The 71608-nt window shown below is 44.1% G+C and overlaps 5 protein-coding genes across 6 annotated transcripts; 4 read left to right on the top strand and 1 right to left on the bottom strand.

The window, feature by feature from the left end:
• Window positions 1-13491: 13491 nt before the first annotated feature.
• LOC147972686 (uncharacterized) lies at window positions 13492-13836 on the top strand. The gene has a single exon (XM_087524429.1). It carries the CDS (start codon window positions 13492-13494, stop codon window positions 13834-13836), a length of 345 nt encoding a protein of 114 aa, XP_087380555.1.
• A 12244-nt stretch (window positions 13837-26080) lies between these two features.
• LOC147972685 (uncharacterized) lies at window positions 26081-27407 on the top strand. Its single transcript, XM_087523490.1, has 2 exons — window positions 26081-26972; window positions 27349-27407. Exons 1-2 carry the CDS (start codon window positions 26081-26083, stop codon window positions 27405-27407), a joined length of 951 nt encoding a protein of 316 aa, XP_087379616.1.
• A 10449-nt stretch (window positions 27408-37856) lies between these two features.
• LOC125507316 (uncharacterized) lies at window positions 37857-38437 on the top strand. Its single transcript, XM_048671934.2, has one exon. It carries the CDS (start codon window positions 37857-37859, stop codon window positions 38334-38336), a length of 480 nt encoding a protein of 159 aa, XP_048527891.1. The 3' UTR covers window positions 38337-38437.
• Window positions 38438-43617: 5180 nt separating this feature from the next.
• Window positions 43618-53493, top strand: LOC147972684 (uncharacterized). Its single transcript, XM_087523487.1, has 3 exons — window positions 43618-43728; window positions 43816-44259; window positions 53233-53493. The coding sequence occupies exons 1-3, from the start codon at window positions 43618-43620 to the stop codon at window positions 53491-53493; spliced, it is 816 nt and encodes a 271-aa protein (XP_087379613.1).
• Window positions 53494-56904: 3411 nt separating this feature from the next.
• Window positions 56905-64257, bottom strand: LOC125510411 (Transducin/WD40 repeat-like superfamily protein). Of its 2 annotated transcripts, XM_048675581.2 has the most exons (17): window positions 63994-64257; window positions 63805-63918; window positions 63564-63718; window positions 62959-63076; window positions 62374-62475; window positions 61467-61626; window positions 61179-61287; window positions 60972-61074; window positions 60698-60848; window positions 59999-60131; window positions 59819-59922; window positions 59671-59741; window positions 59528-59588; window positions 58966-59193; window positions 58718-58802; window positions 57947-58125; window positions 56905-57264 (listed from the first exon to the last, which is right to left on the bottom strand). In XM_048675581.2, exons 1-17 carry the CDS (start codon window positions 64117-64119, stop codon window positions 57179-57181), a joined length of 2085 nt encoding a protein of 694 aa, XP_048531538.1. In that variant the 5' UTR covers window positions 64120-64257; the 3' UTR covers window positions 56905-57178. The 2 variants fall into 2 exon arrangements, with proteins under 2 accessions (XP_048531538.1, XP_048531537.1); XM_048675580.2 differs by having other exon boundaries at window positions 63805-64257.
• Window positions 64258-71608: the final 7351 nt, after the last annotated feature.

The raw sequence follows: 71608 nt of genomic DNA, 5'->3' as shown, positions 1-71608 counted from the left end.
TTAACCTGAGTATTCTGCGTGTGCAAAACTGGCTTGCACCCGTTGTAGATGGACGTAGAGCCCATCACACCCGATCATCACGTGGTGTCTGGGCACGACGAACTTTGGCAACGGTGCATACTCAGGGAGAACACTTCTTGATAATTTAGTGAGAGATCATCTTATAATGCTACCGTCAATCAAAGCAAGATAAGATGCATAAAAAGATAAACATCACATGCAATCAATATAAGTGATATGATATGGCCATCATCATCTTGTGCTTGTGATCTCCATCTCCGAAGCACCGTCATGATCACCATCGTCACCGGCGCGACACCTTGATCTCCATCGTAGCATCGTTGTCGTCTCGCCAATCTTATGCTTCCACGACTATCACTACCGTTTAGTAATAAAGTAAAGCATTACATCGCGATTGCATTGCATACAATAAAGCGACAACCATATGGCTCCTGCCAGTTGCTGATAACTCGGTTACAAAACATGATCATCTCATACAATAAAATTCAGCATCATGCCTTGACCATATCACATCACAACATGCCCTGCAAAAACAAGTTAGACGTCCTCTACTTTGTTGTTGCATGTTTTACGTGGCTGCTACGGGCTTAAGTAAGAACCAATCTCACCTACGCATCAAAACCACAACGATAGTTTGTCAAATAGACTCCATTTTAACCTTCGCAAGGACCGGGCGTAGCCATACTTGGTTCAACTAAAGTTGGAGAGACAGTCGCCCGCAAGCCATCTATGTGCAAAGCACGTCGAGGGAACCGGTCTCGCATAAGCGTACGCGTAAGTTTGGTCCGGGTCGTCTCGTCCAACAATACCGCCGAACCAAAGTATGACATGCTGGTAGGCAGTATGACTTGTATCGTCCACAACTCACTTGTGTTCTACTCGTGCATATAACATCAACATAAATAACCTGACTCGGATGCCACTGTTGGGTTTCGTAGTAATTTCAAAAAATTTCCTACGCACATGCAAGATCATGTGATGCATAGCAACGAGGGGGAGAGTGTTGTCTACGTACCCAACGCAGACCGACTGCGGAAGCGATGACACGACATAGAGGAAGTAGTCGTACGTCTTCTTCCCGATCCGACCGATCCAAGCACCGTTACTCCGGCACCTCCGAGTTCTTAGCACACGTTCAGCTCGATGACGATCCTCGGGCTCCGATCCAGCAAAGCGTAGGAAGAGTTCTGTCAGCACGACGGCGTGGTGACGATCTTGATGTACTACCGACGCAGGGCTTCGCCTAAGCACTGTAACGGTATGATCGAGGTGGAAGTTGGTGGCAGGGGGCACCGCACACGGCTAAGGAACGATCTCAAGGATCAACTTGTGTGTCTTGGGGTGTCCCCTGCCCCCGTATATAAAGGATGAAGGGGGGAGGCTGGCCGGCCAAGGAGGGAGGCGCAGGAGGAGTCCTACTCCTACCGGGAGTAGGACTCCCCCCTCAATCCTATTCCTAATAGGATTCCTTAAAGGGGAGAGGGAGAGAGAGGTGGCCGGCCCCTCTCCTAGTCCTAATAGGACTAGGGAGAGGGGGGGAGGCGCAGCCCTATGTGGGCTGCCTTCTCACCTTTCCACTAAGGCCCATGTTAGCCCATTTGGCTCCCGGGGGGTTCCGGTAATCCAGTAAAATCCCGATTTCACCCGGAACACTTCCGATGTCCAAACATAGGCTTCCAATATATCAATCTTTACGTCTCGACCATTTCGAGACTCCTCGTCATGTCCGTGATCACATCCGGGACTCCGAACAACCTTCGGTACATCAAAATGCATAAACTCATAATAACTGTCATCGTAACGTTAAGCGTGCGGACCCTACGGTTCGAGAACAATGTAGACATGACCGAGACACATCTCCGGTCAATAACCAATAGCGGGACCTGGATGCCCATATTGGCTCCCACATATTCTACGAAGATCTTTATCGGTCAGACCGCATAACAACATACGTTGTTCCCTTTGTCATCGGTATGTTACTTGCCCGAGATTCGATCGTCGGTATCCAATACCTAGTTCAATCTCGTTACCAGCAAGTCTCTTTACTCGTTTCGTAATACATCATCCTGCAACTAACTCATTAGTTGCAATGCTTGCAAGGCTTTAAGTGATGTGCATTACCGAGAGGGCCCAGAGATACCTCTCCGACAATCGGAGTGACAAATCCTAATCTCGAAATACGCCAACCCAACATCTACCTTTGGAGCCACCTGTAGTACTCCTTTATAATCACCCAGTTACGTTGTGACGTTTGGTAGTACCCAAAGTGTTCCTCCGGCAAACGGGAGTTGCATAATCTCATAGTCATAGGAACATGTATAATTCATGGATAAAGCAATAGCAACATACTAAACGATCGGGTGCTAAGCTAATATAATGGGTCATGTCAATCAGATCATTCAACTAATGATGTGACCTCGTTAATCAAATAACAACTCTTTGTTCATGGTTAGGAAACATAACCATCTTTGATTAACGAGCTAGTTTAGTAGAGGCATACTAGTGACACTCTGTTTGTCTATGTATTCACACATGTATTATGTTTCCGGTTAATACAATTCTAGCATGAATAATAAACACTTATCATGATTTAAGGAAATAAATAATAACTTTATTATTGCCTCTAGGGCATATTTCCTTCAAGAACCCCTTCTTCGATTGATCTATTTTGAACTCCTTCAAAAACATGTCAAGGTGTGCGTTCTTTGAAAGTATCATCAGACGTCTTGATCTATTTCTATATATCTTGATGCCCAATATGTAAGCAGCTTTATCCAGATCTTCCTTTGAAAATCACTCTTCAAACAACCGTTTATGCTTTCCGGAAATTCTACATCATTCCGGATCAACAATATGTCATCCACATATACTTATCAGAAATGTTGTAGTGCTCCCACTCACTTTCTTGTAAATACAAGTTTCTAGCAAACATTGTATAAACCTAAAAGCTTTGATCACTCCATCAAAACATATATTCCGATTCCGAGATGCTTGCTCTAGTCCATAGAAGGATTGCTGGAGCCAGCATACCTTTTAGCATCCTTAGGATCGACAAAACCTTTTATTGTATCACATACAACTTTTCTTACGAAAACTGGTAAGAGAACTTGTTTTGACATCCATCTGTAATATTTCATAATCGAAAAATACAGCTAATGCTATCATGATTCCGACAGACTTAAGCATCGCTACGGGTGAGAAATTCTCATCGTAGTCAACTCCTTGAACTTGTGAAAAGACTCTTTCCCACAAGTCGAGCTTCATAGACGGCAACATTACCGCCCACGTCCGTCTTCTTCTTAAAGATCCATTTATCTCAATGGCTTGCCGATCATCGGGCAAGTCCACCAAAGTCCATACTTTGTTCTGATATATGGATCCTATCTCGGATTTCATGGCTTCTAACCATTTGTCGGAATACGGGCCCACCATCGCTTCTCCATAGCTCGTAGGTTCATTGTTGTCTAACAACATGATATCTAAGACAGGATTACCGTACCACTCAGGAGTAGTACATATCCTTGTCGACCTACGGGGTTCGATAGCAACTTGATCCGAAGCTTCATGATCACTATCATTAACTTCCTATTCAACAGATGTAGGCTCCACAGAAAACATCTTTCTGTGTTGCATCACTCTCTGGTTGAAATAAAGGTTCGACAACCTCATCAAGTTCTATCTTCCTCCCACTCAATTCTTTCAAGAGAAACTCCTTCTCGAGAAAGGACCCGTTCTTAGCGACAAACAATTTGCCCTCGGATCTGAGATAGAAGGTATACCCAACTGTCACCTTTGGGTATCCTATGAAGATGTGTTTGTCCGCTTTGGGTTCGAGCTTCTCCGGCTGAAGCCTTAAGCATCGCAGCCCCAAACATTACGAAACGACAACTTTGGTTTCTTGCCAAAGCAATGTTCACATGACGTCGTCTCAACGGACTTAGATGGTGTCCTATCTAAAGTGAATGCAGCTGTCTCTAACGCATAACCTCAAAATAATAGCGGTAGATCGGTAAGAGACATCATAGATCGCACCATATCTCATAAGGTTCGATTACGACGTCTGGACACACCATTACCCTGTGGTGTTCCAGGTGGCTTCAACTGTGAAACAATTCCACAATGTCTTAAGTGTTTACCAAACTCATAACTCAGAAATTCTCATTGATCAGATCATAGGAATTTGATCTTCTTGTTATGATGATTTTTAACTTCACTCTGAAATCGCTTGAACTTTTCAAACGTTTCAGACTTGTGCTTCATTAAGTAAATATACCTATATCTACTCAAATCATCAGTGAATATGAGAAAATAGTGATATCCACCACACGCTTCAATTCTCATTGGATCACACGCATCAGCATGTATGATTTCCAACAAGTCACTTGCCCGTTTCATTGTACCTGAAAACGGGGTCTTAGTCATCCTGCCCATGAGGCATGGCTCGCATGTGTCAAGTGATTCAAAATCAAGTGACTCCAAACATCCATCGATATGGAGTTTCTTCATGCATCTTACGCCAATATGACCTAAGCGGCAGTGCCACGAGAAAGTGGTACTATCATTATTAACTCTACATCTTTTGGCGTGAACATGTGTATTACCACGACCGAGATTCAATGAACCATTCACATAGGGTGCATGACCATGAAAGGTATCATTAATGTAAACAGAATAACCATTATTCTCTAACTTAAATGAATGATTGTATTGCAATGAACATGATCTAATCATATTCATGCTCAACGTAGACACCTGATAACATTTATCTAGGTTCAATACTAATCCCGAAGGCAGATGGAGCGTGCGATGGTGATCTCATCAACTTTGGAAACACTTCCAACACACATCATCACCTCGCCCTTAGCCAGTCTCCGTTTAGTCCGTAGCTTTTGCTTCAAGTCACCAATAATAGCAACTGAACCAGTATCCAATACCCAGGTGCTACCAGGAGTACTAGCGAGGTACACATTAATAACACGTATATACTTTGTTGAAGTTACCAGCCTTCTTATCTACCATGCATTTGGGGTAATTCCGCTACCAGTGACCGTTCCCCTTACAATAGAAGCACTAAGTCTCGGGTTTGGGTTCAACCTTGGGTTCCTTCACTGGAGCGGCAACTGGTTTGCCATCCATGAAGTTTCCCTTCTAGCCCTTGCCCTTCTTGAAACCAGTGGTCTTGTCAAACCATCAACACTTGATGCTCCTTGTTGATTTCTACCTTTTACGGTCTTAAGCACCGCGAACAGCTCCGGGATCAACTCCATCCCTTGCATGTCATAGTTCATCACGAAGATCTAGTAGCTAAGTGATAGTGCCTAGAGAACTCAATCACTATCTTATCTGGAAGTTTAACTCCCACTTGATTTAAGTGATTGTAGCACCCAGACATTCTGAGCACATGCTCACCAGTTGAGCTATTCTCCTCCATCTTGTTGGCTAAAGAACTTGTCAGAGGTCTCACACCTCTCAACACGGGCATGAGCCTGAAATCCCAATTTCAGCTCTTGGAACATCTCATATGTTCTTATGGCGTTCAAAACGTCATTGGAATCCCGATTCTAAGCCTTAAAGTATGGTGCACTAAACTATCAAGTAGTCATCAGGATGTGTTTGTCAGGTGTGTTCACAACATCCACAGACGACGTTGTAGGGGCTTTCACATCGAGTGGTGCATCAAAGACGTAAGCCTTCTGTGTAGCAGTGAGGACACTCCTCAGACTACGGACCTAGTCCGCATCAGTGCTTACAATATCTTTCAACTTGGTCTTTCTCCAGGAACGTATTGAAACATGGAGCTACAACGTGAGCTATTTATCTACAACATATTTGCAAAGACAATTTAGACTATGTTCATGATAATTGAGTTCATTTAATGAACTCCCACTCAGATAGACATCCCTCTAGTCATCTAAGTGAAACATGATCCGAGTCAACTAGGCCGTGTCCGATCATCACGTGAGACGGACTAGTCAACATCGGTGAACATCTTCATGTTGATCGTATCTTCTATACGACTCATGCTCGACCTTTCGGTCTTCCGTGTTCCGAGGCCATGTCTGTACATGCTAGGCTCGTCAAGTCAACCTAAGTGTTTTTGCTGTGTAAATCTGGCTTACACCCATTGTATTCGAACGTTAGAATCTATCACACCCGATCATCACGTGGTGCTTCGAAACAACGAACCTTCGCAACGGTGCACAGTTAGGGGGAACACCTTTCTTGAAATTTTAGTGAGGGATCATCTTATTTAAGCTACCATCGTTCTAAGCAAATAAGATGTAAAACATGATAAACATCACATGCAATCAAATAGTGACATGATATGGCCAATATCATTTTGCTCCTCTCGATCTCCATCTTCGGGGCTCCATGATCATCGTTGTCACCGGCATGACACCATGATCTCCATCATCATGATCTCCATCATCGTGTCTTCTTGAAGTTGTCTCGTCATCTATTACTTCTACTACTATGGCTAACGCTTTAGCAATAAAGTAAAGTAATTACATGACATTTATGTTGACACACAGGTCATAAATAAATAAAGACAACTCTTATGGCTCCTGCCGGTTGTCATACTCATCGACATGCAAGTCGTGATTCCTATTACAAGAACATGATCAATCTCATACATCACATATATCATTCATCACATCCTTTTGACCATATCACATCACAAGGCATATGCTGCAAAAACAAGTTAGACGTCCTCTAATTGTTGTTGCAAGTTTTTACGTGGCTGCTATAGGTTTCTAGCAAGAACGTTTCTTACCTACGCCAAAACCACAACGTGATATGCCAATTTCTATTTACCCTTCATAAGGACCCTTTTCATCGAATCCAATCCGACTAAAGTGGGAGAGACAAACACCCGCTAGCCACCTTATGCAATTAGTGCATGTCAGTCGGTGGAACTAGTCTCACGTAAGAGTACGTGTAAGGTCGGTCTGGGCCGCTTCATCCCACGATGGCGCCGAATCAAGATAAGACTAGTAACGGCAAGTAAATTGACAATATCGACGCCCACAACTGCTTTGTGTTCTACTCGTGCATAGAAACTACGCATAGACCTAGCTCATGATGCCACTGTTGGGGAACGTAGCAGAAATTCAAAATTTTCTATGCATCACCAAGATCAATCTATGGAGTAATCTAGCAACGAGGGGAAGGATAGTGCATCTACATACCCTTGTAGATCGCTAAGCGAAAGCGTTCAAGTGAACGGGGTTGATGGAGTCGTACTCGTCGTGATCCAAATCACCGATGATCCTAGTGCCGAACGGACGGCACCTCCGCGTTCAACACACGTGCAGCCCGGTGACGTCTCCCACGCCTTGATCCAGCAAGGGGAGAAGGAGAGGTTGGGGAAGACTCCTTCCAGCAGCAGCACGACGGCGTGGTGGTGGTGGAGGAGCGTGGGACTCCAGCAGGGCTTCACCAAGCACTACGAGAGACGATGAGGGAGAGGGGTAGGGCTGCGCCAACAGGGATAGCAAATCACCCGTGTTGGGCAGCCTCATACCTCAAGTATATATAGGGGGAGGGGAGAGGCTGCGCCCCCACCTAGGTTTCCACCCCTAGGGGTGGTGGCCAGCCCTAGATCCCATCTAGGGGGCGGCCAAGGGGGGAGAGGGGGGGCGCACCACTAGGTGGGCCTTAGGCCCATCTGAGCCTAGGGTTTCCCCCTTTTCCCTTCTCTCTTCGCCTTGGGCCCTGGTGGGGGGCGCACCAGCCCACCTGGGGCTGGTCCCCTCTCACACTTGGCCCACGCAGCCCTCTGGGGCAGGTAGCCCCACCTGGTGGACCCCCGGAACCCTCCCGGTGGTCCCGGTACGTTACCGATAGCACCCGAAACTTTTCCGGTGACCAAAACAGGACTTCCCATATATAAATCTTTACCTCCGGACCATTCCGTAACTCCTTGTGATGTCCGGGATCTCATCCGAGACTCCGAACAACATTCGGTAACCGCGTACATACTTTCCCTATAACCCTAGCGTCATCGAACCTTAAGTGTGTAGACCCTATGGGTTCGGGAACCATGCAGACATGACCGAGACACCTCTCCGGCCAATAACCAACAGCGGGATCTGGATACCCATGTTGGCTCCCACATGTTCCACGATGATCTCATCGGATGAACCACGATGTCGAGGATTCAATCAATCCCGTATTCAATTCCCTTTGTCTAGCGGTACGATACTTGCCCGAGATTCGATCGTCGGTATCCCGATACCTTGTTCAATCTCGTTACCGGCAAGCCTCTTTACTCGTTCCGTAACACATCATCCCTTCATCAACTCCTTGATCACACTGTGCACATTATGATGATGTCCTACCGAGTGGGCCCAGAGATACCTCTCCGTTTACACAGAGTGACAAATCCCAGTCTCGATTCGTGCCAACCCAACAGACACTTTTGGAGATACCTGTAGTGAACCTTTATAGCCACCCAGTTACATTGTGACGTTTGGCACACCCAAAGCACTCCTACGGTATCCGGGAGTTGCACAATCTCATGGTCTAAGGAAATGATACTTGACATTAGAAAAGCTTTAGCATACGAACTACACGATCTTTGTGCTAGGCTTAGGATTGGGTCTTGTCCATCACATCATTCTCCTAATGATGTGATCCCGTTATCAACGACATCCAATGTCCATGGTCAGGAAACCGTAACCATCAATTGATCAACGAGCTAGTCAACTAGAGGCTTACTAGGGACATGGTGTTGTCTATGTATCCACACATGTATCTGAGTTTCCTATCAATACAATTCTAGCATGGATAATAAACGATTATCATGAACAATGAAATATAATATAATAATAACTAATTTATTATTGCCTCTAGGGCATATTTCCAACAGTCTTGACTTGTGCGTAGATATCCCGGACAATGGCGCCACAAATGGCTAGTTGCTGGGAGATCAAATCTTGACTTGACTTGGTGCAACCTCCCCGGCAACAGCGCCAGAAATCCTTCTTGCTACCTCTTGAGCATGCGTTGTTTTTTCCTTGAAGAGGAAAGGGTGATGCTGCAAAGTAGCGTACGTATTTCCCTTAGTTTTTGAGAACCAAGGTATCAATCCAGTTTTTGAGCTCTTTCAGTATGCCATTGTGAATAATTTACCGTAATATTATCAAAAAAATTAGTAGCTTCACCCAAAGTAATCTCCATAAAATTACCACCCACGGTGGAATCTAAAAAATTTCTTAAAACAAAATTTAACCCGTATAAATTTTTTGTATGATCATCCATAAATTTAAACCATGAGTAAGGCAATTTCATATCATCAATTTCATCCTTCCCCAAGATTGGGCAACACGTTCATGCTCAAGTTGCTTGAAATTCATAATTTGATTTTTAAGGGAAATAATTTTCGCGGGAGGAAAATACTTAGTAATAAAAGCATCTTTGCACTTGTCCCAAGAATCAATACTATTTCGCGGCAAAGATGAAAACCAAAATTTTGCACGATCCCGCAAAGAGAATGGGAACAATTTTAATTTCACAATATCATTTTCCACATCCTTTTTCTTTTGCATATCACACAATTTCATGAAAGTGTTTAGATGGGATGCGACATCCTCATTAGGAATACCGGAAAATTGTTATTTCATAATAAAATTCAACAAAATGGCGTTAATATCATAAGACTCCGCACTAGCGGCGGCCGGAGCAATCAGAGTACTAATAAAATCATTATTATTAGTATGAGAAAAATCACACAAATTTTATTTTCTTGAGACATTGTGACAACACAAACAAGATAACAAGCAAGAAAAGAAGCAAACAAGGAAAAGACAAACGGAAAATATTTTTGTATTATTTTGTAAAAAAAATAGATGTGGGGGAGATGAAAACGAGAGGCAAATGGCAAATAAAGTAAATGCAAGAGGATGAAAGTTTATGTATAGGTACTTCATAGATGTTGACGATGTCTCCCCGGCAACAGCGCCAGAAATTCTTCCTGCTACTTGTGAGCTGCGTTGGGATTTCCCCAAAGAGGAGAGGATGATGCAGTACAGTAGAGATATGTATTTCCCTCAGTTATGAAAGCAAGGTTATAAATCCAGTAAAAGAACCAAGCAACACTATGTAAATAACACCTGCACACAAACAACAAATACTTCCAACCCAACACGTAGAGGGGTTGTCAATCCCTCAACAGTTACGAGCAAGATTAAAAGATATAATTTTTGATAGATAGACCTGACAAAAATACAAAATAAAATAAAATTACAGCAAGGTATTTCTTTAACATATGATAGAAAATAGACCCGGGGGTCATAGTTTTCACTAGAGGTTTCTCTCATAAAAATAGCAGGCGGTGGGTAGACAAAATTACTGTTGGGCAATTAACGGAAAACCAAATAATTATGATGATATCCAAGGCAATAATCATGTATATAGGCATCACATCTGAGACAAGTAGACCGAAACAATTCTGCATCTACTACTATTACTCCACACTTCGACCGCTATCTAGTATGCATCTAGTGTATTAAGTTCATAAAAGAATGGAGTAACACCTTAAGCAAGATGACATGACATAGACAAGACAAACTCACAGATGAAATAATCCCATCTTGTGACCCTTAATAGCAATGATACATGCATGTCATGTCTCTTTCTGTCATTGAGATTGAGCACCACAAGATCGACCCATCACAAAGCACCTCTTCCCATGGCAAGATAAATCAATCTAGTTGGCCAAACCAAACCAATAAATCGAAGAAGAAATACGAGGCTATAACAATCACGCATAAAAGAGTTCAGAGAAAACTCAAATAATATTCATGGATAGATATGATCATAAATTCATAATTCATCAAATCCCAACAAATACACTGCAAAAAAGTCATTACATCAAATAGATCTCCAAGAACACCGAGGACAACATTGTATTGAAGATCAAAAAGAGAGAAGAAGTCATCTAGCTACTAACTACGAACCCATAGGTCCGTGGTAAACTACCCATACATCATCGGAGGGGCAGCAAGGGTGACGGACAACCCCTCCGTGATCGTTTCTCCCTCCGGCAGAGTGCCGGAAATCCCCTCCAGATGGGATCTCGTGGTTCTGGAACTTGTGGCGGCGAAAAAAGTATTTCATGGACTCCCTCATATGTTTTGTGATTTTAGAGTATTTATAGAGGCGGATTTAGGTCAAACGGAGGCTTATGGGCCCTAGTACCCACCAGGGCGCGCCCTGGTGCCTAGTGGACCACTCCTTCGTCTTCTCGTTTCCTCCAGAAACTTCCAGGGTCTCTTGTTGCCAAAAAAATCTCTAAAAAAATTCATGGCATTTGGACTTCGTTTAGTACTGATTCTGCAAAGTCAAAAACAAGCAAAAATCAGCAATTGGCATTGGCACTAAGTTAATAAGTTAGTCTCAAAAAATTATATAGAGTTGCTTGTAAATATATATATATATATATATATATAACATCCAAAATTAATAATATAATAGCATTAAAATTATAGATACGTTAGAGACGTATCACTAGCCAACCTTCTTTCTTGCCTGCGCAAGAGATGTCGCAACTTGCTACCATTGTAGAGCCGTCAACGTCTCCGCCGAGGTCCTGGATTGGCCTTGACGGGTCGATGCTCCTCGCTGCTGCTCGTCATATCATCCCGTTTCAAACTCGGCAGAAGCGACCGACACATGTAAAAATTCCAGGCACCTGTTGTTTAGCGATAGAGAAAAATAAATCCACCGTAAGCACATGTTGTATGCCTATGCTGAATTGTTCGCTAGTGACAAAATATTTTTTTTCACTAAGAAATCTAAGAGAAGGCCCCCACTACTTCTAATAATCTCAACATGCATGCTTCCTAATACGTCTCAAACGTATCTATATATTTTCATTGTTGAATGCTATTGTATTATCGCTTTTGTATACTTTATATGGCATTTTATATTATTTTTCTAGACTAATATATTAATTTAATGCCCAGTGTCAGTTCTTATTTTTTTTGCATGTTTGGTTTTACAGTACCTATAAAAATTCAAACACGACGAAATTTTTTGACAATTTATTCTGAACAATGAAAGACCCTATAAGTTTCGAGGCAGAACCAAAAGACCCGCAAGACAGGGGGCGCACCCTGACCCATAGGATATGGGCACGGGTATGGATTTATGCCCAATATAATGGACAGGGTATGAGTATAATTGTATGTCCATGACAGACATGGTATGGGTATGAGATTATTGTAATCCTACCCATTGCCACCCTTAGGATGCATGCGTGTCTGGGTTGCTTCCAAGTTGTGCACTATGAACCGACTGGTGTGACTCGCCTGCATGCTTGCTGTCCATCCACGTCGATCTGCCCTCCGTGTCTGAAAAGAGAAGGCGCATAAATTTTGGTATTAAGCAGGCAAACATTTTTGGTCTTTCTTTCGAGCCGGAGGGAGTACTTCATTTATACTTCCGGTATGGAGCGTGCATGCATTTTCTCTTCCCACTCGTCGCCCACTCAACGCTCGGCTAGAGAGAGGGTTGGTGGTTGGCTGGCCCTCTGTGCAGCACTAGCCAGCTAGCTACTCCCTAGGTTCTCATCATGTTGCAAGCTAGCTTTATTTTTCTTCTAGAATTAGTATGCGTATCTAGTGGTTGATCTCACATGCATGCATGCATGTTTTAGGGTTTGCGTGGAAAATCTGCTCGAGCCGTGGTGGCATCACCGTGCCTTCGCAAACAATTCATGACATGTCGGCCGTTGACACTACTCCCTTCGTTTTTAAATACAAGTCTTTCTAGAGATTTCAATACAGACTACATACAAAGCAAAATGAATGAGTCTACACTCTAAACTATATCTTTATATACATTCGTATGTAGTTTCTATTGGAATTTCTAAAAAGAATTATACTCCCTCCTTTTCTGAATATTTGTCTTTTTAAAAATTCTAACAAGTGACTACATACGAAACAAAATTAACGAATTACATTCTAAAATATGTCTATATACATCGGTATGTGATAGTTCGTTTAAAATCTTTAAAAAGATAAATATTTAGAAACAAAGAGAGTATTTAGGAACGAAGGGACTATTACTCTCTCTGTCTTAAAATAAGTGACTCAACATTGGAGTACTAACTCTACTCCATCCCAAAATAAATGACTCAACACTGTACTAACTTTGGACGAAGGGAGTATATAGTTGCATGCATGAGCATGATACTGTATCGCAATAATGCTAAACATATAAAGAGTTACACGCAATTACGCGTTGACTAGAATTTTTTTCATCTACTAACCAATCATAAACTTGCCTCCCCCCTGATTTTCAGGGGGTTGGCCGCCTCGCCGCCTAATGACCAATCAAATTAATCCTTTTTATAAAGCCTGTAACTCGTTTGTACGTACGTGTAACATTACTCTAGTGTATCGTCCATCCTTTGTCCAGACACTTGCTCGGGCCCGATCCATCGCATCCATCTAGCACCCAGCCATGGACAGCAAGGCGCTGTGTCTGGAGATCAGCAGCCTCGGCCTCGGCCTCCGACCCGGGATGTCGCTGCCGGAGGCGGCCTTCTGGTGCGGCTACTGCGACCGCAGGTTCTTCAGCGCAAGGGCGCTCGGCGGCCACCAGAACGCGCACAGGATCGAGCGCAGCCGTGAGCGTCCCTCCTCCTCCTCTTGCCCCGCGCAGCCGGTCGTCCGCTGGCTCTGGTCGGATTCCACGGCAGCGCCCGGACTGTCGGACTGGGCTAACTGGGCCTGCCAGGATCGTGACGACGGAGAGCCGGGCACGGCGCCGGTGGTGGACTTGTCGCTCAACCTCTGCTCCACATGAACATTAGTTGCATGCATATATGGTGGATTTGTCTAAGTATACGTCAGTTTGAGCTACTCTACTTAATTTGCAAATTTGTTTATGCATAAATGCATTCATAGCAAAAAAAGAAAATACATTCACCGTATGAGTATATATACGGTATATATGCCGTTGCAACTATTTATTCATCTGATACGAGATGAAATGTAATATTTGTTCTATTTTTTTTTTCATGGATGTGGATTCTTAACTGCTACTCTCCATGGCTTGTAAGGATCGGAATTGCTATTTCTCAATTGATTGTGTCTCAATTAACTCCTAAATCATGCAATAGTTGATTCTTGCAGTTTTTTAGTTCTTTTTTAGCTTTTCCCTCGTCACAAACGTTTTATGCCTTTTTAATCTAAAAAATGTTTTATATCTTTTTATGGGCACTTATTTTAGTTTTTGACGCATAACTATAGTTGCATCCTTGTAACCCAGTCTACCCAAAGGCAACATAGCCAATGACGGCATGACATACGAGCGCGTATGCTCGTATGACGCTTGGGCAGAAGCGACCGAAGATCCAGAGCGCAAGACGATGTTTCATACGAACATGAGCGCTTGTATGCGCACTCGTATGGGTGGGTGCCGACACTATGTACTATGACAGAGCGAAAGACGGTGGACCATACAACCATGAGTGGTCGTAAATGCCCTAGTACCAGGTCAAGAAAATACCCAAAAAAAAATCTTCGAGCCAAGGTAAGTGGGTTATATTTTAACCATCCGTTTGCATTTTAATGTTTATTATTCACCTCCACACCCTCCGAACCAATAAATCTTTGTAGGTCTTCATGTTTCTTTTATTTGTTTTTCCTTCTTTTTATCTTGTGTGTTATTTTTACAAAGGTTTGGACCTAGTGTGGTGAGATGTACGGTATGGTGCCAACGGTATGCAAACCCTCACAAGCCACTTGGCTGCCTCGATTCAAAAATATATTCAACTACAAGTATCAAAGAACGTTCTATGAAGTGTAGTACATGTCCTTTATGGGAGAGGTTATTAGCGCCACAATGGTAAAAGTTTTATTACCCTTTCTTACATCTAAGCTTAGGGAGGTAAGAACTTTCCATACTCTCCTTTAATAAACTGCACTTTCTCTTTTTATTTCATAATTTTCTTAGGATTGGTTCTTGCAAATTTCTTAGCTTTGGGAAGTTATTTTTGCATGTGTAGAGTTTTCTGTGATGATCTTCATCTGATAGATACTATGCAATCATGTGTCCCGCTATTTGACATGCTTGCTTAAGTTTGATTATTTTGTATTTATGCAAGGGAATTACTTGCTCAAGTTAGGCCCCACATTGCCAAGTTAATGTTTTTATGCACTTTGTTCAATCTTTTGCTTAGCTTGGGAACAATCTTGTGATCCTCTGAAAGATATTGCCATTATCTCTACTTTTACAAAAGGAAAAATATATATAATGGTTGAATAAAAAGTTTGACACTTGTTAGAATTGTTATAAAAGAAAATGTTATGGAATAGCTCAACCCATGGTGTTTGAAACAATAGTCTTGGTGGTCCTTGCTTTGTGTGTTGTTTATACGGAATAGGTATCCCATAGTATTTAAGATTATGCCAAAATCTGTTTTGCAATACATCACACTTTAGCTTCTTGCTGGTTCCATGGCCTTGTCACTATATGTGTGTACGCACGTAAATGTGTTTTGTCACCTCTCTTGATGTTATGTCAATAACTCCATTGCCAATGAACGATCCACCTGAGTTTCGGCTTGGATTTCGGCTATGAGTCTGTTAACGTTCTACAGTGTATATTATTTGGCTTTCTCTTGAACAGTGTGTGTATGTGGTAATAAATGAGTATTAATCGCAAGAGCTCGAAAAAGACAACATATTGGTCCACGGTACTCAATATTAAGCCGCAACGAAACCTCACATATATCACCTTTTGGCATAATCTTGAGAACTAAGAGATGCCTATTCTGGATGCACCACAACTAAAGTAAGTGTCTCGAGCCTTGACTTGAGAACATTAGTGGGCATGAATGAAAATCTCTATATCTTGAATTTTCAACAACTCTCTTTACTCAAGTTTGTTTAAAAAGAAAAACAACAAAAAGAAATGAATAAGCTATTAAGTAAGAGGATCCAAGTATTGGATTCATGCTAGATTAAACTTTGACAATGAGCATATAAAGTTTTGTTGAAGCTCTAGTGGTTTGGTTATCAAAATATAGATTACCTAGTTGAGAATGGTCTACCTTGTATAAATATGATCCATCTTGCTTGTATGTTGTATAGAAGACAAGGATGCGCCTATTGGTAATATTCTTATTGATCATCTAGATGAATAAATTTGGTTTATCAACCTTTTTGCTTGAGGATGAGAAAGGTTTAAGCTTGGAGAAGTTGATGATTGGATTTTATGCATACTTTTTAGAGTATATTTTAGTGCCAAAATCCCTCATATCATATCCATCTAGCACTTATACATGTCCCCAATGCATAGTTTTCGGTGTTTACTCGCTTTATCAGTTCATTGCACAACTTTTATTTCTATTTAGTTTTTATTAGTTTACCTTTGTTTTGTGGTCTTTGTAGGTGTATTAGGATGTTCGTGGACTTGGCACATCTAAAGAACCAAGTTGGGAGTCAAACCGGAGAAGTTCCAGGCACCAGATGAAGGCCCTATGGAATTTTGATGTTTTGACATTTATTAAAGTGTCTGACTTGAAGATCCAAGACCAATGACGCATCGGGCTTTTTGCTAGCAATCCAACGAGTCCAAGAACGTCAAAATCGGAGTTCATATGAAGAAATGGCAACTAACATACGAGAGTGCTCCTGAAATCGAGAACGTATGATGGCCTTTGATGCGAGCATAGCCGCTCGTATGGGGGCTCGTATGATCTTCAGACAACTTTGTAAATTGGCAGAACTTTCCTGATCTTGCTACAATTTTGTCCCGGGTTGTTCCTATGGTATCCTTGGCAGATAAGTCATCCTTTTGGGCATGGATTTGACTCCCCGAGCCCTTGGATGAAAGGGAGGATGCTACATCAACGAAGGAGACCCGAGGAGGCATCCTATATGAAGAGCTCCAACCCTAGCCGCCATGATCATCATCCTCATCCACCACAACTCCAACCAGCTACCGAGAGGATCTTCCTCCATCACCATCACCACGAAGGCCACACAAGAGGGGGATAAGGAGGCACCGCTACCATCACCAGGCATCGGCCTTAGGCTGGGCGCGCCATTTCCCATCCCCATCTCCATCTCCATCCTCGCACTTGTATTTTGTAAGATTGAACATGTTGATGCGAGCAATGAATCATTCCTCTTTGTGTGTAATCATCTATGTTTGAGTAATTGATCCGGTTCTAGGTTGAGGTATGATCCAGTATGCACAACTAGTCTTCATGGCTTCGTTTAGTATTTACTCTCTTTCTCGTTGCATGTATGTTACTTGCACGTACACAGAGTAGATAGATGAACTTCATGATTCTTTGGTTCTGTTGTGTATTATTAGCAGTCGTGTGTGACCATGACGCGATGTTATGTCTAGTAAACCAAGGAGTGACAGACAAGGGATGCAAACCATAGGAGAACAGTTAGTAGTCTATAATACTTGCATGCCACTGAGACGCTCCTCTAGCACTAGTGAGACCAAAAGCCTAGATACCGCCTTTTGCTATATTCAATCCTACAAGTACACCCCCTTTTACTTTGTGTTCTAGTTTAGTATATTTTCTGTCCTAGTTTGTAGTCTAGTTAAACCCCGTTTATTATTGTTCCCGTAGCAACCGATAGAATAGACTATTTTCAAGCTGTGGTTTGGGTGTGAACGTAGTTGCGGGGTTGATAGTGTCTTCCTATTAACTTCATATGGGTTCGACACTCTACTTATCAAGAAAGTGCTACAACAGCTCTATGCCCTTACAGGTCATCATTGTTCATGCCTATGTTTTACCGAACATACAGGGTTTCACGCATAAGGGAATCACGATTTGTTGATTGTTAATGGAGTGAGAGTTATGAAAAAATATTCTCGGAATAGTTTCGGTAACATAAGAAATAGTTTGAGAGAGTTCCAAAAGAGTTTCAGATGTTTCCAGAAATGTTCTAGGAGGTCATGTGAAGGTCCTAGGAACTTTTGGTGATGTCGAGAAGGTTATGGAACCTTCCGGATAAATCCAAAGGGTTCTTGGTGCGAGGACACCTTGGTTGGGCCAATGGGTAAGGCCCACGAGGCCTTTAGTCGGTGCAAAGGGGGGTTTTGCGGAGGGTAGGGGCTAGACGCTAGGGTCCCTAATGTTTTCCCCCTTGGGCCAAACGCCGCGGTCTATGTAGTTTCCGAAAACGCCTAGAACCTTGGCATTTCGTGTTGGAGATCGAGGAGGACTCTTCCTCACGGTCCAAACCGATTTTGGGGATGCCCCCTCCCCAAGTTGCAACACCAGGGATCAACATATAAATAGATGGGCAGGGGTAGCCCCTAGAACACAATTTTTGGAGCCTCCTCTAGTTCTTTAGTTCTAGTTATAATTTAGAGTTGATCTAATTGGAGCTAGACTTAGTTCTCTCTAATCCTCATAATAGAGAAGCTCCGTGTGGTTAGCTCCTCCTCCCTCTAATTCTCCGACGACAACTAGCTCTAGACGGAGAAGCGTTGCCGGATCATGAAGCATGTATGCCTGCAATCCGTAGAGAGGTTGTGCTTTTGGTATTTAGTTCAAGGGATCATCCATGAACGGTTCAAGGGACTTCATCAGTGATCTAAACCAACTCTTCTTCCGCCACAACTCAAAGTTGGTAATGATCCGATCTAAACCTCTAATGCATCTTTATAGTGTTCCCGGAATCATGACCATGGGGCGAGTTTTTTTTTGTTTTCTACTACTTTTCCAACAACCATGGGTCGCCAAAATAGACTAGACAATGGTTGTAGGATAAGATAGAGATCACGAGAGGGGCGGTCCGGGTGCGGTGGTCGGAGCGCTGTCTAGTGGCCTTGTAGGGGCTTATCATCGATCTGTATCATGTGATTGGTACATGGGGAGGTGCCACTGTGATCATGCTCTGGGAACTAGCAACGATGATGAATCTCGTTAACAAAACATCGCATGTCCTGTCTACTTTTCTGCAATGACATATTCGCATATTTTCTAACAACGCATACATGCATCGACCAAAAAGTGATTAACCAACAAGATTGACTGAACTCCTTGTTTGCAGCTCAAAGTGAACGACGCCCACTTTAGTGTAACTAGACAATACCCGGCGCGTTGCTGTGAGAATCGATTGCAGTATATGTTAGCGACTTGAGTGTATGAAACCTGCATAGTTGAATTAATAATATATGAACTAAAACCAAGAATGAGTATTATATATTATATTTGATTATTGTGTAGTCGAAATATATTGTGAATATAAGTGGCCTAATTTAGTGGAAAGCATTTTTCCATGCATATTGAGTGGACCTTTGATGAGGTGACATGTGTCGTGAGCTAGGATGTGTGCATCAGATCAACTAATAGTGGTAAACTTTTCTCATGCATCTTCTGGTGGGTCTATGATGAATAATAAAGGTAATGGGGATGACCTATTTAGGTTTGTAGAATTAGTTGTCCTAACCATATACTTCCTCCGTCCGAAAATACTTGTCATCAAAATGGATAAAAAGAGATGTATCTAGAACTTCTAGATACATCTCTTTTTATCCATTACATCTCTTTTTATTCATTTTGATGACAAGTATTTCCGGACGAAGGGAGTACATACTTAGACAGCAGAGTGAATGTATGGAGAGAGAAATGAGTATATTCATATCCACCGTTGTCATTAGGGTTTTGGCTTTGGGCATGTCTTCTCCGTTTACTTTGACGTGAGGTCCGGTTTTTTTCCAGCTATTTCTTGGAAGTTGCTTGCTTGCTCACTCAGCTGCAAGACATCGCCTTGGAGGCTCGGAGAAGGCCCAGTAAGCTAGTAAGCTATACTACACAAGAGTCACAGTCTCACAGATACCATTGATAGACTAGACGTTTACTGATCACACCCAACTCAACATAACATAACGCAACACATGGGTGGCAGAAAACTGACCCTTATTTACGGTGACACAGGTATTTCTCTCACCAGGATGCATCGTGGATGGACGGTCACGAATTAGCATCGAAAGTTCAGCCGGGATTAACGGACACTGACAGATCCATGCTTGGTCTCCAAAGTCGATACGCTACATAATGACTGATGACAAGCAACGATCATGCTGAGCGATCCAATCCAAGACATGCAGTAGCGTATCTCCGCCAATGAGTGTGCGTTGGTGGGCCATACATGCATGCTCAAAAGTGAGCTAAGGCATTCAGTAACTCCCCCTGCTGAGCAATCCCAAGTCCCGAGAGCATCTTCAGCCGCGCCTTCAACAAGGCCTCCCAAGCGACTTTTCGGCCGTCGGCGTTAAAAAATCGGCCCAGTCACGTCTCCAATGGCCCATTTTTCGTCGGCTCGGGTCAAAATTGGCGCCGGCGGACCCAACCCGAACCGGGCGTGCTGGGGAGCGTTCGGGGCGCCGGGCGAATCATTTTTGACGCGAAACAGCCGCTGGCCCTCCTTGCCAGCGACTCGTCTCTCTTCTCGCCGATTCGTCGTCCTCATCGCCTCGTTTCCCGCGGCGAATCAATGTCAAAGCTGCCGCGCGCTGCCGCGCCGGTCAGCCTCCTCCATTGATGCCTCACGGGCGGCGCAGTGAAGACCGGACGACGCGCGTCCCCTCGCCTGCAACGCGTACACGCGGCGGCCACGCGTACGCGCGGCGCCTCCGCCTATTAAGCCGACCCCAGCGCGCCGGTGACACGCACAGAGTCTCCACCGCCGACGCGACATTTCTCCCCCTTTCCTCCCTCTCCTCTCGCCGTCTCCAGTTCAAAGCATGACCGAGCGCTTCCCAGGCGACGGCGCGGCGGCAAACGGCTTCGGTCGCCGCCACCTTCACGAGGACGAAACTCGGCTCCTCTTCGAGGCCGAGTACACGGTCCCGCCGGACATGCAGGTGCCCGAGTCGTGGAGGATCAGCGCCGGTGGGGTCCCGGTGCCACCACCGCCCACCGGGGTGGCGCGGCGTGCAGAGATCGCGCGTATCCGCGCCTCTCTATCGCGGGCGGCGAGGGAAGGTCCACGGTACATCCCTGACAGCCCGCTCTGGGAGCCCTACTTCCGTCGCCGCCACGCCGAGCAGCTCGAGGCCACCAACGGCGTCGTGCCCTCCGGCGGGCTCAACTTCGAAGACCGGCGCCGATGATGGGGCGTGACCGGCCGCACGCTGGAGGCCGTCCTCGAGTACATCGAGGGCAGCAACACGCCGAGGCTGGAGTACCCCACTCCCCCGTCCATCTCTCGCCAGCGTGGGAGCTCGTGGACGCCGAGGCGCATGGACCCGGGGGCGTCCTCCTCCTCGTCCGTCCGCTCGTCCGACTCTCCCTGTCTCCGCCCCGTCAAGCTGGAGCCTCAGGACACAGCTGTCAGCGCGCGCACCCGCAGCTCCGGCGTCCGCATCGACGACTCCGCCCCCGCCACTGGCCGCCTCGTCCTCGTCAGGCCGAAGCCGGAGACGGGCCTCCCTGCGGAGTACGAGGAGATAGCCCGGCGTGGCTTCTCCGACGAGGACGCCCTACGGTGGGCGCGGGACGACTACCTCTGCGACGAGATGGTCCGGCAGCGCCGGGCCCTGGAGGAGATAGCCGCCCGCAAACGTGGGCACGAGGACGAGCACGGCGTCGGGATCCTCGACAGCGACGACGACGAGGATGCCCCCGGACCGTCCAACCCGCCGCGCCAACCGGGAGGGGGGGTTGCAGCAGGGACGGCGGCCGCGGAGGAGGCGACGACGACGGCGACTATACGCGGTTCTACAGCCTCCTCGGCATGTAGAACTGCAAGGGCGGCGGGCGGCGAGGAGCGGCGAGGGAGAAGGCGAGGAGCAGCCTACTAGCGTTTTTTCCTCTTTTATAAAATATTTTAAATATGTACAAACTCGCCGAAGTTTGGTTGAATTTGCGTCGTGTTTGTGCCAAAATTAAAATTTTCAAAAAAATATGGGCGCCGCGACTGGGGGGCATCACGCCCCCAGCACGCGGTTTGCACCGGTACACCTCCAGGGGGCGATTTTTAGCGCCTCCTGGAGGGCAACGGCTGGAGCTGCTCTGATTAATCTAGCTAGCCTGTCTAGCATGTGACTAACACTAACACGGAAAAAAAAAACAATGTGGCACACTCAACTCATTGGTTCCGAGCAATTGTCCAAATCTATCTCTGTATCCATACGCAGGAGATCTGGAATTTATATAAACCCATCTATCGGCTCTTCTTGAACCTTCATTCTAAAAAAACATCTATCTATCTACCTCCATACATCTATAGCTAAGTAGCTAAGGGCAAGGCCGGCCACTGGCGTGATGCCGCCCCCTTCTTTTCCTTTTCTCTTCTTCCCCCAGTAGATCTCTTCTCATAGCTTGATCCCGTCCTGTGTCCCCTTGATCCTCTGTTCTTGCCATCCCTCGTTCAGCTTCTCTCACCGGCGGGGAGGCCGCTAGCTACAGAGACTGGTGTTTGGCGGCGATTCCCGACGATTGTCCGGCGACTGATGTTCTGCCGTTCCTCCCTGCTTCCCCTTCTTGGTCTGATCTTTCTCTTCCCCTTCTGGATCTGATCTTCCTCTTCCCTTTTTTCTCTTGGACATCTCTAGATCCCCTTTCTCTATTGCCCTGTTCTTGTTGCTTCCTCGACCCCCCGCCCATCTCAAACTGATTTGATTCTCCCCTTCTCCTTTCTTACTCGATTTCTCGCTCTCGCATCTGCGTCCGGCAGCTGTCCCGTCTCCGTTTCTCCCGCTTCAGCCACCAAAGCCTTGCACCGCCGCCGCATCCCGCTGACCTTGGCCCGCTCGTCAGCGCAGAGTGATCTGGTTGTTTCCGGTGCGCTTCTCCCAGCTCTTGCTGTTGTGCCTTCACACCTTGCTCCGCCGGTTCCTTTGCAAATCGACCTTAGCAAATCAGAGCATCTGCTGGATTTGGTCGGAGGGGCGCTCTCCGCTTCTTGGGGAGCGGCGCACAGCCCTATCATGGATCGCATTAAGTTAGCTAGGTAGAGCTAACTTAATGCGATCCACCAAGGCGCATGTAACCTTTGTTTCGGAAATCAAATCATCCAAAGTTCGTTCTGTTGATCTTGTTAATAGGTTTGATGTTACCGATGGTTTTGTTGTTCCTTCTAGAGGTGCTTCGGGAGGTCTTTGGCTTATGTGGACTGATGATCTTAAAGTCTCTGTTCATAGTTCTGCTTTCCATTATATTTTAGCTAAAGTAGTTCATCTAGCTTCGGGGGTCAACTTTTGTTTAATTTGTATATACGGCGACCCATATCATAGGCAGACTCCTGGCATTTGGGATCAAGTTTCTTATTTTGTGTATGATAATCCGGGCATGCCGATGTTGTGTATGGGAGACCTGAATGACATCCTGTATGATATTGATGGTTGTAATGGAAATGTGAATTACTATCGTATGCATGCTTTTCGTTCTCTTGTGAAAAAATGTGGTTTGTTTGATATAGGTTATAGTGGGCCTGCTTATACTTGGAGTGGTAGACAAAACACTTCCAATCCTATTTATAAACGCCTTGACCGTTGTTTGGTTAATTCCGAATGGTGCATGCATTATCCTAATACCAAAGTTCTTAATCTGCCTATCATTTTGAGTGATCATGCTCCCATTTTACTGTCTACTGAAGGTAATTTTGTCAAACCTAAGTAGACCTTCAAATTTGAAAATTGGTGGCTGTTAGAAAAGGATTTTTCTGCTTTTGCTAAATCAGCTTGGACTAATTGCTCAGCTCAATCTTTTGCAGCCAAAACTTCCTCTTTAGCCGGGTCACTTAAAAAGTGGTGTAAAAGGAAGAAGCCCCTCCAACAGGACCTTCATGACCTTGAATTGAGTATTAACCAAATACAACAACTTCCCTTGCAGCAGCAAGATCATGCTTTAGAAAGTACTCTCACTATCAGGTATGAGCAAACTCTCTATAAGCTTAATCAGTTTTACAAACAAAGAAGCAAGAAAGGTTGGGCTAAAGATGGAGACCGCAATACTAAATTTTTTCATCAAGCTGTGGTCAAGCGTAGAAAGAGGAATACTGTTTGTTTTGTTAAGGATGAAAAGGACATGATGCAATTTAAGCCCACTGCTATCACTAACACTTTTGTTAGCTATTTTCGATATATATTTTCTTCTCCCAACAATAATTCTGAGAGACCTTACCCTCATTCTTATTGGCCTAATGATTCCCTAGATCCTACTTATGCTCTTCCAGATAAATAGGAGGTATTGCAGATTCTCAAGGAGATGAAATTAAATGCTTCTCCAGGGCCGGATGGGTTCAATGTGGAGTTCTATTTGGCAGCTTGGGACTGGATAGGTGATGAAGTTATGCAACTTGTCATTAATTTTTATAATACTGGTATTTTGCCTCCTCATATTAATGACACAAATATTGCACTTATTCCAAAAAAACTTGAGCCTCATGTTCCCATGGATTACTGGCCTATTAGTCTTTGTAATGTTGTGTATAAGATCATTGTGAAGTCTCTTGCTAATAGGATTAAATTGCATTTGCCTAATTATATTGATCCTGCTCAGCAAGCTTTTATTGAGGGTAGACGCATTAGTGATAATATCATCATTGCCCAAGAAATCACGCACTCTTTCTCTCTTAAATCTTGGAATCATAATGCCTTTATGCTTAAAATTGATTTGGCCAAAGCTTTCGATTGTTTGGAATGGAATTTTATAGTGGCTGCTCTTACACATAAAGGGTTGCATGGTCATTTCATTAACTTGGTGCATGCTTGTATTTCTTCTCCCATGTTCTCGGTCTTGATTAATGGTCAGCCCTCGCGTAAATTTAGAAGCTTCAGAGGTATCCATCAGGGTTGTCCCATGTCACCTTATTTGTTTGTCATCGCTATCAATGAATTGTCTCTTGCTCTTAATGAGGCTCTGGCTGCTCACCATTTGCAGGGAATTTCTCTTGGACCAAACTGCCCTCCTATTCACTCTTTGTTGTTTGCAGATGATTTGTTGGTTTGTGGACAGGCAAGTCTTCAAGAGGCTCATTCTATGGCTCAAATCATTAACCATTTTTGTGCCATCTCAGGACAAACTCCAAACTGGGCTAAATCAGCAATTCTTTTCAGGTCTCACGTTCCTCAAACTATAATTCATGCTATTAAGCAGATTTTCCCGGTTTCTAACTTGGATAGCAGTTTTGTTCATCTTGGTCATCCTCTTGTGCTTCCAGCTAAGAATAGAGCTTCGGCTTACAACTTTGTCATTGAAAAATTTCTGAATAAGCTGCCTACTTATAAAGCTAACATGCTTTCCCATGCTGCCAGATTAGAATTGATTCGTTCAGTTTTCTCGGCTATACCTGTTTATTATATGGCTAACATCTTATTTACCAAGAAGTTCATAGCTAAACTTACTGCAATCATTAGGAATTTCTGGTGGACAGGTGTTCGAGAAAGTGATTCCAAAAAGAGCCTTTGCCTCCGAGCTTGGAAGGATATTTGTAACTCTGAGGAAGAGGGAGGATTAGGAATAAGGAACTTGAAGGCTATCAATGAAGGTCTCCTTCTCACAGCTGCTTGGAGATTAGCTAAGTCTCCTTCTTCTCACTTGCATCTTGTTCTTAAGGCTAAATACTTTCATAATGCCTCCATATGGACAGCCTCTCCTAATTCTGCTAAGTCGGCCTTTTGGGCTTCTATTCTTAAAATTCTACCGAAACTCAAAGCCCATTCTTTTTATCAATTATCTCAAGGCAATATCTCAATTTGGAGCACTCCTTGGTGCTCTCTTTGGAGATCAGTTCATGATTGTCTTATTCATCAACGACATGGTTTTCAATATCCATCTTTAGTTAAAGATCTTTGGCTTCCGGACCAAAAAACTTGGAATCATGACTTGGTTTGCTCTCTTTTTCAAGAACCTTTGGCCTCTCTTATTGTGCAAACAGATATTATTGATGATGATAGTCCGGATACGCTTTGTTGGGATCTCACTCATAATGGTATTTGTTCTTCAAAATCTGCCTATAAACTTTGTTTGCAAGAAATTCAGGCCATTCCCCGAAATGCACCTTCTATTGTTCCTTTGGATCTCTCAAATCTTCTTAAACTCATTTGGAAACAAAAGGATATGCTCCCAAAAGTTAAAACTTTTGCGTGGAGACTTCTTAGGAGGGCTCTTCCTACAGGGTTGAGGGCTGGTAGATTTTCCATTCATATTTCAAAAACTTGTTGCCGATGTGGTCAACAAGAGGATGAGGTCCATCTGTTTTTCATGTGCTCTTTTTCTCGTGCAGCTTGGTTTTCCTCTCCTTGGTTTGTTCGTTCGGATGCTTTAGTCCAGGGGCATTCCACCTTGCATTCTGTTATTGATGTTCTTCGCATGAGGCATTCATATGGTTCTCTTTCTAACATTTTTACGCTTCTTTGGTGTCTTTGGAAAGCAAGGAATGATTTTCTATTTCATAGGGCGAAATCTCTTCCTCATCAAGTTCACATTGTTGCTCTTGCATTAACCTCTAATGTGTATGACAATGCCCTTCTCTTGAATCAGACTCCAACTCCAACTCAGTTGTCTTCTAATCAAATTCCTTTGCCTGGTAGAACCCTTAGGTCTGATTTGTTGGCTGATGGGGCTAAAATCTATTCGAATGCAGCTTTTAGGACTAAGAAAATTCCAGGTTTGTTGCAAGGACAGGTTGGCACAGGTGTGGGAATCTTTATTTCCTTACCCTCTAACGGAGGAGAGATCAATGTGCAAGTGCAAGCTTCAGCTCCTCCAACTTCTACTCCTCTGCAAGCGGAGGCTCTTGCACTAAATTTTGCTGCTTATCTTGCATCTCAACTCAACATTGCTCAGGCTACTTTTCTGACGGACTGCTTGGTTTTAGCAGGGGCTGCTGCTCTAGGTAATGTCTCCACTTCTGAAACTCCATGGAGTATCAGGAAATCTTTGGCTAGTTTTTTTGAGACTACTTATCAGCTTCAGCCAAAGGTGTTTCACATTTCTAGGGAGATCAATGGTATTGCTCATAATCTTGCTCAACAAGTTTTCCGTGCTATTGGCGACACTCGACTTTCTTGTTTTGCTGCAAGACACAATTATGGTCTTTGCCCAATACTGCCTCTTCTTGAAAATTTTCAGATTCAGGGCTTTAGAATTCATACAGTTCACTGTTATTAATTTTCTCCCTGTAGGTTTTGGTGTGGCAAGTTTTTATCTCAGTTATAGATGGTAGCCTGGACTTGTTCTTTGTTTCTTCTTGAGCTCTGCCTTCTCTCTGTACTTTGTGTTGTGCTTGGTTTTTATTCGTTTGCAGATCTCTGGAGTTTGATGCTATAACGCGAAGCTGGAGTACATCAGTTTCTTATTTTGCAGGGTTTTCATCTTGGTTGCAGATGTATTTTGCTGTTTCTACAGGACCTTGACATGCTTGCTTCAAGAAAGATGGCAGTGAAGCAAAAGACAACAGCAATTCATAGTTTCAGATTCAGAGTGTTCTTGTGCTAGAGTGTTCCTGTGCTAGTTCTGACCATGTTGATCATGGTGTAGTGGTCATTCCCACTATGCCTCATATAGGGTCTTTCTTCAGCTCTCTTTTCTAAATACTGCTGCTACTCCTCTCTACATCTTCAGCAGATCTATATAATTCTCTTTGTACTTTCTCTACGAGCTGAATGAATTTGGCACTTCGGTGCCTTTGCTTGTTCAAAAAAAAGTAGCTAAGGGCACACGCGTAATTAAATTGTTCAAATCCTGTGGTTGAGTTGGTTAGGTGGACAATGGTAATCCCAACCCACCAGGGTTCAAATCCTGGTGCTTGCATTATTCCTGGATTTATTTCAGGATTTCCGGTGATGCGCTTTCAGTGGGAGGAGACGTTCCCGTCGACGACGAGGCGTCTACGGTGACTTCATAAATCTCAAAATGATATGCCGGCTCAGTCTCTCGGAGGTGCTCATAGAGATAGGGTGTGCGTGTGTGCGTTCATAGGGATGAGTGTATGCGCGTGTATATGAACGCTTGTGTCTGTACTGATGCTTAAAAAAAATGATTGATGGAGAACTACAACTGGTTGAAGTAGTTTGTATCCTTGAGATGGGAGGATTGGGTCGGGCCCTGGCCAGCCTAGGCCAAAAACGATTAACAGTGAAAAACAGCAGCAAAATAATAAAGGATTCCAAGGACCTGAACCTAGGCGCTATGTGGGCCTATCTCCGCCATGAGTTCACCGAAAGATCAAGATCCTTGCATTGTGTGTACATCATGGCATCTATGTTGCAGGGAAAATCTATTTGAAGGTTCCCAGTCGGTTTTTCCGGTTTCAGGAACCGTCTACAAGGTTCCTTGTTTGTTTTTTTATTTTTCCTTTTCTGTTATACTATTCTGTTTCTTTCTTTTTTTATTTTAAATTTTCATTTTTTCTGTTTCTGTTTCTTTTATTTTCTTCCTTTCTTCTTTGTTTTCGTTTTTTCCTTTTGCAAAAAATGTTGGTATTTTACAAAAAAAAAATCACATATCCATAAATTTTTCGGCAATTCAGAAAAATTTAGCAATTTAAAACAATTTGTTCATAAAATCCCAAAAATGTTCCAATCTTCAAAATTTGTTCACAAATCCAAAAACTGTTTCAGATTTCAAAAAATGTTCCCATTTCCAAAATTTGTTCACAAATTCAAAAAATGCTCTGGAATTTCAAAATGTGTTCCAATTTTTCAAAATATGTATGCGTTTTCCAAAAAAATATTCTCATTTTCAAAAACTGTTCACAGATTCAAAAGATTTTAGAGTATTAAAAAATGTTCTTGCATTCCCAAAAATGTCATGTTTTATTCATGTTTTAAAAATGTGTTTACAATTTCAATAAATATTCTGAATTTTAAAAAAATCGCATTTTCAAAAATTTCAGAGTTTCAAAATTTGTTGATGTTTTCAATTTTTTTGGAATGTTAATTATTGTTCTCACATTTCAAAAATTGTTTAGAATTTAAAAATGTGTTCTAATTTCTCAAAGTTTTTAGTGTTTTCAATAAAAATGTTTTAATTTTTCAAAAAAAGTTCATAGATCAAAATATGTACATGTATTCAAAAGATGTTCGCGTATTAAAAAGTTGTTTGCGGATTTCAAAATATGTTTGTGTTTCTATTTTTTGGAACTTTGAAATTTTTTCCTGTTTTCAAAAATTGTTCACAGATTAAAAAATGTTCGGGATTCAAAATTTGTTCAAATTTTCTTCTTATATATGGGGAGTAAAAAATGTTTCGAATTCCAAATATATTTTTGTTTTCAGAACAATATTCAGCATTTAATTGTTTTCCTAAATTTTCAAGAAACGTCTAAAATTTGTAAAGATTGTCTTAAATGTGCTGCTTCTGTGAGATTTAAAAAACAAATTGCGGTTCCTTTATAGCAGAAACAGCCGTCAGTTCTAGTGGCTAGTGGCAGGCAGCGACTCGCTCGTTTATGTTATTTTTTACGTCGCGGACCCCTTCGTTTCCTGTTAGTGGGCAGGCCCAGTCGCGGGTCTCTCTGTGCGTCTGCGCGCTGTTGGAAGCAAAGAGGGTCCAATAGGTGCTCCCATTTTCCACCTCGCCAACTTCCTCTTGACGAAACGTATGTTTCCTTCCATGTATATGTTCTTGGAAGTTTTGGCCTATTCGACTTGTTCCCTTGACTAATATTCCCTTTGTCCGAAAATACTTGTCCTCAAAATGGTTGTATCTAGATTTATTTTAATTATAGATACATTCATTTTATTCATTTCTGGGACAAGTATTTTCGAACGGAGGGAGTATTAATTGTGAAGCCAAGGCTTGACCAAACAATCATGTGCATGGAGCCTTCTATTGGAACTCTCTATAGCTTCTTCATATACACAGTTCCTAAAAAGAATCCATGTACGTACTCTGCAGCATGGCGCCTTTTGTTGGAACTCACTTTAGCTTCATCTTATACACATAGTTCCTAAAAAAAAGAGCACTTGTAGGTAGCATTCTAGTTGTGTAGTGTGTGTCGTTCTACTTAAAGTGGAGCCAAAAGAAAACCGGAATGACAACTGATTCAAGCTCGGCCAAACAGGGACACAAGGCATATTATGATATTTTTTTAACTATATTTAGCTCCTCCTGACATTCTTTCGATATTTTCTTACCAGTGTCAGTCTAATTTCTTCCATTAAGACGCATTGACCCACGTGGAGCGAGAGCTTAATTGGCCCGGCATGGCCATAATGGGCACATCGCGTAAGAGTGCAAGTGATTAAAAAAATCAAATTGGTTGCTGAAAATCTTTCTAGTGTACGTTTGTGCTGCCATTATGTGCGCATTGTGGCATCTATATTCCACCTCTCTTACTTCATCGACGAAATGCGTGTTTCCTTCCATGTATACATTCTTAGAAGTTTTGGCCTAATCAGTTTTTTCCCTTGTCTAAGATAAATTGTCAAGCCAGGGCTTTCATGTGCATGCGCCTTCTGTTGGAACTCTGTTTAGCTCTCCTTATACACAGTTTTTTTTTAAGCACCTCCTTATACACAGTTCCTAAAAACCTGTAGGTAGCGTTCTAGTTGTGTGGTGTGTGTCGTTCTACTAAAGTGGAGCAGAAAGAAAAAAAGGAAACACAACTGACTCAAGCTTGGCCAAACAGGGCCACAAGGTATATTACAATTTTTCTTGTTTGAACTATGTTTAGCTCCTCCCGATGTCTTTTCGATAGTTTTCTACGAGTCTGGGCCTAATTTCTTTCAGTAAGACCCACTGACCTATGTGCAGCCAGAACTTAATTGGCCTAGCATGGCCATAATGGGCACATCGCGTAAGCGAGCAAGTGATTGAAAAGAACACCGAATTGGTTGCTGAAAATGTTTCCAGTGTGTGTATGTGTTGGCATTTTGCATGCATCATGGCATCTATATTCCACCTCTCTTACTTCAATCAAACATATGTTTCCTTCCATGTATATGTTCTTAGAAGTTTTGGCCTAATCAGTTTGTTCCCTTGTCTAAGATTAATTGTGAAGCCAAGGCTTTGACTAAAGAGGGCTTTCATGTGCATGGCGCCTTCTGTTGGAACTCTCTTTAGCTTCTTCCTATAAACAGTTCCTATTAAGCACCCATGTACGTATTGCGTAGCATGGTGTCTTTCGGTGGAACTCTTTTTAGATTCTTATTGCACTTGTACACATGGTTCCTAAAGGAAAATAGCCCTTGTAGGTAGAGTTATAGTTGTGTGGTGTGTGTTGTTCTAAAAAAAAGTGGAGACGAAAGAAAACCGGAACCATAATTGATTCAAGCTTGGCCAAACAGGGCTTCAAGGTCTATTATGATTTTTCTTGTTTGAACTATATTTTGCTCCTCCTAACATTCTCTTGATAGTTTCTTACCGGTCTCGGCCTAATTTCTTTCAATAAGACACATTGACCTATATGGAGGCAGAGCTTAATTGACCCGGTGTGGCCATAATGTGCACATCGCATAAGCAAGAAAGTGATTCAAAAAAACATTCAATTGGTCGCTGAAAATCTATCTAATGTACGTACAAGCTGGCATTTTGTGTGCATCATGGCATCTATGGACATGGACCCTCTGACGTACCTATCCCTGCCTTACCCTGCCTTTGGGTCGCTGACAGGTGGGACCCATGCTTGGTAGGATCCACATGTCAGTGACCCAATGGTAGGATAGCCCACGTTAATTAGGGGATCCTCGTCCGGCATCTATATTCCACCTCTCTTACTTCCACTCGACAGAATGTTTGTTTCCTTACATGTATATGTTCCTAGAAGTTTTGGCCTAATTGGTTTCTTCCCTTGTCTAAGATCAATTGTGAAGCCAGGCTTGACCAAACAGGGCTTTCATGTGCACGGTGCCTTTTGTTGGAACTCATGTACGCACCGCGTAACATAGCGCCTTCTATTGAAACTCTCTTTAGCGTCTTCTATACTTATGGTTCTTAAATGAAAAGACCCCTTGCAGGTAGCATTCTAGTTTTGTGGTGTGTGTCTATCTACAAAAATGAAGCCGAAAGAAAACCGAAACCATAACTGATTCAAGCTTGGCCAAACAGGGCCTCAAGATCTATTACTTTTTTTTTCTGTTTGATCTATATTGAGCTCGTTGTTGAGGTTCTTTCAATGGTTTCTTTCGAGTGTCGCCAAGGAATATTACGTAGTGCGTAGCATGGCGCCTTGTGTTGTAACTCTCTTTAGCTTCTTCTTGGACGCATGGTTTGTAAGGAAAGAACTCGTGTACCTACGGCCTAGCATGGTGCCTTTTGTTGGAACTCTCCTTAGCTTCTTCAATTGGTTCAATGTACTTAGCATGGCGCCTTTTGTCGGAACTCTCTTTAGCTTCTTACACACAAAGTTTCTAAAAAAAGATCACTTGCATGTAGCGTGCTAGCTATTGGAATTTGTTCTACTAAAACCAGAGACTACACAAAACAGGAACGACAGCCGTCTTAAATTAGCAGTCTTCTGTTTGAACTGTGTTTAGCTTCCTATTGACGGAAAGGGGGTTCATTCCATGGTTTGTTAGCATTCCCGGCCTAATTCCACACGGCTATAGTGTGCACATTGACATTGATAGTGACATGCACTGGCGGAGCTTTTGCAAGGCCGAGTGGGCCGTGGCCCGCCCAGGTCTAGAGCTAATTTTATATATATATATATATATATATATATATATATATATATATATATATATATATATATATATATGTATGCTTCATACCCAGCCGGCCTGCCCAGCCCATCACCAGTACGCAGTGCAGCCAAAAATCGATACAACACACATGACACATCGTGAACGGTCAGCCTCTGCCTCACACAGCCACATTCGTTCCTCCCAAAGAAAAGCACACAACGAAGCTGCCGCTCACCGCCGGCTGCCGTGGCGCCCGTCGCTGCCGGCCACCGCCCACGGGCGCGGCGCACATTAGTCCCTCCCTTCCCTAATTCCCTTCATCCAACATTCAGACACCCCATCGGCCACAACCACTGCTTAGCCGACCCACGCGCGGACGCGCACATGCAGCCGCGAGCGGGGAGCCGGTAAGCCGGCGACGGCGGCGAGGGCGCGAGGCTGTAAATTGCCAGCTGGGCAAATCCTTCTCTGAATCCTTACAAGTTGCGCAGGTAAATCGACTTAAATCATTCTCAAGTTTTTTCCCCTGAATTGAACCTAGGTCATATTGTTCATTTATATTGAGTCATCCTCAAAATCCCCAGTTGGCTGAATATTTCACTGAAGATCATTGTAGTTTTACTGTCTAGTGTCCAAGACCACGGACCACAATAGATGGTTTCTAATTTAGTAGGCAAATTTTGTTTACACAATTGGGCAACTGGCCTTGCTGTAGCATAAATAATTCACTCCATTATGTTTACAGGTTACAAGTTGAGGTGTAGACAGCCATGGAATGTGTGAAGGAAAGGAATGCTGATTTATACACACAGCCTTGCCTGATGGTCAAATGCTCATCTTGTATTCAATGTGAACAGAAGGTGTACTGACTATATATATTGAAATAGTATATATGCTTTAGAATTTAAAAACTATTGTGCTCTCTGGCCCGCCCAACTTTTCTTTTCAAGCTCCGCCACTGGTGACATGTACCCGGTCGGCTTCAAATCGTGTCTCAAGCGTCTCAGGGTCTGGTTGCATCATATGGATTGAAAAGACATGAATGGAGAAGGGCGCTCATGAGTACTGCTACACGGACGACACTGTTCGGCCGATTTACAGACGACGCTATAAATCCAACCATGCATGGCTCAGAGCAAGTATCTAACAGCCGCTGGATAAAGTATCGTCTGCAAATCGGGCACGAAGTGTCGGCCGCAAAGTAGTTCCGGGCGCTCATAGTGTAGCAGCTAGTCATGGGAAGCGCATTTGTAGCATCCGGGTGCTCCACGCCTCTATATGAACATTAAATTCAAAACAATACCAAGAATTTGAAAAAAAAAGTCTGAGATTTTGAGATATCAAACCTGGGTTCACGATGTACTCCCGCGTGAAATTTTGCGAAAAAATACGAGGAAACGTATTCGTGACAAAAAAGACAAAAAAATCCTATGTGTAGAAAAAAAACTGTTTAGATGGATTTTTGTTAGGACAATATTTCCTTCTTCACGGATACATATTTTTTCACGAAATTTCACACGGGAGTAGATTGAGAATCCGGGTTTGATACCCCAAATTTCAGTTTTTTCTGATTTTTTTTGTATTTTTTAGTTTAATATTCGTATAAGGGTGTGGAGCACCCAGGAGCTCCTGTGTATTTTCCCTAGCCATGCGTGAATACAAACACGGAACATGTTATTAATGTTACAAAAGAAAAGAAAAAAAGTCCTTTATGTGAAAAGCAAAAATGTAGCGCCGCGAGAGAGTGTTTTTTTGAAAGAAAAAAAACGCCGAAGCAATGGCAACCCGGCTAAGAGCAACTCTAGCAGACCCCGCATCCGCCCCCGACCCGCAAAATAACCGCCAAAATGCGGGTACGGGCCGGAAAGCCTGCCCGATGCTACCTCTTGAGCACTGCGTTGGATTTCCTTGAAGAGTAAAGGGTGATGCAGCAAAGTAGCGTAAGTATTTCCCTCAGTTTTTAAGAACCAAGATATCAATCCAGTAGAAGGCTGCACGCAAGTCCCTAGTACCTGCACAAAACAAATAACTCTTCGTAACCAACGCAATAAGGGGTTGTCAATCCCTTCACAGTCACTTACGAGAGTGAGATCTGATAGATATGATAAGATAATATTTTTGGTATTTTTGTGATAAAGATGCAAAGTAAAATAAAAGCAAAGTAAGAAGCAAAGGAAATAACTAAGTATTGGAAGAATAATATGATGAAGATAGACCCGGGGGCCATAGGTTTCACTAGTGGCTTCTCTCAAGAGCATAAGTATTTTACGGTGGGTGAACGAATTACTGTTGAGCAATTGACAGAATTGAGCATAGTTATGAGAATATCTAGGTATGATCATGTATATAGGCATCACGTCCGAGACAAGTAGACCGACTCCTGCCTGCATCTACTACTATTACTCCACTCATCGACCGCTATCCAGCATGCATCTAGAGTATTAAATTCATGAAAACAGAGTAACGCCTTAAGCAAGATGACATGATGTAGAGGGATAAATTCATGCAATATGATAAAAAAACCATCTTGTTATCCTCGATGGCAACAATACAATACGTGCCTTGCTGCCCCTACTGTCACTGGGAAAGGACACCGCAAGATTGAACCCAAAGCTAAGCACTTCTCCCATTGCAAGAAAAATCAATCTAGTAGGCCAAACCAAACTGATAATTCGAAAATACTTGCAAAGATAACCAATCATACATAAAAGAATTCAGAGAAGATTCAAATATTGTTCATAGATAAACTTGATCATAAACCCACAATTCATCGGTCTCAACAAACACACCGCAAAAAGAAGATTACATCGAATAGATCTCCACAAGAGAGGGGGGACATTGTATTGAGATCCAAAAAGAGATAAGAAGCCATCTAGCTAATAACTATGGACCCGAAGGTCTGAGGTAAACTACTCACACTTCATCGGAGAGGCTATGGTGTTGATGTAGAAGCCCTTCGTGATGGATACCTCCTCCGGCGGAGCTCCGGAACAGGCCCCAAGATGGGATCTCGTGGATACAGAAAGTTACGGCGGTGGAATTAGGGTTTGGGCTCCGTATCTGATCGTTTGGGGGTACGTAGGTATATATAGAAGGAAGGAGTACGTCGGTGGAGCAACAGGGGGCCCACGAGGGTGGAGGGCGCGCCTGGGGGGGTAGGCACCCCCCTACCTCGTGGCCTCCTCCTTTGTTTCTTGACGTAGGGTCTAAGTCTCCTAGATCATGTTCGGTGAGAAAATCACGTTCCCGAAGGTTTTATTCCGTTTGGACTCCGTTTGATATTCCTTTTCACCCTAAAATAGGCAAAAAAAATAGCAATTCTGGATTGGGCCTTCGGTTAATAGGTTAGTCCCAAAAATAATTTAAATATGGATAATAAAGCCCAATAATGTCCAAAACAATAGATAATATAGCATGGAGCAATCAAAAATTATAGATACGTTGGAGACGTATCACCCGACCAGACCCCGCATCCCGCCTCGGCCCGCAAAAATTTTTAGGGGGCGCGGCAAATTCCCCACCCCAACCCGGGAAAACGCGGGTTTCCGCCTCGCTGCTGCGGTGCCCTGCATCACAGAGAAGTAGTTGGCGGGAGGGACATTTAGGCCCGCGCTCTTTTCCCCCTCCTCCCGCCGATGTCCGCCCTTGTTTCTGCCCGCCCGCCGCCGGCGATTCCGGCCATATCTGCGGGCGGAATCGCTCCGCGGGGCCGCCCCACACCCTCCCGCGCCGAGCCGCTGCACCGCCCCTCCGGATCCGGCGAGAAGAGCCGCCCCCCAGTCGCCGCCGCCACTGAGATCGACCACCGCCGAGCGCACCACCCTCTTCGCCGCCGACCGCATCAAACTCGCCACCGGTTAGTCCCTTTTTGTGATTTTTGCGAGTTGTGTAGTAGATTGACGCGCCGGTGTGCGTGTAGATGGAGTTGACCCCGTGCGAGAAGTTCTTGCTATCCGATTCGGTCGATTCGGACGACTCGGATGTGAAGACCATGCTTGCGACCTTTCGGCAGCAAACATTGGTCATGGCGCCTGCCGTGAAGGAGCATGAAGACGAGTATCGAAAGAGGAGACGAGGATCTACTGTCCAGCATCTGTGCATTCCGCGGAATCGCCATCTTGGAAACGAGATGTTGATGCAAGATTATTTTTCGGAGAATCCTACATATCCTGCACACCTCTTCCGCAGAAGGTACCGAATGCGCCGATCCCTTTTTGTGAAAATTGTGTTGCAACGCTCTCGTTTGTTTGCTAGGCTTGCTAGTGGTGATGCTCCTGCTTGCAACTACACTATCAATGGGCATGAATACACAAAGGGATACTATCTTGCAGATGGTATATATCCTCCTTGGTGCACATTTGTCAAGAGCATCAAAGAACCCAAAACAAAAAAATAATGTGAATTTGCAAGGGTGCAAGAGGCAGCCCGAAAAGACATTGAGAGAGTATTCGGTGTTTTGCAATCTAGGTTTGCCATTGTTCGTGGTCCTGCTCGTTTGTTGGATAAGAAAACCCTAAAAAATATCATGACTTGCCGTGTTATCTTGCACAATATGATTCTTGAAGATGAGAGAGGAATGAACTTAGAATTCTTTTACGACAATATGGGTAGCCGTGTCAAACCAGCTAGAGACCCAAACCGCATTAAAGCTTTTCTTCAGACATACAAGGGGATTGAAAATGCAGACACACACTTTCAGCTTCAGGAAGATCTCATTGAGCACCATTAGCAAAGGGCTGGACAGTGACTAATTTTTGTATTCATGACAAGTTTTGTATTGCATTATTTTAAGTTTGCTACGGTGATTTGAATAATTATTTGTAATGCGGATGATTATTGTTTTATGTTTGATTTGAATAATTCAGTTTTTTTTTATTGTTGAATTATGTTGGATTCGAGATTTGCGGGCTGATGATATACAGGGATGCAGCGGCGTAAAGAGCAGAACCTGCATAGCCGATCCGTAAAAAAACATATTTTGCAAATATATTTTTTTACGGATCCGTTTGAAGGATTTGCATCTGTGTCAGCCCACGCCGGCCTGTGAAAATTGTTTGCGCGAACTGCAAACGCGTTTTGCGGGTCGATATTTTGCGGGGTCTGCAGGGTTGCTTCTAAACGGGCAAGCACCGGTTCACCCAGTGGGCTCGCTGCTCTTTATATACCGGCGCGCTGGTTCACACTTGACACCTCCTTCTCCTTCATCCTCCACACTTTCCCGCGCGCGCACACCACCTTCGGCGCGCCGGCTCGGGGCGTCGACCATGGAGGGCGAGGCGCCGCAGGCGCACCAGCCGCCGCTGAACGGCGTCAGCCTCGACCTCCGCCTCGACACGATGACGCACCACCACGGCACCTGGCGCCCGGCGTCCCTTTCTCCCGCGGACTACCAGCAGCAGCACGATGGCAAGGAGGCCTTGTCGTGCAACTACTGCCAGCGCAAGTTCTTGAGCTCGCAGGCGCTCGGCGGCCACCAGAACGCCCACAAGCTCGAGCGCACCCTCGCCAAGCGCGGCCGCGACGCTGACGCAGGCAAAAACGCCGCCGCCACGCCTTCCTCGCCGGCCGACGCCCACAGCTGGCTCCACGGCGACGGTGATCTTTGGGCTTACTCTGCTGCTTCACCCGCGGCGAGCATGAGCATGGGCATGGGCATGGGCGGCTGGGCTGGCACTCGCCGCACCACGACGGCTGGCGGGGAGGCCACGGCGGAGATGGACTTGTCGCTCAAGCTGTGCCTCTGAGAACCATGACGGACGGCGGGCAGGCCACGACGGAGTACATTCCAGCGGCACTACGTGCATGCGCCCAGCGTGTCAACAAGTACTGGTGATGTTCTTAATTATTGCAAGCACATGGCGATTGGTTAATTATTGGAATTATAGCTACTACCTAGTGCAATGGGTTGTTTTAGCTCATCCACCTATACAATATACATAAACCCCCTCATGTCTCATATCTCTACTACTATAGTGTAGCAGTTTTGAATTTGGATTTACCACTTGCCTCTTAGTTTCCCGCCAAAACGACATTGAACTGATACGAGCCATTGATTTCTCACAGTATGCTCAAATCTACCGTTCATCAGTCATCTGTGCTACGAATCCAACGGCTGGCATGCGCTGGATTCGCCTCTCCCGCTGTGAGTAGCAGGTCTGTCCCAAATGCAACCAGCTGTGCGGAGCATCTAGAAGCTAGGCGATTTTCCTATACGAAGTAATACTCCACTGCAACCCCACTCTCCAGGAGTAAAATAAAGAGAAGCTGGAAGACTTTTCTAGAAACGTATGCCATGCAACCCCACTCTCCATGGGATTCTGGCCGGTCCCACTGAATGTGTTCTTTTTTGCTGGACCAAGCCAGTATCTGGAGTCGTCGTATAACTTTTTTTGTGTTTAAAAATTAAAAAGTCACATAACCTGGAGTATGATTTAGCCGTCGTAAAAAGAAGAAATGATGCGCCACTCTCCAGGATATTTTGCCGGCAGTTGGCCCAGGTAGCAGTACCAGTCACATTCACATTCTTCCAAGCTAAGACAGAGATTCTACTAATACCAGAAACATAGAAGAAACTAAAGGGATGCTTCACGTTCTAATGCTCACTGTCTCAGATTTTAGATGATACATTAGGCCATGGAATTGGATGTGCCATTTGTTGGACCGGAACTCACAGGTAAAAACTAAAGGAATAATAAATGTGCAATGAATACAGTACTTCAAATTTGAGATGTTAATTTACGAAAATTATATACCATCAAATGAACAATCATCAACATGAGTAAATTAAATATTTGTATCCGACATGAACGTATTAAAATATGTTTTTATTATAATACTAGAAATATTTGGCTACAACTCTGCAATTCATATTTGAAACTTGCTGGAATTAATTTATTAGGCGACAAATTCAATCAAGAGTTTGTACGGTTAAAACTACTCTTTACATTTATTTGAAATGTTATAACAGCCACATCTTGATACTGAGTTGTCCACGGTAAAATTAAGTTGTGTCATCTTATTTACATTCACCTAAACACGTTTTTGTATAACTCATAAAACTCTATTACGCTATTATAACCCAAGATTTCTTCCATCATATATCTCTTGATGGCGTCGGAACATTTATTGTATTCTGAAGGTATTCAAGTTATGTAATACGTATTTATTCCAAAAAAATCCAATTTTTTTCATATTGATATGTAAAAATGTAAAATACAACCAAGGTCCTAAAATTATTTAAGGTTCAACTAGGTCATATAGGAATGAAAATGTACATCTAAATCATAAAAGTAGGTAAGTGGTCATTGCAGGCCCTAATTTTTCTTTTTTGAGGGTTGCAGGTCCTAACTTGGTCTGATTCGTCCACGTGCATATTGAGAGAGGTGCCATCGTCAGATGTATTATGCAAAAAATACGCATTGCATCTCGCATGTATTTGGACCATTAGGCATGAATGGTGAGCAATATAAAAAACAATGTATGTCAAATGAAATGTCTCTATGCACGCACATAACTAATATGTAACATTCATTGGGGTGCAATACTTAAGCGTCACGCTTGATGGCCAATGAACCAGAGCACCTAGCGAGGGAAATTTGACATTAGAATATGGATTTCACAAATTGCAATGTGGCATTAGACTTCTAGACATATTGAGTATTTTTAAGATAAGCATTACAAATAAAAATGATGGATTATTCGGGTGTCGTCTTTATATGTTAGCGTGCAAAGCACGTGCAACTTACTAGTATACTATTATGTACTAGTATATATAGTATTTTATTATTATAAGTATGTTCATATATTATATATAAAAGATATTTTAAAGTGAGTTAAATGAAAAATTACAAGTTAGCCCATTATTTTTATTATATACGTGAAACACGCACATATTTGTACATAAATGTCCAGTTCTTGTCTATCGATCGGGTCTCATTTCTTGGTAGTTACTCTCTCCATCCGAAAATACTTGTCATCAAAATGGATAAAAAGAGATAACAAGTATTTCCAGATAGAGGGAGTACTTGCTAGCTGAACGGCGGCCATTTTCTCATCGGTTAGAGCATCTTCAACAGATGTGTGGTTGTGCGGCGTGCTATTTTTTTATTTTTTTTTTTGCAGTATCGAAATAGCCTTTTAGCATGCTGAGCTGGTGTTTTGCATGACCAAAAGCGCAAAAACACGGCGTCCAATCTAGCAGCCCTACCTGAAGCAGCTCAGATTTTGCAGCACGCATGAGCGGGCATACCAAATATGCAACGCGCGATGCAGTTTTCCCCAGCACGCTGAACCTTGTTTAACGCGCATATAGGATTATAATGCGGCTGTTGGAGTGCTATTTTCAGTTGCACGCGTGCTATATAACAGCAAAAACATTTAATTGCCGCCGTGTCACTGCTCTCTGCCTATTGCAACACCTAGCCTAGCTGCTACACTAGATCAGATATCCACCATGATCTAACTTGATGTTTAGAGCAACTTTAGCAGACCCTGCATCTCGCCGGCCCGCAAAACGTGTATGTAGTTTACGCAAAACTGCTTTTGCGGGCCGGCGCGGGCTGGCACAGATGCAGACTCCTCAAACGGATTTGTAAAAAAGTATATTCACGGAATATGCTTGTTTACGGGTCGGCTATGCGGGTTCTGCTCGGGCACCACCGTGACAACCCGCAAACACATAAACTGCAAATCTCGCATTTGACATAAAATTTCACAAACAAGTTCAAATTCAAACGACATAAACAGTTTTACGCGTAAATAGAAACCAAGTTTATTACGGCTAACGCAAAAGAGGGCCTTGCAAAAGGTTTGCGCCCATGTCCGGCATCATCTTAATCGATCTTCACTCCGCGCCATCGAGTCCACCTTGGAGTTCATCGGCGCCACCGAATCCACCTCCGGCGCTTGTTCCAACTCCCGCACCGAAATCATTCACATTGCCACCATATGGAGCAGAGAAAACATCACCAGAACTGTAGCACGGACCGGCCGACGCCACCATTCTTCTCTTCAAGATTTCTCTCCTTGACATATCATGCCATGTTTTGGTGAGGTCGTCCATATCATTGCGGTTCATTGACATAATCTTGTTCTCTTCGGCGAGCAACATGGACATGGATTTGTTTTCGGTGGCGCATGCTCTTCTCTCCTCGATGGTAGCTTTGCGCAGCCCCTCTTCCTTGAGCAACTGCCACTTTTCTTGCTTCTCCTTCGCCTTCTTTTCGGCCAACTCTTTCTTGATCTCCAACGACTTCAACAACATCGACTCGTTGGATTGCACCATGGCATCAATCTTCTCCCTCAAGCTTGATGCTTCTTGCTCTCTCTTCATCTTCTCCTTGGTCTTCTTGTCGCCATCGGGCTTGTGCAAATTTCTTGGGCCATCATCATCCTCATCTTCATCCATGTTTGTAAGTGAGCCTCTCTTTGGTGGGGATTCTTTGTCAATCAATTTCCACTTCTCGCACTTTTGGAGCAACTCCCAACAATGCTCTAGTTTGAAAAAAATTCCCTCCAAAGCTTCCATGTCCTTGTATCTATGTTGAGCAATCTTGTCCTACGCACACTACTAGGGAAAAGCCTATACACAGAATCTTATCAGCAACACTCTTTAAAATAAGGCGCTGCTGCTAATTAGCAGTAGCAAGCTCAAGAATAACTCGCTTCTGAAATAAATATAGCAGTAGCGCGCCAGCTCAAAGACGCGCTACTGCTATAATTCCCACGAGGCCGCCATGAGGCTAGCTATAGCAGCAACGCGTTATAACGACGGGCGCTACTGCTACGTAGCATAGTAGCAGTGCATTTCGTCAATAAGCGCTACTGCTAAGTTTACTACAAAAATTTAGTCCCACCTCGCTCCGTGAAGAGAGTTTCTACCAGCTTAAATATGTTACTTCTCAAACTTTGACAAGCACTTGGTCTTCATTGAACTCTATGTGTAGAATTTGTGGCTGCAATATGAGTCTTCACTTGTTCCTAAACCGGCGAGGAATCATATTGACAAATCAGATTGTACACAAAAAGATCCTTGATGATCAATATATTTTTGTACATTGAACTATAAGTTTATTTTTACATGCTGACACATAGCAGTAGCGCTTCTTTGTGGAAGGCGTTGCTGCTATGTAGTTTAGCAGTAGTGTCTTTCTCTATAGCGCGCTACTGCTAAGCCATTACATCTCCCACCCTATCTCCTCTATCCGATCCACTCACAGTCACACACTCGCTGGATCCCTCTCAATCCCTCGCGCCGGTCCTCCCCCGTCGCCCCTCCTCCCTCTGCGCCGCCGTGACCTCCTCCTCCTTGCTGGACTCGGTACCGGCCTCCTCCTCCGTCCTCCCTCTCCACTCGCCGCTGGTCGGCCCCTCCTCGCTCCACCTTCCTCCTCCGTCCTCCCTCCACTGGCCGCCGGCCGGCCCCTCCTCGCTCCGCCTTCCTCCTCCGTCCTCCCTCCACTGGCCGTCGGCCGGCCCCTCCTCCTCCTTGCTGGACTCGGTACCGGCCTCCTCCTCCGTCCTCCCTACATTTTGATTTAGTTGATTTAGTAGGCTAGTTGATTTAGTTGATTTAGAACATTTTGATTTAGTTGATTTAGTTGATTTAGAACATTTTGATTTAGTTGATTTAGTAGGCTAGTTCATTTAGTTGATTTAGAACATTTTGATTTAGTTGATTTAGTAGGCTAGTTCATTTAGTTGATTTAGAACATTTTGATTTAGTAGGCTAGTTCATTTAGTTGATTTAGAACATTTTGATTTAGTTAATTTAGTAGGCTAGTTCATTTAGTTGATTTAGTATGCATCATTTTCATTTAGTTGATTTAGAACATTTTCATTTAGTTGATTTAGTTACTTTTTGGCAAAATGTAGGTGGTACCTTGTCATCTAATATGATACTAGATCTTAGGATTATAATTGTCCATCAAATTGCTTCTCGCGGAAGAACCAAAAATATCTCATGCTACTGTGTTTCTTTCCTATGAAGTGGATCGTTAATCCTTTGCTTATATTGTTTTAGGAAAAATGGCGCCACCACCACCACCACTATGTCGACTGTGCAAGTTAAGGTGCGCCAGCAGCCTTGCAACTGGCAAGCTGTTCGACATCTACTTCCAGCCGGGTTTTCGTCATGCGGTGATAAGAAATTAGATGAAATGTAATAACTATTTTATTTTTAGTGTTGGCATTACTGCATTGTATCATTTTGCTTATTTTACACAGATCGTCCCATGCAATGTGAGGTTGAAATTCAACAAGCTGACAGGAGACACTGTGACATTTGAGGCTCCTGGGGGGCCGTACACTATGGAGGTCGAGAAAGGACGCAATATGTCGCAGATTGGAGGAGATGGATGGGCCCGTTTCGTCGCTCGCATGCGTCTTACTGGTGGTGAGTTGATCAGCTTCTCCTTCAGAGCAGAAAGACCCAAGCGGGCTGTCATTTATCTCAACCTGGTGGAAGATGATGAAGATGATGAAGATAATGAGGACCCACTCGATGAAGATGATGATGACCCACTTCATGAAGTCATCGTAGCTCAAAGAACAAGGCTGAGCGAGGAGGGGGTGTCCAACTTGTGGGACATAATTCCGCCACGTGCTGACTTTGTCGGGGTGCCATTCGTGACCCGCCTGACAAATACCATGGTTGATCGACATGATATGGTATGTTATACTTACAAATGCAAATTATCCGATGAAATACTTAATGTACAGTCCAATGATATGGTATGTTGTGTGGAATCTAGTCGATGATATGTTTTAGTGTAGAGTTCGATCACATGCTTATTAGTGTAGAATCTAAGGAAACTATTAATAGTGTAGATAATCCTCTTGGAAATATGCCCTAGAGGCAATAATAAAAGTATTATTATTATATTTCCTTGTTCATGATAATTGTCTTTATTCATGCTATAATTGTATTATCCGGAAATCGTAATACATGTGTGAATAATAGACACCAACATGTCCCTAGTAAGCCTCTAGTTGACTAGCTCGTTGATCAACAGATAGTCATGGTTTCCTGACTATGGACATTGGATGTCATTGATAACGAGATCACATCATTAGGAGAATGATGTGATGGACAAGACCCAATCCTAAACATAGAATAAGATCGTATAGTTCGTTTGCTAGAGTTTTCCAATGTCAAGTATCTTTTCCTTAGACCATGAGATCGTGTAACTCCCGGATACCGTAGGAGTGCTTTGGGTGTGCCAAACGTCACAACGTAACTGGGTGATTATAAAGGTATACTACGGGTATCTCCGAAAGTGTCTGTTGGGTTGACATGGATCAAGACTGGGATTTGTCACTCCGTATGACGGAGAGGTATCACTGGGCCCACTCAGTAATGCATCATCATAATGAGCTCAAAGTGACCAAGTGTCTGGTCATGGGATCATGCATTACGGTACGAGTAAAGTGACTTGCCGGTAACGAGATTGAACGAGGTATGGGGATACCGACGATCGAATCTCTGGCAAGTAACATATCGATTGACAAAGGGAATTGCATACGGGGTTGCTTGAATCCTCGACATCGTGGTTCATCCGATGAGATCATCGTGGAGCATGTGGGAGCCAACATGGGTATCCAGATTCCTCTGTTGGTTATTGACCGGAGAGCGATCTCGGTCATGTCTACATGTCTCCCGAACCCGTAGGGTCTACACACTTAAGGTTCGATGACGCTAGGGTTGTAGGGATATGTATATGCAGTAACCCGAATGTTGTTCGGAGTCCCGGATGAGATCCCGGACGTCACGAGGAGTTCCGGAATGGTCCGGAGGTAAAGAATTATATATAGGAAGTGCTATTTCAGCCATTGGGACAAGTTTCGGGGTTATCGGTATTGTACCGGGACCACCGGAAGGGTCCCGGGGGTCCACCGGGTGGGGCCACCTGCCCCGGGGGGCCACATGGGCTATAGGGGTGCGCCTTGGCCTACATGGGCCAAGGGCACCAGCCCCAAGAGGCCCATGCGCCTAGGGTTCACAAAAGGGAAGAGTCCCACAAGTGGAAGGCACCCCTAGGTGCCTTGGGGGGGAGGGAAACCTCCCTTGGCCGCCGCCCCCCTAGGAGATTGGATCTCCTAGGGCCGGCGCCCCCCCTTGGCCCTCCTATATATAGTGGGGGAAGGAGGGCTTTTCATCCACGCCTTTGGTTGCCTCCTTCTCCCTCTCCAACACCTCCTCCTCCTCCCTAGCGCTTGGCGAAGCCCTGACGGAGTACTGCAGCTCCATCACCACCACGCCGTCGTGCTGCTGCTGGAGCCATCTTCCTCAACCTCTCCTTCCCTCTTGCTGGATCAAGAAGAAGGAGACGTTACACTGACCATACGTGTGTTGAACGCGGAGGTGCCGTCCGTTCGGTGCTAGGATCTCCGGTGATTTGGATCACGTCGTGTTCGACTACCTCATCCCCGTTCTTTGAATGCTTCCGCTCGCGATCTACAAAGGTATGTAGATGCATCCGATCACTCGTTGCTAGATGAACTCATAGATGGATCTTGGTGAAACCGTAGGAAAATTTTTGTTTTCTGCAACGTTCCCCAACAGTGGCATCATGAGCTAGGTCTATGCGTAGTTCTTCTTGCGCGAGTAGAACACAATTTGTTGTGGGCGTTGATGTTGTCAACTTTCTTGCCGCTACTAGTCTTATCTTGCTTCAACGGTATTGTGGGATGAAGCGGCCCGGACCAACCTTACACGTACGCTTACGTGAGACCGGTTCCACCGACTAACATGCATAAGTTGCATAAGGTGGCTGGCGGGTGTCTGTCTCTCCTACTTTAGTCGGAGCGGATTCGATGAAAAGGGTCCTTATGAAGGGTAAATAGAAGTTGACAAATCACGTTGTGGCTTTCACGTAGGTAAGAAAACGTTCTTGCTAGAACCCTACTTCAGCCACGTAAAACTTGCAACAACAATTAGAGGACGTCTAACTTGTTTTTGCAGCAAGTGCTTTGTGATATGATATGGCCAAAGTTGTGATGAATGATGAATGATCTATATGTGATGTATGAGATGTTCATGCTATTGTAATAGGAATCACGACTTGCATGTCGATGAGTATGACAACCGGCAGGAGCCATAGGAGTTGTCTATATTTTTTGTATGACCTGCGTGTCATTGAGAAACGCCATGTAAATTACTTTACTTTATTGCTAAACGCGTTAGCCATAGTAGTAGAAGTAATAGTTGGCGAGCAACTTCATGGAGACACAATGATGGAGATCATGATGATGGAGATCATGGTGTCATGCCGGTGACAAGATGATCATGGAGCCCCAAGATGGAGATCAAAGGAGCTATGTGATATTGGCCATATCATGTCACTGTTATTATTTGATTGCATTTGATGTTTATCATGTTTTGCATCTTGTTTACTTAGAACGACGGTAGTAAATAAGATGATCCCTCATAATAATTTCAAGAAAGTGTTCCCCCTAACTGTGCACCATTGCGACAGTTCGTTGTTTCAATGCACCACGTGATGATCGGGTGTTTGATTCAAACGTTCACATACAACGGGTGTAAGACAGATTTACACATGCAAACACTTAGGTTGACTTGACGAGCCTAGCATGTGTATAGACATGGCCTCGGAACACAGAAGACCGAAAGGTCGAGCATGAGTCGTATAGAAGATACGATCAACATGAAGATGTTCACCGACGTTGACTAGTCCGTCTCACGTGATGATCGGACACGGCCTAGTTGACTCGGATCATGTTATACTTAGATGACTAGCAGAGGGATGTCTATCTAAGTGGGAGTTCATTAGATGAACTTTGTTATCATGAACTTAGTCTAAAATATTTACAATATGTCTTGTAGATCAAATGGCCAATGTAGTCCTCAACTTCAACGCGTTCCTAGAGAAAACCAAGCTGAAAGACAATGGCAGCAACTATACGGACTGGGTCCGGAACCTGAGGATCATCCTCATAGCTGCCAAGAAAGATTATGTCCTACAAGCACCGCTGGGTGACGCACCTGTTCTCCCTGCAGAACAAGACGTTATGAACGCTTGGCAGGCACGTACCGATGACTACTCCCTCGTTCAGTGCGGCATGCTTTACAGCCTAGAGCCGGGGCTCCAAAAGCGTTTTGAGAGACATGGAGCATATGAGATGTTCGAAGAGCTGAAAATGGTTTTCCAAGCTCATGCCCGGGTCGAGAGATATGAAGTCTCCGACAAATTCTTCAGCTGTAAGATGGAGGAAAATAGTTCTGTCAGTGAGCACATACTCACTATGTCTGGGTTACATAACCGCTTGACTCAGCTAGGAGTTAATCTCCCGGATGATGCGGTCATTGACAGAATCCTCCAGTCGCTTCCACCGAGCTACAAGAGCTTTGTGATGAACTTCAATATGCAGGGGATGGAAAAGACCATTCCTGAAGTATTTGCTATGCTGAAATCAGCAGAGGTAGAAGTCAAGAAGGAACATCAAGTGTTGATGGTCAATAAAACCACTAAGTTCAAGAAGGGCAAGGGTAAAAAGAACTTCAAGAAGGACGGCAAGGGAGTTGCCGCGCCCGGCAAGCAAGCTGCCGGGAAGAAGCCAAAGAATGGACCCAAGCCCGAGACTGAGTGCTTTTATTGCAAGGAAAGTGGTCACTGGAAGCGGAACTGCCCCAAATACTTAGCGGACAAGAAGGCCGGCAAAACAAAAGGTATATATGATATACATGTAAGATGTGTACCTTACTAGTACCCGTAGTAGCTCCTGGGTATTTGATACCGGTGCAGTTGCTCACATTTATAACTCAAAGCAGGGGCTGCGGAATAAGCGGAGACTGGCAAAGGACGAGGTGACGATGCGCGTCGGGAATGGTTCCAAGGTCAATGTGATCGCCGTCGGCACGCTACCTCTACATTTACCTTCGGGATTAGTTTTAAACCTTAATAATTGTTATTTAGTGCCAGCTTTGAGCATGAACATTGTATCAAGATCTCGTTTAATTCGAGATGGATACTCATTTAAATCCAAGAATAATGGTTGTTCTATTTAAATGAGAGATATGTTTTATGGTCATGCTCCTATGGTGAATGGTTTATTCTTAATGAATCTCGAGCGTAATGCTACACATATTCATAGTGTGAGTACCAAAAGATGTAAGGTTGATAATGATAGTCCCACATACTTGTGGCACTGCCGCCTTGGTCACATAGGTGTCAAACGCATGAAGAAGCTCCATGCAGATGGACTTTTAGAGTCTCTTGATTATGAATCATTTGACACGTGCGAACCATGCCTCATGGGAAAAATGACCAAGACTCCGTTCTCAGGAACAATGGAGCGAGCAACCAACTTATTGGAAATCATACATACTGATGTGTGCGGTCCAATGAGTGTTGAGGCTCGCGGTGGCTATCGTTATGTTCTCACCCTCACTGATGACTTGAGTAGATATGGATATGTCTACTTAATGAAACACAAGTCTGAAACCTTTGAAAAGTTCAAGGAATTTCAGAGTGAGGTTGAGAATCAACGTGACAGGAAAATCAAGTTTCTACGATCAGATCGTGGAGGAGAGTACTTGAGTCACGAATTTGGCACACACTTAAGAAAATGTGGAATAGTTTCACAACTCACGCCGCCTGGAACACCTCAGCGTAATGGTGTGTCCGAACGTCGTAATCGCACTCTATTAGATATGGTACGATCTATGATGTCTCTTACCGATTTACCGCTATCTTTTTGGGGCTATGCTTTAGATACTGCCGCATTCACTTTAAATAGGGCTCCGTCGAAATCCGTTGAGATGACACCGTTTGAATTATGGTTTGGGAAGAAACCTAAGCTGTCGTTTCTAAAAGTTTGGGGATGCGATGCTTATGTCAAGAAACTTCAACCTGAAAAGCTCGAACCCAAGTCGGAAAAATGCGTCTTCATAGGATACCCTAAAGAAACTATTGGGTATACCTTCTACCTCAGATCCGAAGGCAAGATCTTTGTTGCCAAGAATGGATTCTTTCTAGAGAAAGAGTTTCTCTCGAGAAAAGTAAGTGGGAGGAAAGTAGAACTTGATGAAGTGTTACCTCTTGAACCGGAAAATGGCACAACTCAAGAAAATGTTCCTGAGGTGCCTGCACCGACTAGAGAGGAAGTTAATGATAATGATCAAGATACTTCTGATCAAGCTCCTACTGAAATTCAAAGGTCCACAAGAACACGTTCCGCACCAGAGTGGTACGGCAACCCTGTCTTGGAAATCATGTTGTTGGACAACAGTGAACCTTCGAACTATGAAGAAGCGATGGCGGGCCCGGATTCCGACAAATGGCTAGAAGCCATGAAATTCGAGATAGGATCCATGTATGAAAACGAAGTATGGACTTTGACTGACTTGCCCGTTGAACGGCGAGCCATAGAAAATAAATGGATCTTTAAGAAGAAGACAGACGCGGATGGTAATGTGACCATCTATAAAGCTCGGCTTGTCGCTAAGGGTTATCGACAAGTTCAAGGGGTTGACTACGATGAGACTTTCTCACCGGTAGCGAAGCTGAAGTCCGTCCGAATCATGTTAGCGATTGTCGCATTCTATGATTATGAGATATGGGAAATGGACGTCAAAACGGCATTCCTTAATGGTTTCCTTAAGGAAGAATTGTATATGATGCAGCCGGAAGGTTTTGTCGATCCTAAGAATGCTGACAAAGTGTGCAAGCTCCAACGCTCGATTTATGGGCTGGTGCAAGCATCTCGGAGTTGGAACATTCGCTTTGATGAGATGATCAAAGCGTTTGGGTTTACGCAGACTTATGGAGAAGCCTGTGTTTACAAGAAAGTGAGTGGGAGCTCTATAGCATTTCTCATATTATATGTAGATGACATACTTTTGATGGGAATGATATAGAACTCTTGGACAGCATTAAGGCCTACTTGAATAAAAGTTTTTCAATGAAGGACCTTGGAGAAGCTGCTTATATATTAGGAATCAAGATCTATAGAGATAGATCGAGACGCCTCATAGGTCTTTCACAAAGCACATACCTTGATAAGATATTGAAGAAGTTCAATATGGATCAGTCTAAGAAGGGGTTCTTGCCTGTGCTGCAAGGTGTGAAATTGAGCTCAGCTCAATGTCCGACCACGGCAGAAGATATAGAAGAGATGAGTGTCATCCCCTATGCCTCAGCCATAGGTTCTATTATGTATGCCATGCTGTGTACCAGACCTGATGTAAACCTTGCCGTAAGTTTGGTAGGAAGGTACCAAAGTAATCCCGGCAAGGAACACTGGACAGCGGTCAAGAATATCCTGAAGTACCTGAAAAGGACTAAGGAAATGTTTCTCGTTTATGGAGGTGACGAAGAGCTCGTCGTAAAAGGTTACGTCGACGCTAGCTTCGACACAGATCTGGATGACTCTAAGTCACAAACCGGATACGTGTATATTTTGAATGGTGGGGCAGTAAGCTGGTGCAGTTGCAAGCAGAGCGTTGTGGCGGGATCTACATGTGAAGCGGAGTACATGGCAGCCTCGGAGGCAGCGCATGAAGCAATTTGGGTGAAGGAGTTCATCACCGACCTAGGAGTCATACCCAATGCGTCGGCGCCGATCAAGCTCTTCTGTGACAACACTGGAGCTATTGCTCTTGCCAAGGAGCCCAGGTTTCACAAGAAGACAAGGCACATCAAGCGTCGCTTCAACTCCATTCGTGAAAATGTTCAAGATGAAGACATAGAGATTTGTAAAGTACATACGGACCTGAATGTAGCGGATCCGTTGACTAAACCTCTCCCTAGAGCAAAACATGATCAACACCAGAATTCCATGGGTGTTTGATTCATCACAATGTAACTAGATTATTGACTCTAGTGCAAGTGGGAGACTGTTGGAAATATGCCCTAGAGGCAATAATAAAAGTATTATTATTATATTTCCTTATTCATGATAATTGTCTTTATTCATGCTATAATTGTATTATCCAGAAATCGTAATACATGTGTGAATAATAGACACCAACATGTCCCTAGTAAGCCTCTAGTTGACTAGCTCGTTGATCAACAGATAGTCATGGTTTCCTGACTATGGACATTGGATGTCATTGATAACGAGATCACATCATTAGGAGAATGATGTGATGGACAAGACCCAATCCTAAACATAGCATAAGATCGTATAGTTTGTTTGCTAGAGTTTTCCAATGTCAAGTATCTTTTCCTTAGACCATGAGATCGTGTAACTCCCGGATACCGTAGGAGTGCTTTGGGTGTGCCAAACGTCACAACGTAACTGGGTGACTATAAAGGTATACTACGGGTATCTCCAAAAGTGTCTGTTGGGTTGACACGGATCAAGACTGGGATTTGTCACTCCGTATGACGGAGAGGTATCACTGGGCCCACTCAGTAATGCATCATCATAATGAGCTCAAAGTGACCAAGTGTCTGGTCACGGGATCATGCATTACTGTACGAGTAAAGTGACTTGCCGGTAACGAGATTGAACGAGGTATGGGGATACCGATGATCGAATCTCGGGCAAGTAACATATCGATTGACAAAGGGAATTGCATACGGGGTTGCTTGAATCCTCGACATCGTGGTTCATCCGATGAGATCATCGTGGAGCATGTGGGAGCCAACATGGGTATCCAGATCCCGCTGTTGGTTATTGACCGGAGAGCGATCTCGGTCATGTCTACATGTCTCCCGAACCCGTAGGGTCTACACACTTAAGGTTCGGTGACGCTAGGGTTGTAGGGATATGTATATGCAGTAACCCGAATGTTGTTCGGAGTCCCGGATGAGATCCCGGACATCACGAGGAGTTCCGGAATGGTCCGGAGGTAAAGAATTATATATAGGAAGTGCTATTTCGGCCATCGGGACAAGTTTCGGGGTTATCGGTATTGTACCGGGACCACCGGAAGGGTCCCGGGGGTCCACCGGGTGGGGCCACCTGCCCCGGGGGGCCACATGGGCTGTAGGGGGTGCGCCTTGGCCTACATGGGCCAAGGGCACCAGCCCCAAGAGGCCCATGCGCCTAGGGTTCACAAAAGGGAAGAGTCCCACAAGTGGAAGGCACCCCTAGGTGCCTTGGGGGGGAGGGAAACCTCCCTTGGCCGCCGCCCCCCTAGGAGATTGGATCTCCTAGGGCCGGCGCCCCCCCCCCTTGGCCCTCCTATATATAGTGGGGGAAGGAGGGCTTTTCATCCACGCCTTTGGTTGCCTCCTTCTCCCTCTCCAACACCTCCTCCTCCATAGCGCTTGGCGAAGCCCTGACGGAGTACTGCAGCTCCATCACCACCACGCCGTCGTGCTGCTGCTGGAGCCATCTTCCTCAACCTCTCCTTCCCTCTTGCTGGATCAAGAAGAAGGAGACGTTACGCTGACCGTACATGTGTTGAACGCGGAGGTGCCGTCCGTTCGGTGCTAGGATCTCCGGTGATTTGGATCACGTCGTGTTGGACTACCTCATCCCCGTTCTTTGAACGCTTCCGCTCGCGATCTACAAAGGTATGTAGATGCATCCGATCACTCGTTGCTAGATGAACTCATAGATGGATCTTGGTGAAACCGTAGGAAAATTTTTGTTTTCTGCAACGTTCCCCAACAAATCCATATGTACTTATTTGCGAGGCTATTTATTAATTGAAATGTTTTTCTTATTTAGAAATTGGCAAAGAGCATATCTGTGAGTTATGGTATCGAGCCTGATGAAGAAGGCTCGGCTGGACTACGCCTTACTGCAAGGGGCTCCGTCACAACCTGTACTTATCGTGTGGACACGGACGGTCGCACACACTTAAACTCGGTTGGGTGGAAGAAATTCCTCGATGGCAAGAATCTTCGTGTTGGACAGGCCATCCTAATTACTATTAGGAACACCAACCGCCCAGGCTTGAGGATGATGATTGTCTCTGATATCATCTAGAACTACATATGTGTGTGTGGCTATATCATCTAGAACTACATATGATGATCGTCGTCGATATCATCTAGAACTACATATGATGATCGCCGTTGATATGACCTTGTACTGCTTGAGGATGCATGTTGACTATGCATTAAATTGTTATCTAGTACTCCCTTCGTTCCAAATTACTCGTCGTGGTTTGAACTAAAACCACGACGAGTAATTTGGAACGAAGGGAGTACTACCCAGTAATGGTTTATGACTTTGATATCTACTAGCAGTACCTAGTATCTAGTATCTGAAAGGGAAACTGAAAGGGAAAGGGGTACGGGGGGAAATGATGAAAGATATAGCAGTAGCGAGGGACTGCGAAATCGCTACATCTAAGTAATAGTAGCGCGTTCATAAAAAGCGCTGCTGATATCGTCAACTGTAGTAGCGCGGGTAAGGACCACGCTACTACTATAAGTTAGCTATAGCGCCTTATTAGTAGCGCGGCCACCCATGCTGCTGCTAGCCTCAAAACCCGCGCTACTACTAGGGTTTTCCCTAGTAGTGGCAATGTGAACAAAGTGATCCAATCATTTTCCATGATGCAATATGATGATGCACAATTTGAACAAAGGCAAAACAAACTCACATAGTCGGACTCCACGGTGCCACTTGGAGGTGCATTGCGTACTTGCTCCAAGCAAGTTGCCCAACGGCTGCACATAGGCTTGATATTCTCCCAACGCCCTTGAAGCGACCGAAATGTGCGTGGAGTCCTATTGGGATGCTTTGCCATAATGCGGAAGTATTGATCTTCGATCCTTTGCCAATATCTCTTGAAAGTTTGAGAAGTACCCGTGCATGCATCAAGAGACACCGCACTCCATGCTTGAATCAAAGCTTGATCTTCCAAGATCGTGTAGTTCTTCGATCTTATGCTTTTCCCAGATTTTGCTTGCGATTGCTCAAACGCTTCCGCTTCGATCTCCTCCAATTCGTCCGCACAACCATGATCATCCACACCGCCCTCCGTTTCATTGTAGTCGAATGGTTCGAAAGGGGCTTGATCAATGTCAACCGCGTTCGTGTCCAACAAGTTCACGAACTCGGTTGTTGCATTGCTCGAACCACCGCTATAGCGAACGATAACAAGTCACGCGCTATCGAGAATAATGGCGAAAAATGAAAGGGAATCGCCAAGACCGAAGACGCATACCTTCCGGCCATTTCGTCGAACACCTCGCTTGTGGGAGGAGCGGCACCGTTGAACGGCATCGCCGAAGCACCTCCTTGCGGGGGGGATGGAGCGAGAGGTTGAAGAAGGTGGCTTCTTTGAAGCCGGAACCTTCCTCCGCTTTACGCCCGCGACCTTGCTGACCTTCTCGGCCGCCGGCCGAGATCGCGCTGCCGAGTTGGCGCCCGGAGCGCGGGCCATCGCGGCGGGGGCGGCCGGATACCCGCCCTACACGACCATGTTGCCCTGCCGCTTGCAGGGAGGCGCGGCATGGGCTTGGGCGACGGCGGCGGGGCCAACATGGCCGGCGACGAGATCCGCCCGAGGGGAAGGGGCGTGCGCGACCTCGACGGTGACAGGGGACAGCATGGGGTTGTCCATGGCGGCGAGGGACGGAAGGGGAGGAGCAGCCGGAGCTTGCGGAGTGGGGGCAATGGTGGCGGAGGGTGCGGGGAGCGGGAAGGGCCGCGCGGAAATGTCCCTCCCGCCAAATCTCACGCGGGATAGGGGTTGAGCTCGGGTCGGCCTCCCAGCCCGTGAAAATAGAGATTGGGGGAGAAGATTTGCCGCGCCCCGCAAAAAATTTTGCGAGCCGGGGCGGGATGCGGAGTCTGCTCGTACAGATTTTCTGACCCCGACCCGCAATTTGACGGTTATTTTGCAGGCCGGGGCGTTATGCAGGGTCTGCTAGAGTTGCTCTTGCCCATACCCAACTCACCAAAAACATTTGGGGGGCAAATGTGTGATCCTCACACATGCTTAGACATTGATTGATACCACGCCCCCTTTTTGAAAATATTTCACTTTATCCTCGATTACCTGAAGGGTTTTTTCGGTTTAGCTATTTTCAATCCTGCGGCGACCAAGAAATAACCATTTCTAAATCACTACCAATGACGCCTCAGTTTGATCCGCACATTGGATGAAATTAGTTTTTCATGTGCAAAGGGGACGAGAAGTTTGCACATTGTGTTTTTTTAAGGGCACTGTAAGGCGTTGACGCGCCGGACGAAAATTTTGGTCGGTCCAGCCCTAGCCATTGGATGTGAGCCGCCCGTCTGTTGGATCTAAAGCAAAAAAAAAATCACCCCAGCTTCTTTTTCCTCACGCTCGATCCCCCGCTCAGGCTGCGCGGTGCCGCGCCTCCTACCCTTCTGGTGGCCATCCTCATCGCCGGTCCCCACCCTCGCCGTCCGTTCCCCGTCGCCGCTTCCAACCCTCGCCGGTCGTCCTCATCGTCGTCGCAACGCATGAAAGAACCACATCTGCAGTTGCAGCTTGCAGCGGCGACGCTTCTAGCTCCCCCGGTTGTAGCTCCACCGCCGTCCCTCGCCGTTGATGCTCGTTGCACGAAATTGCGTCGACGACGGCCACCAGGCCATCAACGGTGATTGCAGCTCCATTGTCTGCTTTAAAAAAAAGGAAAACATTTCACATCAGCGCGCCGGCCGAAACGTTCGGCCAGTCGTGGAGCTAGCGTTCGATCCACCTCGATCCAGTGTCGTCTGTCGCGCGTCCTCCTCTGAGTTTTTTTTTCTTTTGCCTTACCTTCCTCTTCCTTTCACCACTCGACCTCCCTCCCTGGCTCCTTGTTTGATCCTCCCCTCCCCCCACCCCGCGTGACCTCAGGCACTGCCGGTGAGCGCCGCAGCTTCTCTGGCGAGGCGTCCACCAGGAACAGATTTTTCAAGCCCACCTGTTGCATGTTCGGCGTTCCCCAACTTCAATTAAAGGGCTGTTTAGATTGTGACTATCTTTGCCATATATTATCACACGAGTTTTGCAACACTTGCTTAAGTTGAGTTACTGGGTATCCACAATTCGGCGTCATCCCAACCTGCGCCTATCTATGCGACACCCCTGCAAATCAAAATCATAATTACATGTAGAGGCCATCAAAATCGTCCAAGAAAGTTACACTGCTGCGATTGCACCAAACATAACTCTGCTGCAATTGTGCCCAAACATAACATTCATTGCAACTTGTTTTGAATCACTTCAGATAGATACATCCACGCAAACCTGCATTTCTTTGGGTAAATTTGAAGAGCGCCTTCGAAGCCAACCAACAGGGTGGACAACACTACAGCATGGCTCAGCACAGAGCCAAAGAAGCTGGCGACAGCAGCAGCAGCAGCAGCAGCAGCAACTATGCTGATGCTCAGCTGCATTGGCCTGGGAGACCATGTAACTACAAGAATAAATAGCACCAACAAAAGGCTCAAACTTCTCTTGCCACTCCCTGTTGTCATTACAAGCGAAGGCTCTGCACCTCATCTAATTGTTATACATAATGACTAAGAAAAAAGATACAACAATCTCTCCAAACAAAACTGCGATCACAAAAACTGCAGCACGAGAGGAAATCCTTCCTGGCCCCGGTCTGCAACTCTTGGCGAAACGGTAGAATATAATCATCATGAAAAGCTACTCGTAGAAATTGGCACCTAAAATGTATGCTCCTTGAAAGCATCGTCATCAGTCGCAATAAAGCCTAATCATCGAGTCGGCACCGGCGGTGAACAACCACGGTTGTCTTGGGTGGAATTTGCAATCCAAAACTCCTGCAAAGCAACAAAACCAAAACATATAGTTACAGATACTTGCTATTTGCATAACCTTGTGTGGCTAACTGGTTAGCAAAATATATCATAGATAATTGTTATAAACAAAAATATATAGCTTCAAGCAACGCAAAATATAATATAAATACATATTTCCTTCTGGGCGTACAAAGTTGGATCCTGCCCAAATCTTGAATTTGCCTATGCATCCTTGCGAGCCCATATATACCTAGAGTGCTTGGTTCAATGGACACTGAAACTAAGTTTCTTCCGTGCGAATAATTTCAATTTAACAAGATACATGCTACAACATTACAGGCTCAATATTACGCTAGTCTGTCCCTGGTTCTCGAAAAAAATCCAAGCACCAACAAAGCAGGTACAGCTATAAGCAATTTACTGTAATTTGTAAGAAGTGATCAAATAGGAGAACATGGCATATCAGCACAAGCACATGTATGCTTCAGTTCAAACTCACGTCATATGGATTCGAGGACTCCAGAATGCAAGGTTCAAAGCAAAGTATATGACTTGCATTCTTCCAGTGAAAAACATAACGATGTAAACAGAGTTTAACCACTGCCATATATCTGTTTTGATCGAAATGTCTACGCAAATAAGAATCAACAAAAAATGTAAAATAATGCAAATTATAGAAACCACATGATGTATGACAATATACCTCTTCTATCTGAACTCAAATGGCCACGAAGAATCTCCAATGGCACAATAAGTGGGTTCTGGTTGAGATCAGCATAAACCATCCCATGGAACACATGGGCTGTACAATCCTCCGACGATGAGGCAAAAAGAGGGTATCTCCGGTGGAAAGTAACACTGGTTATATCCTTCGAGTGGTTCCTGAATTAAAGAAAATAAAATACAAAATATAAACTCATACAGAACAGGATAAGTATAACTAGTGGGTATTATCCATAAAAAGAACTGTATCTGATGTTTTTTTAAACAGAGCAGTAACTGAAACTGGAAAAAACATGAGAATTTCTTACAGTACAAAATTCAAAAAAACTAGACTAAACAGTGTAAATCATCGACATTTAATAGGGAACACTTTTGCGCATAGTGGTGATGTCGAGAAAGAATAGGTCGGCATGACTTTGAAGGCTAGCGTAATGGAGTCATCTGTGGCTGCATCAGATAGCAAAGCATGTGGCATGTACTGTTGCTTGATTAAAATAGGTGCCCACATCAGATGGAAAAGCATGTTGCCCGTATAGTACATTGTTATTAAAGCATTTAGTAATTAGTACATAAAAACACTTTGTAATAAGCTCCATAAAAAACATTAAGTTATCTGAAGTAAATTGAACAAAGAAAAGCTAAAATAATAAGCAACCAACTGCCTAAAACAGTAACATTGGCAACGTATCTATAGTTCTATACAAAAACTGAAACCAAAAATACAAGAAACTAAATGTAAGAGAAGTAGTACTTTAACATCTTGTACGGCCTTGTAGACAGATCAGTGTCAAACCAGCACAATTTACCATCTTTACTTCCCACAATAACATTATCGCCTGCATGAAAGAATTGCAATGCCAATAAAAAGGCGATCCAACAAACAATGTAGCACTACCATTAATTTAACCAATGGTTTACAGCTTAGAATAGCAAAGGTAATATGAACCAACTCAAGATTTATCAACTGGTAAATTAGTAATCAGTTGATTTTATACGTACCACCAGGGTGGATAGAGATAGAGGAAATCTCACGAAGACCTGACTCCAGCTTCTTGACTACCTCTGCCTTTTGGAGATCATAAACCTGAACAAACTTCTTAGTGGCAACAAAGAACATCTTTTGAGTTGGATGGAATACTGCTGCAACAGGGAGTCCCGGCAATTTACGGAAAGGATGGTGAGAATGCTTCTTGGAGAGCTGATGCAACAGTACAGCCCTTGATTCACGTACAAAGGAATTAAGGTATACAAACGAAAGAAAAGATATTCAAAATGTGAAGAATCTGTTTACACACTATGTTGGCGGGGATGCATATCTACAGTAACTATGAATTGAAAGAGTGCGACCCAATAAAGAAAGAAAAGCACACAGCTCCAAAACAAAGAAAGAAAAGCCAATTTTGCTGGGGCACACACTTTAGAAACGTCGCAAATGATTATCTTGATATAGTTAGAATGTTGCATGGCAGCTCCAAGATTGAAACTAGAGAAAATTATTTTAGAACATATTTGTTATTATGCTCATGCATCACTTGTAAATTAAACAAAGCAAACAGGATATCAGTTGGCACGACTGTCGTGAAATAGTCTCCCTTTGAATGCCACTCCACGGTTGATGCAGCCTGAACAATAAAACAGATGTAAGCATGCGAACAAAAAGCCTACGCATTTAGGAGAATGATAAGTAACCCTCAAGTACTATACCCTATGATGAATCAATGTGATTCCGTCAAATTTGTCATTCTTCACCCACCTCACAGCTGGTTTCTTATCACCTGCAACATAATTAAATATTTAAGAACACACTGAATAAGAGAGGTGGAAGAATTGTTTGGTTGACAACTACTATTACCATCATCTTCAGGGGTCGGTTCCTCGACATGGAGGAGCTGCTTTGTCCTCACTTGTGTTTCCTCATCCCCCACCTCAGCGTTAAGAAGCAGAAGATCACGGCCACTGCACAACATAAGATGAATGGTGAGAATGTGTAACACCAGAAAATGAAGTATACTTGTGAATGGCGAAGGCATACACAATAGCAGCCAGAATGGGCCTCTCAGGTGAAGGATTCCACGAAATATGATGGACATCAGCACCAACATTGAAAACCTTAAGACAGCGACCAGTTTCAACCTCCCAAACACGAATTGTTCCATCAGATGAACCTTCAGCAAAGAAGAACTGTAATATAAGACAATGCCATGCTCAAGTTTATGAGATCATTTCATGCAGCAAAGGGGCCTTTTCACAGCCCAATTCCTCATCCTTCTACAAATATAAGACCCTCCATTTTTTGGAAACTTGAGATTGGTCAATAATATTTGCCATTACAGTTATGTTTCACAGCACTGTCATTTACTACTTTTGTATACGATGCATACTAATAAAGTTGGTCACATTGAAAATGTAAATTAACTAATAACATTGAGTTCATTACTATTTGAACCATCAGAACATTATCATAGAAAATAAGGACGCCGATAACTGCCACACGTGTGGCATGTAGTAACACCGCCCACACGTTTTTTACAGTAAAGTTGCCATCCGGAAAAAAAATAAATCTCAAAAAAACTGAAACTTGCCATCCAAACAGAAAGTTGCCATGCTTCACAACTAAAGTTGCCATCCTCTTGTAACTAAAGTTGCCATCAAAAAACGTGTGGGCGGAATTGCTTCGTGCCACACGTGTGGGCGTTATCATTTGGGGAAAATAAATATCTACACTCTATACCTGATGCTATCCACTGCCCTGTTGCTTCAACTGACAGTGACGTCACTGGACCACCATGGCCCTTGAACTCAAGGTAACAAGTTCGTGGATATGGCCTCAGATCCTTTTTACTGGGTAACTTTGGCTTGAGCAACTCAGGATCAATGTTTATCTGTGGAATTGCCAAATGATCATCATGCATTGAAAAGAACATCACGATAATAAATGATAAACTGGAATCCAGGCAATAAAGGCCCATATATAGTCATGAAAAGAAGATAGATCCTCCACTTACACGCTTCTTGCGAGTTCTAGGACATAGATAAAGATCTAGGCACCGATCAAATCCTTCCCTAAGTGCCTTCTCGTAGGCAGGTACACTTCTAAGAGATTCAAATCTGCATAATCAATGGCACAATATAAAGGGGTGATGTAACTAAATTTCCTCAGACGAATCAGACCATGCATAAGAAAAATCGTAATGACAATGTAGAAGTAATACCGTCGTGGGATGAATTTTGGCCTGTCCTCCTCATACATAAGCTGGTAGTTATCTATCTCCTCTTGTGTGGGAATATATTCAACAGAAGGATTATACGACTCTTCATGACCTGAATAGAAGAAATTAATGGCATCATACACAATATAGAACATCAACTAAGAAACAGAAATGCCCAGTGCAAAACTGTTTCACATAATTTCAACAGAATGGGAGGTCATCAGGTCAAATAGATTGCCGAGAAGCTTTTCAAGTAAGCATGACATGGCTTGCAAAATGATGGCATGGTACCTGGCAAATTTGGTTTAGGTGCAGGAATGTAGCTCAAGCCTTGCCGCTTATTGTCTGCTGTATCAGTGTCATCTCCCCACAAGAGATAATAGTTTGGCTCATCCTTTGGCTTGTCAAACTTGATCCATCCTTTACGAATGGCTCTAACAAGTTTAACAACCTGCCATAAAGAACAATTGAGGTAAAAGATATAGTAAATAGCAATGCAAACTAATTATTAGTTATAAATGGCAGGCAAGAAACATGATAGCACAAATGCAATTCCAAAGCAGTTTCAGAAAGAAACTAACAAATAAGTCCTGTGGAAATTAAGGCTATTTGACCAGTACTAAGTACTAACAGCATATAATCTCTATATTCTTGCTCAGCGAGAAAGCATATACAATACGAATCCAAAGCAGTTTCAGAGAGTACCTACAGAATTAGTCATATGGCTACTGAGTCTGTTTATGGAGTACTAATATCACATGATATAATTCAATGACTGCCCACAAAAATCTAGGCAACTGAACAAAAGTGAAAGTTGAACTAACATTAGTAATCCCTTGCTGCAACATGCGATAAATTAGTAGAGCGCAATCTGAAATCTAAACAGTAAACACTCCAAGGCAACCAGCAAAATATGAAAACTAGAAACACCTCACAATCATGAACTGAATTATTAAAGCAGGAACCCGTGACCTGCCAATAATCATGAGTTCACTGTCTCACAAATTTCTTAAAACATTCTGTATAAAACACATTTTAATAGGGTATTTCTTTTCTTAAGCAAGATACTTCAGATCTCGAACAGACAGATTAACAAGACATCCATGCACTTAGTTATATCTTATTAGAAATTAAAGAGCATGTAGATTTTATCAAAAGCTCTAACATAACATAGAAGATAAGGAAACTGATGATATACCTTCTTTTGCTCCCATTTTGAGGGCACAAATCGCCTCTTTGGCTCAGGAGCGTTAGAAAGTGGATGGCCTTTATCAGCATATTCAAACCAGTCAACATAATCCTACGAGAAAAGTTTACTCAGCCCATGTTGAGCATAATAGTTATATGTATAGAAAGGGGAAGGAAACCATAAATTGCAAAAGAATTAACTTCAGTGATCACCATATTCAAACCAGTCAACATAATACTAAGAGAAGTCTACTCGCTCTGTGTTGAACATTATAGAGAAAATGAAAGGAAACCATGAACTGTAAAAGAATAGCTTCAATTTGCATGCATGTACATAATCTCCACTGCCATGTCAACTACAGCTTAAATTATTACTTGTACAGGTAAGTACAAGTTACATCCGTAAAAAATCAGTATTATGCATGATGCTTAGTAAATGCCAGCATGGAATTCACTTCTAAATGTTCATCTACACAGATTCACAAGCATAGTGACGATAGCAAATAATAACCACTATGCAGACCAACTAGGTCTTTTTTAATTACAAAATGAACACTTCAAATAAATGTTCGATGATATTGGCAGGTACACTTACTGGATATGGATCAACATTGGCATGTGGAGTCTTCCCCTTCATCATTCTACTAATTATCTTAGCTTCTTCCTTGGTAATCTTCACCTCCTCGGCATTATAGTCATCCCAAATCTTTAACCTATACTTGGCAACAGCAGGAAGTGAGGATGGGGCATTTAATCAGTAAGGAAATCCAGACCCACCTAACCTAGCAGCAGACAATGTGTGAATGAATGTAAGGGAGGAAAAACATTTTGCAAGACGTGTGAAATCTGGGGCACTGAACCATGAAATTTTTCAAAAACATTTTGACTCCATATCGTGCAAGACTGCAGGGATACTTGGCAAGGCTTTCTTATATCAGCTGAGTATGTGCAGAGTTTAAAATCAGAACTGGGCATAGGCTAGTAGCTAGTCTTTGAGTATGACAGACTGGAGTGAGATGATAAAAGCACTTATACAGAAGCTAAACCGCTCAACATTTGTTCAGCCCCTGTTTCCTTAGCTGTAAGTAAAACTGAAGTTACATCAGACGGATAACTAATCCCATCCTGAAGTTCTCACGAGCACGTAGTAAGTTGGGCACACGACCCTATATAGCAGCCAATCGAGTTGGAGCCTCGTACCAGTCATCATCATTATCTTTGCTGCTGAGGAAGCTGTCGATTTTGCCCTCCCTGTCCCGCTTCTTGATCTTCCTCCCGGAAATGTCGTACCCGATGTGCTCCTCGTCCTTGTACCACTTAAGCGGCACGTCCCCGACGGTGTTCCGCGGCGCAACCTGCAGCACAGCAAAGCCAATTGATAATAGTCCGTCCGTCCGTCCCCGGGTACGCAACTAAAATGGCCGTGGAGCAGCTGAATCACCTCGTCCTCGGAGGAGTCGCTCTCTTCCGCCGCGGCATCATCCTCCTCCTCCAGGCCGTCGGAGTCGGCGTCGGAGCCAGAGCCCTCGCCGCTGTCCTCGAACGACAGCGATGCCTGCGGCGGCAGCAAGGACAACCCATCAGCGCTAAGTAGAAAATCGATGGGGTGAGTGGGGGAGCAGGGGCGGACCTCTTCGTCGTCGTCGTCCTCGGACCAGGCGCTGTCGCTCCACGGCGAGTCGTCGGGGGAGAGGTCGGCGGCGTCGTCCCCGCCGGGGGAGAGGGCGGCCTTGTCTTCTTCGTCGGCGCGCCCCATTCCGGACGGCGAGAGGCGCGGGGCTCGGGGTGGCGCGGTGGAGGAGGGAGGAGGCCGCCGCCTGGGCTGCTAGGGTTTTAGGAGGGGACGGACGGAGGGGAAAGAGTGTTCCTTCGCTTCGCTTTGCTCCTCGCTGTCGGGTGGATGCAAGAAGAAAGCCCCATGCCAAGGGCCGGGCCGGCCCAGCTTCCATCATCCATCATCATCGTGGTCCCGCGCCGGCCCAACGGACCAACCTAAAAGGTTTTCCTAGGAAATGTGGCGTGCAAATTCTAAGGGGCCATAACTTAGAAGATTATAAGATTTTATTATATGGACTAGCTGAATGCTCCTGCGTTCTCAAAAAAAAAAGTTGAATGCTCCTGCGTTGCCACGAAATACAAAATGTGAGTAAACAAAGGTTAAAATTCAAAAATGTGTCAAATGTGACGGTGTGTGGTTTTCTATTTCTATTCATACAACAACAAACTAATTCTAGTTCCCACTCCTTTCCTCCTCGGTCATCACCATATCGCCTTAATCACCCTCTCCTTGCAAAGAAACAAAACAAATCAGCATCTTTCACCACCCTCTCGATGATGCAATAATTTAAGCTGGTGGAGGAAACTTTATAATTTACAATGGAACATCCCAAAGAAAGCTAGCTTGATCCGTTTGCTTATGCATCAAGTCGTCCTTAGCAAAATTCTATTTCAACGAAAAAACAAGAGGTTTGTCCATTAAATAGAGTAGTTATTTAAATACTTAGCCAGAGTATGGAAATGTAGAGGTTAATCTCTACTACCTAAAAAATATGTTCGGTTTCTGTCTCCCATCTTACATCGTCTGATCCCTTCGTCTGTCCCTCCCACCCTTCCATTGATTTTCATATGCTCCTGGGTTTTTGTTTAAAACGATTTTCATCTAGCCAGACAAACCCAATCAATATTTTGCAATATAATCAATTCATGTATGGCAATCAACATCTTATCTGGTAATGCATAACACAATTAACTCACTTCAATAATGGACGGTAATCTCTTCTATTTTTTCCTATCTAAAAAGAACGTACGAAAAAATTACCCTTGTTAACTCTGCCCCGAATGTTCCTTCCTCTCATGGTTCCCTATGCCTCGTCTCACTCAATCCCATCTCCTCGGTCCTCTCCTTTATTCGCTCCTCCTAATCGCCAACAGCCTAACCCTCCCCCTCGCCTCACTTGACTTGATCTGGCACCGCCTTGTTGAGGTGTCCAGCTATAGTCGATGAAGCACTACAAGATCCTCATCTCCCCGAGCGACCTCTCCCGTGTATATGTGGCAACTCCGTATTGAGAAGGTCGTAAGCGACGCGACTATCCGGCGTGAGCTGCTCCATAACTTGCTTTTGCCGCCGGCCGCGGAACCTCGTCCCGTGGTGATGTGCCACGTGGTCCAGGTTTTGCATTGAAACTAATACAATTGTGAGGAACACGCTAGTGGATCTAGCAATCAAACTGGGGAAGGGAAGTAAATTGTGGAGATTTGAATTTCAAACAAAAAGCAGTGGTTGGAGCCGACCTGTTGCACCCATACACACCCTCATGGTGAATCACTGACGCATCATGTTCCTAGCCTATCTTATTCCTTTCGTTCCAAGTTGCAATGATCGACAGAGAGAACTACTTATAGTTACAAGGTTCGACGAACTCAACTCTTGTAAGCCAACTGGGCTCTTTTCGTTCTCTCCTGGGTTGGGCCTTGTGAAAGTGCTAGTGATCGACTAGAGGGGGGTTGAATAGGCGATTTTTATGAAAGTCTTCAAAACATGAAAGTTTCAAAGACAAACGATAGAAATAAACCTATTACCATGCAGCGGAAGGTAGACTACACTAGGCAAACCATAGTCAAGTATTCAATGAAGTGAAAGCACAATGACTAATAGCAGCTGGGCAGTAAATATAAGGTAGGAAGATATTGTGAAGCCAATCAGAACAAGCAGTCACTAGTGAAGACAAAAGATAATGCAATCATACAATGACTTCACAAGGACCAACAGTAAGTAAAGGGAAGGGAAGGATGAAACCAGTGACTCGTTGAAGACAATGATTTGTTGGACTAGTTCCAGTTGCTGTGACAACTGTACGTTTGGTTAGGGAGGCTGAGATTCAACTCAGAAGACCTCGTCTTCACCTTATTCCCCTTGAGCTAAGGACACCCAGTCCTCGCCCAATCACTCTGGTAAGTCTTCAAGGTAGACTTCCAAACCTTCACAGACTTCGTTCACCGGCGATCCACAATGACTCTTGGATGCTCAGAACGCGACGCCTAACCGGCTGGAGGATTCACAGTCCTCAAGTGTAAAAAGTCTTCAGATCACACAGACAGGAAGACTTAAGTGATGCCTAACACTCTTTGGCTCTGGGTGTTTAGGGCTTTATCCTCGCAAGGAATTCTCTCTCAAAGGCTTCGAGGTGGGTTGCTCTCAAACGACAAAAGCCGTACTCTAACTCTGAGCAGCCAACCGTTTATGGTTGTAGGGGGTGGGCTATTTATAGCCACTAGGCAACCCGACCTGATTTGTCCGAAATGACCCTGGGTCACTAAGGAACTGACACGTGTTCCAACGGTCAGATTTCAAACACACACGACAACTTTACTTGGGCTACAAGCAAAGCTGACTTATCCAACGCTGGACAAGATTTGCTCTCATAGTCTTCACTCGAAGACATAGGATTTTTGGTTAAGCATCACTTCAGTCATTCTGACTGGTTCTCTTGGACCCCACTTAACAGTACGGTGGTTCCTACAACTCATCAAAGAAAAACACAGAACGACGAAATTGCTAAGTCTTCGCGCTCCATAGTCTTCACGCGATGTCTTCTCTTATCATAGTCTTCAATGTGAATGTCTTCACATACCACCTCTGACTTCAATGTCTTCATACATTTTTAGGGGTCATCTCTGGTAGGAAAACCGAATCAATGAGGGACTTCTACCTGTGTTATCCTGCAATTCTCACAAACACATTAGTCCCTCAACTAGGTTTGTCGTCAATACTCCAAAACCAACTAGGGGTGGCACTAGATGCTATATATGAGAAAGACAATCAAATCAACATAGTGAAGATAATCATGAAGACAAGTTGAGATTGAAGCCAAACCAAATGTGAAGACATTCCAAACGTAACGCCATGAGTGAAACACTTCAAACAGAAAAATTTGGTGGTGGCGTTACCCACCGTATAGGAAGTATTAGACCCAGACACGATGCACAATTATCGCGGCGCTCCGAAGTCAAATTCCACATTAATGTATTCACACTTAGAATGTAAGTCTTCATTGATTGAAGATATACTTTACTTCGTGTGTTGCACATCTAAGTCATCAATATGCATAAGTGTTAGGATGTGTGCCTGATCACAGGACATTTGAGGATTCCAAGATATTTAGCTCACACCGTAACTTGCAAAACCTCTTCTCACCCAAGGGCTTGGTGAAGATATCTGCCAATTGCTCTTCAGTGTTGACGTGTATGATATCATTATCTTCCTTCACAACATGATCTCTGAGAAAGTGATGATGAATTTCAATGTGCTTTGTCTTCAAGTGCTGAACTGGGTTGTTGGCAATCTTGATGGCGCTTTCGTTGTCGCAGTAGAGTGGCACTTGCTTCAGATGAATGCCATAGTCTTTGAGTGTTTGCTTCATCCATAGAAGCTGAGCGCAGCAAGATCCAGCAGCAATGTATTCAGATTCAGCAGTGGAGAGAGATATACAGTTCTGCTTCTTTGAAGACCAACATACAAGTGATCGTCCCAGAAAATGACATGTGCCTGATGTAGACTTGCGATCCACCTTGTCACCAGCATAATCAGCATCCGAGAATCCAACCAGATCAAACTCTGAGCCCTTTGGATACCATAATCCTAGTGTTGGGGGTGTGAGCCAAATATCTGAGAATTCGCTTCACAGCTAAGTGATGCGATTTCTTTGGTGCCGCTTGGAATCGAGCACACATGCAACACTAAGCATAATATCTGGCCTAGATGCACATAGATAAAGTAAAGAACCAATCATGGAGTGGTATACCTTTTGATCGAACTCTTTACCATTGTCGTCGGGACCCAGATGATGTTTGGCTGGCATTGGCGTCGTGAAGCCTTTGCAGTCTTGCATCCCAAATTTCTTCAGGCAATCTTTGAGGTACTTCTCTTGAGATATGAAGATGGCGTTGCATTGCTGACGTATTTGAAGACCAAGGAAGAACTTCAGCTCACCCATCATGGACATCTGATATTGCTCTTGCATCATATATCCAAACTCATCAGTGTATTTATGATTGGTGCAGCCGAAGATAATGTCATCCACATATATTTGGCACACAAACAGTTCACCATCATATGTCTTCGTGAAGAGAGTGGGGTCGAGGGAACCAGGTTTGAAGCCTTTGCTCTTCAGGAAGTCTTTGAGTGTGTCATACCAAGCCCGAGGGGCTTGTTTGAGGCCATACAGTGCCTTGTTGAGTTTGTACACCATGTCATGATGTTTTGGATCTTCAAAGCCAGGCGGTTGTGCAACATACACTTCTTCTTCAATCTTGCCATTGAGAAAAGCGCTCTTCACATCCATTTGATACAGAATAATGTTATGATGATTTGCATAGGCCAGCAGTATGCGTATGGCTTCAAGTCTAGCCACGTGAGCAAATGTTTCATCGAAGTCAATCCCTTCAACTTGAGTGTACCCTTGAGCAACGAGACGAGCTTTGTTTCTGACAACTTGACCATGCTCATCTTGCTTGTTGCGATATATCCATTTGGTGCCTATTATATTGTGCTTGCGAGGATCAGGACGCTTAACCAGTTCCCATACATTATTCAGCTCAAACTGTTGAAGCTCTTCTTGCATAGCTTGAATCCATGAAGGCTTCTTCAACTTTCTTGGGTTCAGATATTGAGACGAATGCGAAGTGCCCACAGAAATTTGCTAGCTGTGTTGCCCTTGCCACAGAACTTTCTTGGGTGCATTGATGCTATCAATTATTCTCTCAATATGTACTTCATTTGCAACACGAGGATGTATAGGACGAAGATTTTGCTCTTGCTGATCATTGTCATCGTTAGAAGGATTGTCTTCAGGCTGAGCATTGTCTTCTGTTTGTTCAGGTGCGGAGATGATAAGTTCCTCTTTAGGCTGAGATTCAGATGGTATGATTTCTCCAGTTCCCATAAGTTTGATTGATTCATTGGATGGAACTTCATCTAGCACATTTGGCAGGTGCTCTCTTTGTGAGCCGTTAGTCTCATCGAACCGCACATCCACTGTTTCAACCACTTTATAGTGAAAAAGGTTGAAGACTCTGTAGGAGTGCGAATCCTTTCCATATCCAAGCATAAAACCTTCATGTGCTTTTGGTGAAAATTTTGAAGTGTGATGTGGATCCTTGATCAAGCACCTAGCACCAAATACTCTGAAGTAACTGACATTTGGCTTCTTGCCAGTAAGGAGCTCATAGGATGTCTTGTTCAGAAGCTTATGAAGATAAACACGGTTGATGATATGGCATGCAGTGTCAATGGCTTCAGGCCAGAACTTTCTTAGAGTCTTGTATTCATCAAGCATTGTCCGGGCCATCTCAATGAGTGTTCTGTTCTTGCGTTCCACAACACCATTCTGTTGCGGTGTGTACGGAGCTGAGAATTCATGTGTAATGCCCAAAGTATCAAGATAAGTGTCTAGACCAGTGTTCTTGAATTCAGTGCTATTGTCACTTCTGATGTGCTTGATCTTGATGCCATAGTTGTTCATGGCTCGATTGGCGAAGCGTCTGAAGACATCCTGCACTTCAGTCTTGTAGAGGATTATATGCACCCAAGTATATCTTGAATAATCATCAACGATGACAAAGCCATAGAGACAAGCAGTAGTAGTAAGAGTTGAGTAATGAGTGGGACCGAAAAGGTCCATGTGGAGCAGTTTGAAGGGTTGAGTCGTTGTCATGATTGTCTTCGAGGGATGCTTGGCCCTCGTCATCTTTCCTGCTTCACAGGCACCGCATAAGTGATCCTTCTTGAACTTGACACCCTCGATGCCTATGACATGCTTCTTCCTTGCAAGGGTGTGGAGGTTCCTCATGCCAGCATGCCCTAGCCTCCGATGCCAGAGCCAGCATTCAGAAGCTTTTGCTAGAAGACATACGGCAAGTTGTGGTCCTGCTGAGAAATCTACCACGTACAAATCATCTTTCCGATACCCTTCAAACACTAGAGACTTGTCAGATTCCATTAGAACAAGGCAACGATATTTTCCAAACATCACAATCATGTTTAAATCACAAAGCATTGAGACAGACATTAAGTTGAAACCAAGGGATTCAACAAGCATGACTTTATCCATGTGTTGATCCTTTGAGATTGCAACTCTACCTAGACCCAATACCTTGCTTTTACCAGTGTCAGCAAATGTGATGTGACTTTTGTCAGATGGACGTAAGGTTGAGTCCATGAGAAGACTTCGCTTGCCAGTCATGTGATTAGTACACCCACTATCAATAATCCATTCTGAAGCAGCTGGTGTCGTACCCTACAGTGCAGTTAGGGGGATAGGCTTCACGAAGAGAATTGTGAAGCATAAACATTTGACGAGCAAGTGGATTATGAAAGCTTAGATCAAGGTTAGGACTGATAGGGCAAGTAGCAAGTGACTCAGGAACAAAATACATAATAAGACCATTTGGGCATTTGATCTTGCGCCCTACAAGATGTTTAAGGTCCCCAGTAATAGCTTCAGACGATTTTGGTTTTCAGCTGGAGACCTTTCCCTGCAAAAGAGAGTTAAGCTTTCTTAGCCACCCACATCTTCAAGGGTGGCTTTGAAGCAATGAGTCTAAGTGCAGCATCTGAGAACTTTGGCTTTGGAGCCCTAGCAAAAAATCTTGCAGGTGGACAATAGTACTCATAAGAATAAGCAGAATAGTTCTTGGTCTTATGAACATGGCGGTTTGATGAACAACGCTCATATTCATAGACCTGAGTATGGCTTCCCTGCAAAACATTTGCATTAGTGTGACTCAGGTGAGTCCTCTGTCTATATGAAGCCTTTGGGCCGTATGAAGCCTGTGGTCTGGGATTTGTCTTCTTTACTTGTGGTGTCATGACGACATTCACAGGAAGATTCTCCAAACACCTTTTCAGCACCCAGACCTTCTTCATAGGCGGCCCATTCCTGTAGTTAGTACCAATATACCTGGCAAACACTTCACCATCCTGATTCTTAAACAGTTTATAGTTTGCATCAAAGGATTCATCAATAACAATGGGATTAGCACAAGTGAAGCCAGATAGGGTGGATGGATCCGCTGAAGGTTCCTTTGCAGCAACCCATGTGGTTTTGGGGTACTGCTCAGGTTTCCAGTAAGAGCCATCAGCATTCATTTTCCTTTCGAACCCAACACCCTCTTTCCTAGGGTTTCGGTTCAGGATCTGCCTTTTGAGGACATCACATAGTGTCTGATGCCCTTTGAGACTTTTG

This window comes from Triticum urartu, chromosome 5A (assembly GCF_056163025.1).
Source record: "Triticum urartu cultivar PI428250 chromosome 5A, HENAU_Tu73, whole genome shotgun sequence".
Lineage (NCBI taxonomy): Eukaryota > Viridiplantae > Streptophyta > Magnoliopsida > Poales > Poaceae > Triticum > Triticum urartu.
This window is presented reverse-complemented; position numbering and strand designations above follow the sequence as displayed.

What these genes read in the sequence shown, in the direction of transcription:
- LOC147972686 (XM_087524429.1), top strand. Translation starts at nt 13,492, where the DNA reads ATGGACAGCAAGGCGCTGTGTCTGGAGATCAGCAGCCTCGGCCTCGGC.
- LOC147972685 (XM_087523490.1), top strand. Translation starts at nt 26,081, where the DNA reads ATGCTCCCAAAAGTTAAAACTTTTGCGTGGAGACTTCTTAGGAGGGCT. An exon ending in CATTTCTAGGGAGATCAATG is followed by an intron (nt 26,973 to 27,348) that starts GTATTGCTCATA and finishes TCTTGGTTGCAG; the next exon opens with ATGTATTTTGCTGTTTCTAC.
- LOC125507316 (XM_048671934.2), top strand. Translation starts at nt 37,857, where the DNA reads ATGGAGGGCGAGGCGCCGCAGGCGCACCAGCCGCCGCTGAACGGCGTC.
- LOC147972684 (XM_087523487.1), top strand. Translation starts at nt 43,618, where the DNA reads ATGGCGCCACCACCACCACCACTATGTCGACTGTGCAAGTTAAGGTGC. An exon ending in AGCCGGGTTTTCGTCATGCG is followed by an intron (nt 43,729 to 43,815) that starts GTGATAAGAAAT and finishes TATTTTACACAG; the next exon opens with ATCGTCCCATGCAATGTGAG. An exon ending in TGGTTGATCGACATGATATG is followed by an intron (nt 44,260 to 53,232) that starts GTATGTTATACT and finishes TTTCTTATTTAG; the next exon opens with AAATTGGCAAAGAGCATATC.
- LOC125510411 (XM_048675580.2), bottom strand. Translation starts at nt 64,119, where the DNA reads ATGGGGCGCGCCGACGAAGAAGACAAGGCCGCCCTCTCCCCCGGCGGG. An exon ending in ACCTAAACCAAATTTGCCAG is followed by an intron (nt 61,288 to 61,466) that starts GTACCATGCCAT and finishes TCTTCTATTCAG; the next exon opens with GTCATGAAGAGTCGTATAAT. An exon ending in TATCTCTATCCACCCTGGTG is followed by an intron (nt 58,803 to 58,965) that starts GTACGTATAAAA and finishes TCTTTCATGCAG; the next exon opens with GCGATAATGTTATTGTGGGA.